The 68508-nt window shown below is 52.2% G+C and overlaps 4 protein-coding genes across 9 annotated transcripts in view; 1 reads left to right on the forward strand and 3 right to left on the reverse strand.

Moving 5' to 3' along the window:
* Nucleotides 1-7547: 7547 nt before the first annotated feature.
* Nucleotides 7548-19420, reverse strand: LOC112987774 (uncharacterized). 6 transcript variants are annotated; one of them, XM_026107809.2, is made up of 9 exons: nucleotides 19068-19420; nucleotides 15090-15238; nucleotides 14874-14999; nucleotides 14259-14382; nucleotides 13129-13304; nucleotides 11353-11531; nucleotides 10511-10664; nucleotides 10063-10187; nucleotides 7548-8913 (listed from the first exon to the last, which is right to left on the reverse strand). In XM_026107809.2, exons 2-9 carry the CDS (start codon nucleotides 15142-15144, stop codon nucleotides 8065-8067), a joined length of 1788 nt encoding a protein of 595 aa, XP_025963594.2. In that variant the 5' UTR covers nucleotides 15145-15238; nucleotides 19068-19420; the 3' UTR covers nucleotides 7548-8064. The 6 variants fall into 6 exon arrangements, with proteins under 6 accessions (XP_025963594.2, XP_025963593.2, XP_064374093.1 ...); XM_026107808.2 differs by lacking the exon at nucleotides 19068-19420 and adding an exon at nucleotides 18987-19059; XM_064518023.1 differs by lacking the exon at nucleotides 19068-19420 and adding an exon at nucleotides 18987-19037 and having other exon boundaries at nucleotides 15090-15257.
* A 785-nt stretch (nucleotides 19421-20205) lies between these two features.
* On the reverse strand, nucleotides 20206-30209 carry FAAH2 (fatty acid amide hydrolase 2). The gene is made up of 11 exons (XM_026107783.2): nucleotides 29888-30209; nucleotides 29729-29811; nucleotides 29119-29252; nucleotides 28548-28757; nucleotides 27990-28109; nucleotides 27198-27333; nucleotides 25832-25949; nucleotides 24789-24908; nucleotides 23540-23651; nucleotides 22499-22693; nucleotides 20206-21479 (listed from the first exon to the last, which is right to left on the reverse strand). Exons 1-11 carry the CDS (start codon nucleotides 30107-30109, stop codon nucleotides 21304-21306), a joined length of 1626 nt encoding a protein of 541 aa, XP_025963568.2. The 5' UTR covers nucleotides 30110-30209; the 3' UTR covers nucleotides 20206-21303.
* A 5107-nt stretch (nucleotides 30210-35316) lies between these two features.
* Nucleotides 35317-45994, reverse strand: LOC112987747 (transmembrane protein 47-like). The gene is made up of 3 exons (XM_026107775.2): nucleotides 45293-45994; nucleotides 37317-37457; nucleotides 35317-36092 (listed from the first exon to the last, which is right to left on the reverse strand). Exons 1-3 carry the CDS (start codon nucleotides 45486-45488, stop codon nucleotides 35911-35913), a joined length of 519 nt encoding a protein of 172 aa, XP_025963560.1. The 5' UTR covers nucleotides 45489-45994; the 3' UTR covers nucleotides 35317-35910.
* A 15081-nt stretch (nucleotides 45995-61075) lies between these two features.
* Nucleotides 61076-68508, forward strand: part of LOC112987756 (HEPACAM family member 2-like) — a 9017-nt gene continuing 1584 nt past the window's right edge. Inside the window, exons 1-7 of the mRNA XM_064518025.1 lie at nucleotides 61076-61464; nucleotides 61550-61634; nucleotides 61806-62135; nucleotides 63480-63749; nucleotides 64133-64192; nucleotides 65586-65637; nucleotides 67625-68508. The exon at nucleotides 67625-68508 is cut by the window's right edge and continues 1584 nt beyond it. Of these exons, the coding sequence (XP_064374095.1) occupies nucleotides 61550-61634; nucleotides 61806-62135; nucleotides 63480-63749; nucleotides 64133-64192; nucleotides 65586-65637; nucleotides 67625-67637 (810 nt within the window). The 5' untranslated portion in view covers nucleotides 61076-61464 and the 3' untranslated portion in view covers nucleotides 67638-68508. The remainder of the gene's footprint in view (nucleotides 61465-61549; nucleotides 61635-61805; nucleotides 62136-63479; nucleotides 63750-64132; nucleotides 64193-65585; nucleotides 65638-67624) is intronic.

A 68508-nucleotide genomic window follows, 5' to 3' on the forward strand; every position in this document is an offset into this window, starting at 1 on the left:
GGTAAGTCTGCAGGAGATCTGCTGCCCATATAGTCCTGCCAAGATGCAAAGATCCCAGAGATTTTGGGGGTATTTATCTGGGCCAAGCACCCATCCAAGGCCAGAGCTTGCTGCAGGGAGATGGGGCATGCACGCAGCACAGCCAAAATGGTGGATAGGCCACACAGGCAGCACTAAGGAGGTGCGGTAGGCATTGACTACAGCATATCTGCTGAGCAAGAAGCCTGGTGGGAGAACACCTGCAGGGGTCCATCCCCTCCAGCCTGTCCAAGGAAGCCTGGCCAGATACAGGAGCGCATGCAGGACAACACTTGGAGATGGCTGCAAGGCCAGGGAGCCGGTCTCCTGCAAACCCAGGCAGACCACAATCTCCCCCTAGAGCACCAGCACTGCCGTGGCAGTTGAAATGATGGGCAGGATGGAGAGTGGGCAGGCACCAACCTGCCTGCAAGGCAGAGTGGGCACAGGGTCGCAGCAGGTCCAGGAGGTGGGCTTCAGCCTGAGACACAGGTCTCTGCATCTCTGCCTCCCCCTACCCCTTTTCAAAGGCGAGCCGGCCTCTTATTTTGGTTCTGGCAGCCTGATTATTAGGGCTTAATTTTGCCCTGTCATTTCAGGAGCTGCCTTCTCCCTCATGTTTATTAGGTGCTGTGTTTCCTATCTGTCGTTGCAAAAGCCCCACTGGCCCCCGCATAGAAATTTTCCCCTCTCCAATACTTTTGTAGTTTAGTTTGGAACAGGCTGGCAACTCAGCTCTCTGAGAATTAGTAATAAAAAATACCCTCTTGAATAGTCCTAAAACTGCTATTTCTAAGAAAGAGCTGTTTTCAGCTGCATTCCCCTCATTGCTTTGATCTGGTGCCGTCGGAAGTTTAAAACACAGACAGCACAAAGAGCAGTTGGGAACAAACCTATTGATTACAATGAGTCAGAGATTTCACAAGCCTCCATGGCGAATACCTTCAGGCACGGCGCTGCGGCTGTCGGCCCGTGGTCAGCATGAACACTGCAGTGGTGGACCCCCATGATGATGCACTCTGCAGGGCTGAGGTGGAGGCTCAGCATAGACCAAGCCCCCAGCTCCTGAAGCCCCAGGACACTGGGGGCTCTTAGGACCCCTGTCCGGCTGTTCCCAGACCTTCTGCAGACAGGCAACTTATGTCTGACCAACGCGAGCTGTTCCACAAGGGCTTGTCCTACCTCCCCAGGCTGGAAGCACTGCTGTGGGGACGGGGTGGCTGCGGACGGCACACGGCAGCACAGCCTTCCTGTGAAAGGCAAGGCTGCAGGCCTCCAGCACGAGGCTGGAGCCAGGCTCACATGAAAGCGTGACCCTGCGGGAGCAAGGGAGGAAAAACACACAGCTATGAGACACACAAACAGGCAGTCACCTCCTCCTGCTACATAGGCTTGGCTGGGACTGGGAAACTGCCCCTGCACACCACTCTATCACATAGTACAACCTCATCCTGCTAAAATGTTTCACACCTGGAAAAATGGTGGTCAAAGCAGGAAATAAGCCAGACACACTTCACATCCTCAGACCCCAACCTGCACATAGGGGGAACAGGTCAGCAGCTGCTCTCCTTCCAGGCATGCTGGGCATTCGGCGTCCGGTCAAACACAGGACCTTCTCACTGTGGCGCTACGAAGCTCTGCAAGTTACTCACACCTCTGATAGTGGCTCCAGCAGAGATGGAGGCTACAAAAGCTCTTCTCACTTCAACTCGGAAAATTCAGTTCTAAAATGCCATATTGAAATGTCACGATCATTTTGGTTTTTTCCACTGTTACTAATTATGTACCATAGAGAACAGGGACTATTCAAATTTAAATCACCCTCTGGGTTGGGGTGATACCCCACTGCTGAAGAGTAGCTCACCTGAGTCACCCATGGTGATTCTGTGCCAGAAGTTCAGAACAGAATCTTTTCTTCTTCTTCTTTTCTCTTCTCTTTGACGTGACTGTTATAAAAAAGCTGGCTGCACCCCAGAACAACCTCAGCCTCCCCGTCAGGCTCTGGGCAGGTTGGGGACCCTTCAGACATCACTTCCTGAGGGACAGCAGCAACTGTCCCCACACAGCTGAGGGCTGTGGTGCAAAGCACACATGATCATCTGGACAGCCTACGAGTTGCTTCTTTTTCAACTACTCTCCATTCCCCAGTGAAGATAAACCAGTAACAGTAGTAGCTGTCATATCAGACAAGGCAGTCATGGGAGCCAGTTTCACCCCACCATGCCAGGCCAGCACCTCCCAGCGTACAGCCCGGATCCTGGCCGGTGTTGCACCAGCCAGACTGGCACAATGCACACTCCTTGCTTGGCGTGGAGGACTTGAAGCTCGGACTGTAGATCCCTTCTGTTCCCAGTGCCCGCAGGCATGTGGGAACCCTGCCACGTGGCTCTCTAACTGCACAACTGAGGAGGAGGCTTTGACAAATGCTACGCTTGAGTGGCTCCTTGAAAACACCCTGCCACCATAAAATGACATTCAGGAGCAGTGGCGGGACTGGACACCCCACTGGCACTGCTGGGGATGAGGTGGTCGGTCAAACAGGGTGCACATACCTAGGGTTTTGACTGTGACCTGGAGACACATCGCAGACTGTGAAGCACAGAGGGAATGGTGCCCGCACAAAACACACAATGAATTATGGAAGAGAGCGAGCCCTTGGCATATAATCTCTGTTCAGTCCCAAGCAAAGGCCCCAACCTCCTCGTCTCACCAGCCAAATACTCCCTGACAATTAAGGGCAGTCCAGCATTGCAGCAGGATGCTCAGAGATGTGTAGTCTCCATCCTTGGAGGTTTCCAAGTCCAGACTGGAAAAGGCCTGGTGTCACAGGTGACCCTGCTTTGAGAGGAGGATGGATTAGAGCCCTCCCAAGGTCCCTTCCAATTTGAATTTTCCTATGATCTGCTGTATGGGGACACAGAGCAGCTTTTACTAAAATCACTGGCTGCAGCCAGCATCCTGGAGGTAAGGGTGTTTCTGCACAACGACACCACTGCACTGTCTCAGACCTGAGCTCAAAGTACAAAGCCAGCACCTGCTTAACACCACCAGTGAGAAGAGAACTTGGCACTACCCGCCTCCCAAGTGAATGGTGCACAGATGTGTGCTCCCTGGTGCAGATGTAATGTGGTTTCTAGGGCTCATCCCAGGTTGCAGTTGTGATTTTGGCCAGCTGCAAATGTTTGTGTCACTCAGACTGTTTTGTGGGCACATGCATGGCCAAAGCAAAGCCAGTCAGAGTCAAGAGCACATCTCAGGGAGGTCCAGCACCTCTGCAAGAGCTCAGTGCTCCATTATAAAGCATAAAGAAAATAGCTTATGGGGTCAGACCAAAGGGACCAAAGGGTTAGTCTAGAAAAGAGACTGAACAAAGATGCAGAGGAGTATTGAAAAGGGATAAGCTGTTCTCTGGGGACAGGACAAGAAACCACAAAAAGAAAAAGTGCGATGAGTCACTGGGGAAACATTTAATGGGGAAAACTCTGACCACCTGTGGGGAAAGAGCAGGTCAGGTTCCCCATTCCTGAACCTCTCAAGGCAGAAGTGGGAAATGCATCTCAGGAATGCTTCAGGGAGAGAATGTCCTGGATGGGAGCTGCACTCAACAAGTTCCCAGGGTTGCTGCTCCCATCTGCTGCGATGCTGCAATTTATCCACCAGCAGGATGGCATGACCACAGGGCCACAGAGTTCAGCAAAAGCAGGCACATGATTTTGGCTGTGCAAATTTTTGCAGAGCAGTCACAACTGTAGGTCAAACACCTCAAAACCTTCAAGTAAAAAAAAAAAAATCATTGGGATGAAAGGAGGGGAAGTAGGAGTGGAACATTTTGCTCAGGCATCTACAGATTGCAATGCTTCAGCTCCTGTTTGTCTCAAACCGCCAGTTCCTCTGAAGCCTAACTGCCTAACTTTAGTAAGGGGGGAATTCTGGCCCAGTTTTTTGGTTTGGTTTTTAAACACCTGAAAATGAAAAAGTCCATTTCATGTGATCCAAAACAATGACACATATTTGTGCCCAAAATTTCATTTTATCAAAAAAAAAAAAGTGAAACAGCATAACATATAATAGCCACTCCCCAAATTAAGGAAAATGAGACTCTTTTGCTCCTGCTGAGCCTGAAATGAGCTTTGTCGGAAGCAAACAGAACATGTGGGTAACACATGCGTCCCTTCGAGCAGCTCTCGCAACCTTTTCTTTCCTTTTTCTTTAAAAAGTCAGCTCAAGCTATTTTCTATTCCACATGTCCTTGGATCATCTCTAACTGAGATTTTGCTAATCAGCTGCTCTCTTCTCTGGCCAGGGGAGAGGACACCTCTTTGACTCACTCCAGGAGCGCTTCCCCAGGGAAGGCTGTGCCCGATCATGGCAATAGCGCAGTCTCTGCCCCTGGCAGTCCCAAGCACCACCGGGACGTGTGTCTCACAACAGCAGCAGGTCACACTCGTGCTCTGCCTCCACGCTCAGGGCCAGCTAACTTTCTGAGCCCAGCTCTGGCGGTTTATGGCAGCAGTGCCCAGGCACAGGGGAAGCGTTTCCACTCTCAGCACCTCACGCCAGGAGGAAGTGCGCAGAACACAGCCCTGCCGCAAAGAAGGGTTTCAGTATGACGAGCACAGCTGGAGATCCCCCCTCCCTAGCGCAACGCAGGGGTGGTGGAGACGAGCGCTTCTCACCAAACTGGGAGGCTGATGGCACTTGTGCTTGGTTTCCATTTGCTGCTGGAAAAGCGCCCATCAGAGTGCGGAGGCTTGCTCGTCCCTGGGACCAGGGTAGCCACAGAAACCCCTACTACCTTCATATAGCTGCAATCAAAGAAACTGAGCTCACCAGCACAGCAAACCCTTGCCTGCTTCAGGGCCAGATGTGAAGGTCAAGGTGACCTGAGAACATCATTGTGGGGACAGTCCCAGAAACTAGCTAGCTGGAGAGGCAGCCCCTTGTGCAGCAATTGGGACTTTTAGCTATTTGCTGCAAGAACAAGAGTGATACAACAGACTGATCTTAAAATCCAGGCCAGTGACCAGGGTCCCTAGGATGTGCTTTAACCTGGGGATCTCCATGTGTTTTGCAACAGAATAAAAAAAAAGTGGGGAGGAGAAATAGGAATTTCTGGGGAGAACATTGTGAGAACGAGAGGATGGTGGGTCTGCTGGGGAAAGTGGGGGCACCACAGCAACTCAGAGGCGCAGCCATGCAAGCAGGTGGGTAAATGCTACCTCGCAGCTGTGGTCACTGGAATGCGAGCTCTGGAGGGACTTTCTAGGTACCATGGGATCTTCTAGAGCAGAAAGAGAGCCTTCTCTTCCTCCCTTAGCAAGCCAGGGGATTTTTCTTCACTCCTTCCCAGCCCTGCTCACACAAGGCTTCTGGGGTGACAAATCCCATTTGTTTCCTGTCTAAATAAAGTTCTAATGATAGCCAAAAGGGGAGGAGGAGAGGAGACATGGACAGAGTCATGGCAAGTAGCTCTGGCCCAAGGAGCCACCCTGAAGCTGGGTCTGATTCAGAGCTCTAGCAAGATTTTACCTTGCTCACTGCATGAGCTCTGCCCATGACACACAGGGTCCAGGTCACCACTGCCCAGCTTAGCCAAAATCCAAGCTGATTTATCCAAGCTGTTTCTCCCTTGCAAGCCCAGAAGAAAACTAGAAATACCAAGGGCTCCAGGCTCTCAAAGTGCCTCATTTGAGAGACTGCAGTTTTACAGGTGAGAAAGCAGAGGCATTTTCCTCTAAGGGTAAGAAAAAGCACCAAGTCGCAGGGCTCGGTGCCAGCAGGGTGGGGCTAGGGAAGCAGGGAGGCCAGCCAGGCGCAGTGGCAGCTCCACCGGGCTCATGGCCCTGGGCAGAGCATGGAGCAGGAGCCGTCCGTCTATGTCCTCCCCAGTGAAGGCCTGTGTAGGAGCGATGCTGGGGCACACACAGGCAAACCCTTTAGCAGTGTCACCAAGAGCCTCTTCCCGGCTGCCCTGTGCCAGCCTTGACCCATCTACATCCCAGAAGAGCTTTGGTTTAGACCTGCCATAGCAATGCCCCAGCCCTCTCCTGTTAGTATTTCGGCTAATCTCTTCCTCTGAAAAGTAGCTAAATACGTCTCCACCTACGTGGAGATGTAGGAAACATCTGCCTGCTGGGGAAAGTCACAAGCTGCACAACATAAACCAGTCGCGTCTCACGGTCCACTGCAGCGGGCATTCAGCCATGGCCCTGAGGAGACTTGCAGGACCTGTCTCTCTGCTGATACCGCTTCATGCTGGCTCCAGCTTCTTGCATACCCATCATGACCCGATGCATACGTTTAGTGCTGTACCTTTCCAGAGGAATTTAGAAATGCTAAACTACACTGGTAGCTTCTGAAGCACGGCACCCGAGTGGTTTTGATTCTTCTCCCGACCAGGAAGCAGCTATCGAACTGGAAGGGACAGATCCAAGGTAAAAATAACCACAGGGGCTGACAAGGTGCTTCTAACATAGCAACTTCCAGCTAGAGGAAAAAGCTCTCAGACACTGGCAGAGCCAGCCGCTCTCACTCATCTGTGTGTTTCTCGGGCAGGAATGCAGGGAATTTGCAATAGCTCCTGATTTCCTGGCTGCCTTTGAGAAAACCTGTCTGCACCACAGCTAGCACCCTCCGTATCTGCACGTGCCCCGACACTGCCGGGTCCCCTCTCCTGGAGGGGATGGGGGGGAGCACGGGGTCCGACCCAAGGCGCAGGTGAGAAGGTGCCCTGCACGGTGGCAAGACGGGGCTGCCCCACATCCCTGCTCAGCTGACAGAAAACCACAGACAGTGTGCTACAAGTTTCTAGATGAATCAGCCAGCCCCAGCGGCAGGGGAAGAGGAAGGCTGACAGTCATGGGGAGGGAGGGCACAGTCACCCCAGAGACGGGGCTGTTGCACAGCTGGGGCGACACACAGGGCCGGAGAGGTGACTCACTGGAAACCTGGGCTAGGAAGTGCTGCAGAGCTTAAGGAACCTGGTGCAGCTCCGCACACCGTGGCTGAGGGCCAGGGAGCTGAGGCTCCCACCCAGAAGGCTCCACAGGGTCGATCACAGGGCTGGCAGCTCTGCCAGCCGCAATAGGTGCCAGGGGGCTGGACACCAGTGATTTCTCCCCTATTCCCAAACCCAGCTTGAATCTCTTGATTTCTCCCCCAGAGCTCAGATCCACTGATCCTGGCCCCCACAACTCAAAGGTAAAATGCTGCTAGACACTGAGGAGCCAGGGCTTCCCCTCACTGTCATAGCTGCAGGCACAGCCTCGCCAATATATCCAAGAGGACAACCCCAGGGCAGGGGTACTCAAAAGGAGATTGCCCCAGTTGTGCTAGACAGAATCAGAAAACTATTCTGCAGTTGCTAATGTACCAGCCTGTCCCCAGGCAACGGCAACAGAAACACACAAACCAGCCGCAGGCAAAGTTTCCTCCCAGGGAAGCCCCAAGTTTTCCTGTCACCTTTCCCAGATACTACTTAAACAAAGCTGCACTGATTTTGTAACACAGAAACAATAAGGCATGGAAGAGACTTTCCCACAATAAATTAGTCATTTGAAAACAGTTCCAGTGCACAATCTGTATTTCCAGAGCCATGCCAGACAAGCAAAAAAAAAAACCAAAAACCCTTTAATATAATGGAAAAATTTTATATATAAAAATATATATTTGCTTAAGTATATATACATAACATATACACACAAATACATACATACATATATATATTTATGTATATATAATATATATTTGTATGTATGTATGTGTACAGATACGAAGGATCAAAAAATGACAGGGATATTCAAAAGATGCTGACCTCACTGTCTTTCTGTGGCAGCCGGTCCCAGAGCATGCTTGTACCTGTCTGCCTGGGAATCTTGACCCAGTCCCAGCCCCAAAGAGGCGCACACATGTCTGAGCAGGCAGTCCATCATGGTTGGGTCAGCTTTGGGTAATGTTCCTTGCTCCACCAGAGCTACCCATTAATGCTGCTATCTGGTTCCCGACGGCGGGTGTGCATCTGCTCTCCTGTTACTGTCCTACCTGATGCTAGGGCTCATTGGTGACCAGGGGATGCCTCTCATAGCCGGAGGAGGTGGCTGCCTGCAGGATGTTGAGGGGCAAATAGGGCACTTTGCAGGAACCAGGCAGAGGGACACCTTGCCAGCCCCGTGTCGCCTGGTTCGAGTCGCTCTGCTGTGTGTCGCTGTCACCCAACTCTGGCTCGGCCCCATGGCCATGCAGGTGACAGAGCGCAGGGAAGAGCTGGCCTCTGGCCTCTTCATCGGCTGGCAACTTCACAGAGCTGAGTGGTATCCAGGGCTGGCAGTGGGACTCTGCCATGCCAAGGCTCTCCTTTAGGTCCTCTTGGCTGAAACTTGTGCCCTGTGGAGTCAGAGAGAGGCTGCTGCCCACTCCCAAGAGTGGGCATTGGCATTTAGAATAAAGCAAGGAAAGCCACATCTCAGGTGTCTGGTAGTCTTTGTCACCCCTGTAACTGTCATCATTGAGTTGTGCCAGCACTGGCTGCTCCAAACATGCCCATGAGCCACTGGGCAGCTGGGTCGGTAAAGCCGACACATCATCCCCTTCCCTATCCTCCTCCAGCCCCTCCAGGGGTGAGGAGGCCTCAGAGTCAAAGACATGCTCCAGCTGGATGGGGGCAAAGGACAGGTCCTCGCTTTCAGGCCAGTCCGGCCTAAATCCATTGGCACAGTAGCCGCCTATCTCCTGAGAAAAGCTTTCTCCAAGGAGCAGCTGGACTTGGGGCTTTTTCTGCTCAGCTGCAGATGGTCCATGAGAGGGAAGCACAGCCAGCGAGAGCACAGTGAAGGAGTCTCCCTCGAGTTCAAGGGTGGGCACCCTGATGTTCACAGTCAGCTCCTCATTCAAAATAGCCTGCCAGGAAACAAGCAACAAACCAACCCGTCTGAGATTGCTGAAACTTCCACCAGCCCTGTGGTGACAGACTGCCAAGGCTGGTGAAGGCAGTGGTCCAGGACAGCCCGTCTCCTGCTCTCAGACCCCAGCAGAGACGCACACAGGGTTCTGCTCCGTAGCTCATGGGGGCTCCAATGCCAGGAAGTAGCAGAGGTAGGCCACAGCAGTTACTAGTGTTGCTGCTTTTCAAGCTACTTCCCAGGCATCAGATGCTGGTTGAAGAGCTCTTACCTACTCAGAGACACAAGCAATCCCCACAGAGAAGCCAACCAGACCAGGAAAGCAAAGGGCACTGCAACCAAACTGGGACAGGCTTTTCCACTTGCCCGCGCAAGTCCTTTCCATGTTGTCATGGAGTGCTGTGCTCACACAGCTGGGCAAGCCATTTGCACACCTGGTGCACTCAAAAGGCTGCTCAGCCCAGGCTGCTGGCACCCCCTAGGATTGGCACCGTCAGCACCAAGAAATGGGAACACAGGGAAGAACTGGGTCTCAGGGAGAAAAACTGTTCTGGGAACTGTTTCCACAGGGTTTTTCCCATGGAAAGTGGAGATTTACAACCCAGTTCTGCTGACTTAGGACATTTAGTTGTCTGTTTTATTGTCTCAACAGAACTGTAATCCTGGATGCATCTCCAAACTTTCTCTCAGTGCTGCATTTGACCCAAGGATAGAGCAGCCTGTTAACGTGGCAAGGGGCTATGTCTCAGCAAGGCCACCAACCATCCCAGGATAGCATCCCGCTCTTCTCTACTCTTTCCCACTTCTTCCTCTCCAAGCTACTCCTGCTGGGCACACAGCCAAGCAAAACCAGTGGTCTCCAAAGGAGTAGGCTTCTAGTGCCATGGACCACACCCAGGCCACGTACTGCCCAAGGCATACTCCTTCAGTGCGGCCCATGGCTGCCTGATGCATTCATCAGCATCTCTGGCAATGCAATATGAGGCCTGGGGTGATGATGGGTCAAAGAGCAGGTGACGTACTAGGGCACCAAGAGTTGGTACAAGATGTGGAGGGAAGGAAGTGCTGAGCTCCCTGAGAACATAGATAATCCTGGCTCAGTCATGGTGCACAGGAGGACAAAGCTGGACGATGGTTGTTCACTCACAAGCGAGTTTGGGATGCGCATCTCTGAGGGTCTCAGGAACGCATACAGCTGAAAGAAGCAGAGCCCAGCCATGAACAGCACCAGCAAGACGGCACTCAGTACGGCGAGGAGGACCCAGAGAAAGCCTGTGGTTGAGAACAGGTTGAGAGTTGGAGGAACCCCACTTGGCATCCCCAACAGTGTGCCCTAAGCCAGCTTTTCCCTGGGAGTCCCATGACAGGCTGGGATGATCCAGGCAGGAGGTACAGGGCAAGCCAAAGTCAGATGGCCAGAGACCATCTTCCCTCGAGAGAAGAGGAGGGGGATCCTCACAGAGTCCTGTTAGGTGACGAAACCTGACCAGAACGGCCAGAGGTTGCGTGTCCCTCTCCCTCTGACACACGTCCATGCCCTGAACCAGGGCCCAGAGATGGAAGGACAGCAGCTGAGACAGCTAGAGAGCTCTCACCTCCAGGGGTGGCTGGTGTTGTGATGCACTGTGCAGCCTCCCTGCTCTGCTCCCTGGGCATGCCCACTGTCACAGTCCGGACACAGTATTGGGTGCTTGGTTTCAAGTACCTGAACATGCAGGGAGCTTCCTTGCCCCTCTGTCCACAGGCCACCTGGAAGCAGAGGGGGATGCTTGGCTAAGGGGGCCTGGCAATACCTCCCCCAGGGCCAGGGGAGGTCTGTGCACTGCTCTGTTTCTTGGCATTGGGAGATGCAGCCAGAGGTGGGAAGCAACATGTCCATCAGCCTCGACATCATGGGACCAGCATCAAGTGCAGATCCTCCTGTCCCACTTCCCATCATCTCCAGGATTTGTTTCTTCACCCCAGGAACCCTTTAGTGGCTGGCACAGGTCCCAAAGCAAATTTGTTTTTTATAGCCAGCTTTTATCCTGACAGGTATTGTTACAGTTCTTTTCTTATTCGTGTAGTCTCGAAAAGGAAAGGGGTCTCCCCCCAGACCTCCAAGTTTCATCTCTCCAGCTCCCCAGCCCTGCGCACCAGAAAAGCCAGTGGCCTGGCCTGCCCCGTTGCCCGTGAGGGCATCTCTTTCCCAGCAGAAGGCATTACTGTGGCAGGATGGGTGGCCAAGCCACCTGCCCAACCCCCACAGCTTTGTGGGGGCTGTCTGCCAGTCTGAGGCCCAGACGCTGCCAGGACAATGCATCCAGGGGAGGACTCCAAAGCTTCCTTCTGAAAGCTCCATTTTGCTGCACCAGAAAAGCTTTTGCAAATCCTGTGCCCTCTGAGCCTTGCCTGCCCCGCCACACAGTTGGGAAGCCCTTTTCTCCCCAGCACATACTTGCTGGACAAGTACATCCTCTTCGTAAAGGTTCAGCCAGTACCACAGTTTCCCCAGCACTTCATCGATGGGCTCGTAAGAGCCATTTACATTTTGGTATGGAGTGAGTGGCATGATGATGTTTATGCTAAGGATGTGACCCTGGAGCAGCCAGGACAGCTTGGGAGGACCCACAACTGCTGTAGAAAATAGAAGAGGGGAGGGAGGGAAAAAAAAGACCTTCAAAACACAGGACAGTTATCTCATTTGTCTAGAAATGATACTTTTCTCTTGATTGTCGCAGTCCTAGTGCAAAGATGTTTTCTCAGCAGGTCTAACCTGATGGCATCTCATGCTATGAAACCATCTTTAGAAACTGCAGCAGCCAGGTGTTTCTGATAGCTATTGCTGCTTCTGCCTGCTCTGGCAACACCAGCACAGTCCCCGTTAAACCTACTAGCGCTTCTGGCTCCCTTCTGCCGACCATTGCACATTCAGTTCATTGTGACAACCCCGTATGAGACAGGTTAGGGGAAGGCTATGCTGTTTGGACAGGAGACTGCTCTAGCCAGCCTGTGATAGAGAAGAGACGTGCGCTCACAGCTTGCTTCCCTGCATACATATCACCTCACGAACACGGCAGTCAGGGTAAGGACAGTGCTGTAGGGGCTGTTCCTGCCTTAACCAGCCTGCACCAGCTTTGACTTGCCTGAACAAAAATGCCCTCACACAGCACCTCTCAGATCCATGACAGGGACAAATGGGGGATGCTTTTAAGAGGGAAGCCTGGAAGAGCATCCGCTGTCCTGCCCGATTTCAATGCACTCTCCAGAGACTCAGATTATCACAACACCTTGTTCTCAACATTTCCTGAGGAGCTGGTGCTGACAGTCAGGGTCAAGGATAGCTGCCCTAGCACGCGCATGAGACCTGGTCCTTGCCCACATGCTTCCAGTCCAGAGCCTAAGTGGGTGAGAGCAAGCCCTAGATGGCTGTGCAAGCTTGGAAGAGCAGAAGTAAGAGGGCAGATATAAAGCTCTTCTCTTCCAGCTCGTTCATCTCCAGTTCTAGGCACTGGTAGTTCTCAGACTTCTGAGCTGACATTTGTGTGGGGTGGAGAGAAGGGGTCACTACAGAGTTTAATCCCTCTCCCAGCATCCCTCATCCTGGTGGGACAGCTTGCTGGCCCTCTCGTCCCTCACCCAACCCGCAAAGCCCATCAAAATGGCTCTGTGATGCAGACTGGCAACCTGGACCTGAAGCTAGGCCTGGATCCACAGCTCTTTCATCCCTTTGGGCACCATGAAGACCACCCTACCATAAAGGAAACCTACACTGGATCAAAGAGAAGGGACCCTTCCCAGAGGTGCCTAGGGACAGAGGCAACAGCACAAGCTGCAGCTAGAGAAATTCTGATTGATTATATATTCCCCCCCCCCCCAAAGATGGTCAAACACTGCAACAGGGACTCAGGGGTGCAGGAATCTGCATCTTTGGAGATAGTCTCTGCTTGACTGGACAAGACTTTGAGCAGCCTGCTCTAACTGAACCTGCTTTGAGCAAATGAAAGCCCCCTCCCTTCATTTCCAGTCCCATAGAAATTCTGGGGACTCCCAGAGGTCTCATCCCACTGCCTCTCTCCCCTTGTTCTTCACAGCCCTGGTATAATGCAGTCCTTTTCCAGCAGTTATGCTCATATCCCTGTGCTCTGATCAAGTTTCTCAACATTTTCCCCATCAGTATCAGCCTCTCCAAGGGCCCCATCCCCTCCATCAGCTCCCCATCCCAGGTCCTTACTGTCTCTGTATGGCTGTAGTTCACTAGAACAGACCCACTCGGACAGCTCATCTCCGTCCACCGCTCTCACTCTTGCCCAGTAGATACCATAGATATCTTCAAAATATAGCTCGCAAGTCCAGGATGAGCTGGTGCTGTTCCCCCAACAGGTATCTGCCTTGGTCCAGTGAGAAGTTCTACCCATGGAAAGAATGCATTGAGAAGGTGCCAAAAAGGGGAGAAACTACTGCCTACCCATTGCAAATCTGACAAAGCAGAGTGGGTCAGATAACATGGATAATGCAGCCCAGGACACTGTTGGCAAATAAGAGCATTGCTCTGGGGTTGAGGGAGGTGATTATTTGGCACTGATGAGACCACATCTAGGAGTGCTGTGACCAGTTCCAGCTCCCGAGGACAAGACAGGCATGGACATATTGGAGTGAGTCCAGTGAAGGGCCACAAAGATGATTAAAGGATTGGAGCATCTCTCATATGAGCAGAGGCTCGGAGAGCGAGGACTCTTTAGCCCAGAGAGGAGAAGGCTCAGGGGGATCTTATCAATGTGTACGAATATCTGCTGGGAGGGTGTCAGGAGAACGGGGCCAGCCTCTTCTCAGTGGTGTTGAGTGACAGGATAAGAGGCAATGGGTACAAACTGAAACACAGGAAATTCCATTCAAACATAAGGGGGAAAAAAAACACTTTTTTTTTACTGTGAAGGTGGTCAAAAAAGGGAACAGGTTGCCTAGGCAGGTTATGGAGTCTCTATCCTTGGGGATATTCAAAACCTGACTAGACATAATCCTGAGCAACCTGGTTTAAATGGCCCTGCTTGAGCAGAGGACTTGAGGTAGATGATATCCAGAGGTCCTTTCTAACCTCAACTATTCTGTTATTCTATGAAATTTACTCCAGGAAAACAGTCCTCTGGCTATCAAAGGGCCCCCAACTTCCTCCTCACACAACCCTCTGCTACCTCTCAGGCCTCAGAGGGGAATCAAGCATAAGTATCAGATGACGGGTGACCAGCCAGTAAGCACATCTGGGCAGAGAGAGGGGCATAGGAAGCCCCCGGTGGGCAGGCCAGGGCTTCGAGGCAGCTGGGATGAGAACACTCCCACCTCCTTCCTCCCCAGCTCCATACATACCGTCTTCTCCTCCACTCCACCTGGTACCCGGCACTGCTGGGCGAGCGAGGGTCCGGCTCCCACGTCAGGAAAGTGTGGAAGTTCTTTGCCACTAGCGTCACATTCTGTGGAGGAAATGGCATGCCTGGGGGAGCAGGGGAAAGGGGTGTAAGGGCAAAGGAAGGCAACGTTGCTCTGCTCCAGGATGGCCCACAGAGAGATATGTGCTCACCCCTCTGCCGCCTAAGTGGGATGTGTTGGTATCCAAGCAGTGCTGTTGCCTGGCTCTTTCGTCCTTCACCACTCATCACTGTCTCGCATTAACCCAGCTTGTGGCTACACTGTGCAGATCTCACTGCTTTGTGCAGGCGCCATGGGCCCGTGCACACCCGACAACCCTGCAACCTCAGTCCGCACAGGTGAATACCAGCTCCTTGGTGGTCTCCAGCAAGGGCTGGCTGGAAGCACAGCTCGCAGTACCTGTGTTTTGGGAATCTCCCACGTGACCCAACACACCCTGGAGTATCCTATTTGCAGTCCCTTGAAAGGCACTGACAGGTCCTCCAACGGCATGTCCCACAGGCCTGGGGAGCAGTGCACTACCCAAACCTCTCTCAGCCGCACGTGGGAGATAACCTGTCCCTGGAGGTCCTGAGGCACAGGAAAATCCAGTTGCATTTTCCAAGTCTGGTCCCCTCCTCTCTGCAAGTACCTTCTGTAGGTCTGAGAGCTGTCCCCATACTTTCTCCTCCACTGTAGACCCTGCAGCCAAGGCCACAGTGAGACAGTCAGGGCTTTGCCTCCTTTTCCTGGCCCACCAAGAGCAGGTGACAGCTCCAGAGTTGGACTTACCCCAGAGTAGGGTGCAGCTGGCGACAGACAGAAGCAAGCTCAGCACAGCACTCATGTTCCCACCAGGCCACGTCCATTTGCCCCCAGCTCTACACTGGCATGCTGGAGCCCATGGTGAGATGCGTGGGTCGTCCTAGCTGTTTTGCCACCTGCAAGCACAACAGATGACTGGAACCTGAGATTAGAGAAAACTTATTTTCCCAAAGCCATGGCTGCAAGAGGAGGTGCTATGCCCTTTCCATAGCGAGGGATGCATGTGCCACCGTGCCCCAGGTATGACTTGCACGTGGAGGTTTTGTGCCCGGTTTGCAGACAGCCTTGGCATGGGGGCCTCTGCTCTGGAGCAGGCAGAGACCCTGTGCTCCCACTGGGACCAGGGGAAGCAGCGCGAAGGCAGGTGTCCTCAGGGCTGCGGTGACAGGGAGGGAGCACTAGCTGCAATGGAGGCTGGTACCAAATCCAGCCAAGCGGTGCTCCCTTTGCAACGTGCAGCACCCTGCGATCCCTCACGTTGTTGCTCAGCAGCGCACTCCGAGCTCGGATCAGCCGTCTGCACACCCACGATAGCAGGAATCCCCCGGCCCTTCTCAGCACCACGGGACCCGGTGGGCAGCTTGCCATCTCTCACGCCGCACGCAGAGAGGCCTCCCAGCTGTGCCCTGGCATCTGGCACACCTGAGCTGGCCTAACTCTGGGGCCATTTGCTGCGGGATGTGGTGCCTGCTGCCGGGTGCCTCTCACCCAAGAGGTGTCCCAGGTGGAGGGCGGAAGGGATGCCTCGCTGGGGAGCTGGGGCCTGGTCTGACACATCAGCAGGCCGCCAGGCTGGCTGCCGATCAGACCCCTGCCTCTGCAGCGGTGCTGCCTTGTGCCACGCTCAGTCACTGTCAAACAATTTCAAAACAGCAGCATTAGAGTCCATCAGATTAGTTTCTCCAGACAAGTCTCCCCTCTCTGCTGCTGACATGCGTCAGCACGGTATTGCCCTTGGTCACCAGCATGACAGTGGTCACAGTGCGACAGCTCTGCACGGTGGGACACGTCTCGGGTGAGCGTGAACTGGCTCACTCCGTCTCACCCTCAAGGAGCGTCCCGAGAGCAGAGACACCCACATTGATCCGGTTCCCCACCACATTTGGTCCCTCTCTAAAGTTAGCAATAAGTCACACTCCTGGTATCATTAGCACATCCGCATAGCGAGTAGTATTTGTCAGAGAAAGCTCACAGCTTAAGGTTCACATCAGCCTGGAGGTGACTCAACTCTGCTTACCCACCCGCTTGCTCGGGATGGGCATGCTTCTGGGGATGACTCACTGCTGCTGCAGCCGCAACACCGCCGCCTCGACCACCTTCAGCCCTCCCTGGGGGTAGGACGAGGTGCGTCCGCGCGCACCTGCTCCTTGCCAGGTGTCCTGAGGTGCCCCGCAGGGCACCATGCCCTCAGGAAGGAGGCCCCAGTCTGCACAAGCCACAGAAGAGCCCCGGGACCATGGTCCTGCCTGGGCTCCTGCGTCACAGCCGAACGCTGCACAAACCGAGAGGTGACATCGGGGCAATGCTGCAGCACATTATCATTTTGTTTCCTCATACCTATCTCTGTTGTATATTGGTATATAATGATATATATTATATACCATGCCCTGTCTCCAAAATCTGGGCAGTAGCTTGTCGTCTTTGCCTCCCTTCAGAGCCCAGCTCCTTGCTAGTTTTCACCCCTCTTGCCAGCTACTGAAAACATTTCCAGGCAGCATGGAGGTACCTTGCTCTGCAGGAAGAGCTAGGCAAGGGCTTTGTTTGCTGTTGCCAATTCTGACTTCTTGGTCACAGAGACATGTTTCCTCCAGCAAATGAGGGGAGCCCAGGGCCATTTCCAGAGGCAGAAGGGTGGGAGCATTTCCCACGCCAGATTAGACATCCATTGGACTTACTCTCAATGAGTTGCCTCCCAGTCTTTTCATCTTATATTGACTCCACATCAACAGCATTGCCACATCAATGTTATTACTGTGATTGGCTTTGCAAGTGCATATATAATGCTTTCCGCAGTGCGTGGCTAGAACTTTCCAACATCATAAGCAAGGGTGGCTTTGCTTTCCACAGTCGACGGCTGGGACAGCAGCTTTCCTGCACACAATGCAGCCTCTCCTCTGAGCACAACAGCAACCCACCCACTCGGGGCTGCCAAACCGCCTCCCTTTCTTCCCGCTCTCACCCCAGTCCTGCCACACCTGAGCACCATCCAGAAGGTGTTTTCTGCCCCTTGCAACCACTCAGAGCTGAAAACAAGGAGAAGCAGTCAGTGACCCGGGACGGGTGACTGGATGCTACAGTCAACAGCTCCAAGCCCCAAGGTGAGACCTCCAAGAGGCCAGAGCTGCTGAAGGGTGGGCAGCTAGTTTTCCCACCTTCACCACCCCAGCCAGGCCCACGTGGATGTAGCAGAAGGCAACAGCTGCACTGCTAAACCCAAAACACAGGGAGCAGCTCAGATCAAGACACAGACTTAACAGTGCCACAGAGGGTGGTTTTAGCACTCAGCGCTACCGCTGAGGTTTGCACAAGCCGTGGTGAAAACAGGCCTCTCCTCCCTCGCTCCTCTCCCTTAATGCTCGGGGCCATCATCACAGCCAGCTGAAAGTCACCTAAAAACGATCTTCCGGTCCACAGGGATGCTGTGGACCCAGGGCTCTCCACCCCCAGGCCCCGCTGCCTGGGCAGGGGAGGGAGGGTGATTCGGTGGGGTGAGCAGCTTCACACCCCGTGGGGTGGCCCCTGCCCTTCAGCAGACGCGGTCGCCGTCCGCCTTTGCCGGCGGAAGAGCAAAAAGCTGAGTGCTGCAGCCCGTGTTGTGCAGCGACATGTTCTTTGGTCTGGGACGCTCCTTGCGCTGGGGCAGCGGGCAGGCCGCCAAGCTCCCGCTGCCTGCACAGCTCGGGCTGCCCAGCCTGCCGCTGGGGCCCTGCAGGGATTTCTGCTCCCCCCGAGCCGAGCCCCTGCAAGGGACTGAGGCAAGGCTGGCCCCACGCCCCAGCACGGCTCTGGGCGCCCCAGCGGCAGGCATCCCCTGCTCCCCGGGAGCACGGCACCCCGGAGGGGGCTGCAGGGCAAAGCGGCGAGGCAGGCCGGGGCGACCCCCCCCCCCAGCCCTTCGCACTGTGCTCCTGGCAGCCTGCCGCACCTTCCAGGGCGGCTGCCACCCCGAGGACCAAGGCACAGCGGTTTCTGCAGCGTCCTGGACCGCTTCGCCCCAAGGAACCGAGGGCCATTTAAGCCCAGAGGGGAAGTTTCTCCTTAAAACACATTGCTTAGTAGCTACCCCATATGCAGAAACTGCAGTGATTAACCCCCCACTCCTCCCCTCATCCTTTCTGTTACCGGCTTCTCCCCGTTGCTACGCTATGCAAAGGCATAAAGGGTCCCTCCTCCTTCCAGCCACACAGCTATGCGTTTGGCCCCTGCCATGACAAGAATGCGTTACAGCAAACACGGCAGCGCAATCTGAGCCCACCACGGTCCATTAAACACAGACACAGGCAGCCCTTCAGCTCAGCAGCCCAGAGTCAGGTTACAAGACTCCAAGAGCATTGGCGGAAGTGTCGTTAGCTCTCTGCTCGGCTCTCCCTCCAGAGCACCTGCGCGGATCATGGTGGGGCAGGATGCGGGGCTGGACGGACCTTAAGCCAGCCTAGCAGAGCCAGTTTTGAGTTAACAGCAACACCTTTGACTCACTGGAATCAAGGCATCAACTCCAACTTCTTTGTCCCCCACTCCCAGGCTTCCTATGGCCAGCATGCCACCCCACTGCGGGGGGTGGTCTCCTCCACTGGGATGCACCAGGCATGCCTACACATGCAGTGCAGCCCTCTCCCGCAGCCTGCCCTCCTCCTCCTCCCTTACCTGCGAAGAGGTTAGTCCCGTCTTGCCACCAGCTGCGCAGCCTGACTGTTCTCAGAGGGCTGCACAGGACATCCCACTCACCTGCTCACAGCACAACACGTGACTTTACTTTGGTGGTTCACACCCTTTTTCCTGGGTCTAGTTTCTTTCTTCTTGCTTCCTTGTTGACTGTGTCATCTTTTTACAGACTTCCACTGAGCTCAGCATTCACTTAGCGGGCTCAGCAGTGCCCTCTGCAAGCAGTGAAAGACACAGCCTCACGTGAACGTGTTGGCCGTCTCCAGGTTTACTACCAAGCAGACACATCTCTCTGCAAGGATGACCAGCGGCCAGAGAGCCACGGTCCTGGCAACAGAAAGCAGCAGCACAGCCAAACATCAGGGAATCTGCCAGGACTGCCCTGTGCCAGCCCACGCAGGGCAGCACAGGCGTGAGCCAGGATGCCTTCAGAAAGTCAGGGTCTTCCTGGGAACCGGTTTTATCCTCTTAAACACCAGCATCCCAAGCTCGATGTACAGACCTGCAGAGGGCTTCTGGATGCCACTCAAAGTGACCACAGCACTCTGCTCCCCACCTCTGGCCAGAGGTGGCCTTGCACAGCCACAATGTTTGCTGTCACATCTGCTCAGTGGCACCACTGCTCTGCCCTAGAAACAACTGCTTCAGCAGAACCAAAAGAAACACGTGCACGGCTCAGCAACGCCTTGTGAGGCCAGGCCTTGCTGCGAAGAGAGGCAGCAGTACAGCAGCCTAACAAGGAGAGCAGAAGTACCAGGAATTATGCTTTCTGAAAGCATAATGCTGTGCAGTTGCTGCATGCAGCAGGCTGGGAAGCAGCTGCACCCTGACTTGGCACATCGCTACTAACACAGTGACCAAACTTGGCACCACCAAAGGAGCTTGACAACTCCCTTCTGTTCTGCCAGAAACAAAACAGACACCTCAGTTACAGTCACTTTAAAGCAAGACCCTGGCAGTGGCTGAGGGCGACTCTGAGAGAAGATGCCTATGCCTTTGCTGCTGTCCCCACACTGTCAAGACAGCATGGCAGCATTCAGCAGCCCATACTCTGGCCTCAGCCTGCAGGAAAAGTCTCAATGCACTTCGCTACGTGAGCACAGACAGGCAGCAGTGCAAGCAGGATCACAGAACGTGGGGAGCACACAGGACAGCGTGGCTGCAGCACAGGCCTTCAAGAACAAGGACACAGACAGCAGCAGACTGGACAGATAGACTCTTTAATACCATCTTCATTATGTACATCTTGTGCACATTCATGGCCCCCCACCCCGCCCCCCCGAAATGGCCAGCAGCCCACATTTCTGCATACATCCATTTATGGTGGGGGAGGAGAGAGGCCGGACAGCAGAAGTCAGGAGCTGCCGACACCTCAGGAGGCTGGGCAGCAGGAGCAGGGGAAGCCCATCAAGCTGGGTGACCACAAACATCCAGCCCACTGGGTTGAAAGGGGATGAGAAAATGGGCCGCAGATGTTTAGCTCTGCCAGTGCTGTCAAAGGCTTAAAAGAGCACCTCCTTCGCAAAAAAAAGCTCTTCCTCCCTTGCTCATTAGCTCCACTCAAGGCAGAGCGCAAAGGAAAGAGCCGAGAATGCTGTTCACCCCACAAAAGAGCTGCAGTGAGTAAGAGATGGATCGTAAAGCCACCAACAGCTATACTTTCAGCATCAGCAGCCCCTCTCCTCCTGGTCACGGTGTGGGAGAAAAACCCTTCGCCCTCTCTAAGTCCAGAGGGACTGCAGGGGCCAGCAAGCCCCTGGTGCAGGAAGGTCACTGGCATGCAATCTCAGCCACATGAGTAGGGACACACAGAGGTGAAAGGATGAATGTGCCCAGAAGAGTCCCAACATGGTGCTGGGAAGTTGTCCCCAGGCAGTCCAGCAGCACCCAAGCCCCTGCCAGCCCCCTCTCTCTAGCCTTCACCCAGCATCTTTAAAGGAGCAAGCATTACAGAGAAAGAGTGCTTTCCGTGTCTAGGGAAACATCAGTGCCTGCCCCAGACAGGACATGTGCTGTTCGCTCAGAGTGCAGGGCATCAGGGGCTCCTGAGGAACCACAGGGAGGGCAGGTCTCTCCCCTTGCAGATGGTGCTGCAGGGAGGAGACAGCTCCAGTGGGAACAGTGAGGTTTCCCCACATCCCTGCACTGCTCACAGGGTGGAGACATGGGGCTGGCCAGCTTCTCCCTGTGCCAAGGGAGCAGGTAGTGCTGTGACAGTATCAGAAATCAGCACCTGTAGCCAGCCTTTGTGAACACAACCGTCTCTGTCCCTGCCTCCTCAGAGTCCTGGGAACCCATGCTAGGCTTTCCCAGGGAACACCCATCCTCCGAAGGCCTTCTCCAAGTACCGGGCTACTGTCAGTGTCAGGTGGTCGTTGTAGGTAGCTGCAACCAGCTGGATGCCCAGCGGCAGGCCCTCGCTGCTTAGGCCTAGCGGGCACTGTGTCACAGGCAAGCCCAAGACGTTGAAGATAGCTGGAAGACAGAAGGTTGCATCAGAACAGACACTGGGCACAGCTATCAGTTATGCACAAGATAAGTCATTCCCTGACTCCTCAGAGAAAGTTCTCCCACCAGATAGGTAACTGCTATCCCACACAGCTCCGGGCTCCTGGAAGCAGGTCCCCTCTGTGGCGGTACAGTCAAATCACGCAACTACCAAGCAGTGCAGAGAAACATGACAACAAGGAGAAGCTGCCAGCCAGAGGTTCTCAAGTGCAACCCTATCAGCACCATTCCACCAGTGCCAGCATCAGAGATGAAAACTACACTGACAAGTGATGATACGCTCACATGGCACTTGCCATGGCATGCCAAGATCTGCTTTAGAACATTGCTGCTCTAGGCGCCATCCCTACATTACTCCAAAGCCAGAGAGCATTGCAGTGTGGTGCTGAAATCAAGGAGCTCAAGAGCTGGGAAAGCCAATAAAGAGCCCTAGACTGTTAATTCTAGTACCTCAGGACACTGCCAGCTGTAACAGCTTAACACATCCTTTCAGGACAGGGTGTACCAGGGAAGCTAGGCCAAGTTTCTCCATAAGGGCAGCCCCATTAGAGCTAAGACACATCAATCAAACCTGTCCCACTGCAGACAGCAGGCATAAACGCCACACAGTTTTAAAGAATGACAGTAATTCTTGCCTGATGTTCTGGAGCAGTGAGACACCTAGCTGCTATGCAAAGTCCACTACTAGTGACATAAATACTCCAGTTAAAATATCCTGGGAATCCTCCTGAACAGGTCCCCCCACCATCAGCTTTGTAGGCACAACGGCTTCGGAGCTCCCCCTACAGCCTGAGCGAGCCACAAAACGGCCCGAGAGCCTGGCTGCTGCTGGCACAAGCACTGGGCATCGCAAACCTCTGCTCGAACTGCCACCACCACCTCTCTCGCTCGCAGGGGAGTGAGACAGCACAAGCTGCCTGGCACGCACTGTTACGACAGGCGAGGGCACGTGTGAGACCCCTGCCTCAGGAGCCAGGGCAGCTCACCTGTGTAGGCAAAGTTGAAGGGCATGCACAACGGAGAGTGATGCTTGGGAGCCACGGTGGGATGAGAAGGGTACAGCAGCACCCCATCTGGTCCCAGTAAGGTCTCCATCTCATCCTGCAGGCTCTTCCCCATGCTCACCAGCTTGGCATTCCCACCAGGGTTGAGTTTCACCAGCTTCTCTGTCAACCCTAGGGCTACAAGGAAAGAGCACAGACAGGAATAAGAGACCCGTGTGCTACATCAGGCTAGAAAGCACATTATGCAGGCAGACGCAGTCTCCTCCACTTCTTCAAAGAGTTAAGGATGACCCAGAAAGCCCTTCTCCCTCCAGGCCTGCCTGTCCCCAGAGTACATCTCCTCCTGCATGCAGTATGACAAGTCTTCTGCTACCCCTTTGCTAGGGTACAGGCTTTCAGACTGCCTGACTAAGGCTTGGTTCTGCCTCTTCAAGGAGTTCCAGCCACTGGCTCATTTCACCTGGACTGAGCAGAAACGCCAGAGGTACTGTACTCCCAGAGGCTCTCATGAACACAGATGTCCAGGCAGAGGCGGCCACTTGGAACTTGGCACTTACTGGACAGCAGCAGCACTTGTATCGGGCACTAATACAGGTCCTCCGCTATCCGTAATACGGGTTAATCCCCAATGCTGCTAAGAAACAATACAGGTACAGACACCTCGCTAGCGCTCTCTAAGCCCCATCAGTTCTGACAGAGCTTATAGCAAGAGACAAATCCTGCCTGCAGCTCTATTATCCTCACTTTTCCTTCTCTGGAGATGTCCCATTCCTGTCAGCTGAAGATCTGACCAACTCCCCCTCTCCCTAGAGCACGCACTTTCCTAGGACTTAAAGACATCAATGTTGTTACTAAAAAACATTTTGAGGCTGCCCAGTACAAACTCTGGAGCGCCTTCATGTGGCAATGGAGGGACATTATTTTTTTCTGTTCTCTGCAATGAATTGGAGAACAAAGCCCCCATTTAACAACTCACCCAGCCCTACCACCACCACCACATGCCACTTGGCTCCTCAGACTTACCAATGGCTGGGAAAGTATGGGAAGACATCCCCACAAGCCACTTCATCAACTCCCACAGCGGCCACACTGGCTTCCCATGATCCCCAAGCAGGTCTGTGAATAGCTGTGCCTCCTGCAATCACACGCATCCCCTCATTCAGCAAGAGCTTGCTGTGGTCAGCACATGACGTTGAAGAGCGGACTGACAAACTACAGCAAAGTCTATGGTTGTTCAATTACCCTGATATGTTCTGATGCGAGAACAAATTTCCCCAGAAAGTGGGCCAAGGGCAAACTATTCCCATTTTCAGATGGAAGGAGATGTCCATCACAAGCTTTACACAGGACTTGCACTAACCTAAAGAAGCAGCAGGAGAATCTCCTCCTGCTAGACATACCAAAAAAGGGACCCATCTCTGGGAAAAGAGAGTCCCCCCCTAACCGGCACCTTTCAAAATTCTTTCTCCAAGATGATGCTATGAGAAACGCCCTGGATAATGTTTCCTGGGGGTATTTACCATTGTTACATGACTCCAGAGTCAGGAAAAGGAGATGGAAGGGACCAGACGTGCCTTCCCATGATACAGTCCCTTGGAAAGCAGGCTTGGTTTGTTCATCACTGCTCTCTGCATGGCAAAAACACACTAGGTGTACACCCAGGAGTTTATTTTTGCTATGAAATATTTTGCTATGGGCAGAGAGCATGGCGTGGAAACTAAGAATTGAGGGGAAGCATCTGGAACACAGTAACTCACCTCACTGAATCAAAGCACATGGAGGGGTTTTCTTTTGTTTTTTGTTTTTTTTTTTTGTTTTTTGTTTTTTTTTTTTTTAAAGAAGTGCTGTCTGCTCCACACAGGCCTGCTGGTAAAATGCTGCTAATCTACTATTTCAGTCTTGGGCTCCTAACCCCTATCAATCCCAACCTGCAACAAGACCCTGCCTGAGACACACAGCACAAAGGTAAGAGAACTAGGCAGAAAGCTGTCTGCTTGGCTGACGTGATACCAACTTGAGCAGAAAAGGCCAACTTGCTAAAATGCTCTGTCACTCCCTAAAATGTCTCACTCCTCTGCCAGGAGCCACTTACCAAGGGAGAGGAGAATATGTAGCTTTGGAAATAGATGAAAGAAGGAGAGCGGGGACAAAAGGAGCACAGAAGGCCTTCAGGCAGGTGTGGAAAGTCTACAGCTCCCCCCGTCTGGCCCCAAAAGAGCTGACTCTTCTCTGCTACAACAGAGTTTGCCCTTGGCCCAGCTCTCTTACACACCTGCCCATCGCTGTCCTTGGAAGACATCATGGCTGACCAGATCTGGAAAGAATACTTCATTTTGTGGATTGCCACGCGCCGAACTTGGATCCCCAGCTCACCTTCAAGGTGCTCCACCACCTAATGAAAACAGTGGAAAGGGTTTACTTCTAAAAGGACATGACATGTTGCAATGAGCACATGCAAACCAGAGACAAGAAGGGCCTGCAGGCCGGAGTCTGCAGACTAGGCTTCCTTTGCTACTATGCAGCAGATATTGCACATCCTGCCAGCTCTCCTCTACGTTTAGCAGCTGGAACTTCTTCCATTTGATAACAATGAGCTGCGATCTTCAAGCTCCCCAGAAGTCCACCATGCAAGCCCCAGCTAAGTGGAATTTGGATGCTCCAGAATAGCATCAAGAACAGCACAGAACATTTTGTAAGTCTCTTAACAGTGTCGCTCACATGCCAGCACAGCAAAACGCTCTAGTCTGCAGTCACTGTGCTATCAAACACAGCACCTGCAGTCAGGGCTCAAGCCCAGTGGATCTCTTCCTTCGCATGACTAAAACCCAGACAGCAGTCTTGTGGGGACTGCTAACACACAGCATTCCCTTCACCACAAAATGCACCCTCAGAAAGTCACCATAATATAAAGAAGAGAAGTTAAGAAAGCAAAAACGCAGCTATTGCAATGGAAATCAGGCCAAAAACTTTGGATGCCCCTCTAACACATGACCAACATATGACTACTGCCAGCAAGGGCATTTGCAACTGCTCACAAGACTTTCATCTCGTTTCTACTGTTACGCAGAAACAAGAAAAAGATCTTTCCACATTTTTCCACTGCTAGACCATAAATAGGACTCAAGGCCGTCTAGACAGTGTCAGAGCCAGCAGCCCTCCAGCCCATCGCCATGTACCGAAGCCAGCCACAGGCACACACAGAGCAAATCATTTTGTCCCCAAGCGACTCCTCGAACTGTTCTCCCCAGGTTTTATTTCCATGCTCATCCCAGTGACAACCAACTATCTAAATAACCCGTTCCAGTTCCTTCCTACCTTCTTTTGCACCTGCAAGATCTCCTTGTCCACAGGTGACACAAAAATGGACCCGCCATCATGATCCATGCAGTGAAATTTTATTTTCTCCAGTGACACTTTTTCATCCAGTTTCAGCCTGTGAAGGGAACAACACTGCTTACAAATCTGCTTCTTGCTCCTCCCTGGCTGCCAGAGCTGCTCGCACACTTGTTAATGCGAGATGCGTGTTCTGAGGACAATCACAGCAGAAAGGGGAGGGTCTGAAGACACAAAGACATCTCAGTGAAGTCCATAACCCACCCACCTGCTTGCCCGATCAGTCCTAGGCCCCAGTTCTGCTTATTTATTGCTGTTGTCATAACTGTTAGAAAAATCCTGGTCTCTCGATATGCACCTCGTAATTACAGATCTTGGCCAGGGTTAGGAATGCAGCTCAGCGCCATGCCACAGGAGCCACGGGAGAAGTGAAAGTAACAACAGAGAAAGCAGCCACGTGCAGTGCAACGAGCCAGCAGGGAGGCCACAGCGAGGAGCAGAATCCGCCCCGGTCTCTGCTTTGCTCCTTACCGACACGCGCACAAGCCACGCTGCGGTACAAGGTCTACGCTGCAGCACTGGCAGGTTATCCCGCTCCTCTTCATCTCCTGGCCAGCCTGTCAGTGAACAGCAAGCCCACACGCGCCAAGGTGAGAGCTGTGCTGGGCTCTGCAGGGGCTGATGCTGTCTAAAGCAAGGTAGGGGGACTGGCAGGCAGGGAGCAACGACTGGCCAGACGGGGAGAGCGACCCTCGTGTCATTCAATTAGTAACACTTCCCTGGACTTTACAGGGGCAGAGGAAAGGCACATTTCCCAATGTGATGAGGGAGAGGGGCATCAAATCAGGCATTTTACTGCTCTCTCAGCATAAAGGACTTCTCAGGTGCACAAAGCTACCAAGAGACCAAACAGCCATAGGTCATGGCAGAGGATCAAAAACTAATTGTTCAGCAACAAGAAAGAGCACGTATAAAATCCCAAAGAAAGGCCAGCCCCAAGAGGGAAGGGACGTGTTGACACCCAACCTAAGGACAAGCTGGGCTGTGTTCCTTTCCTCAAGCCGCACTTGCAAGGCAGGTGTGGCTGACCAAGACAGCCTGCTCCCATAAGCTGCTTAAACACCTGGGATATCAGTGGTGGGAAGGAAAGGAAGGAAAGCTGCATGCCCTACCTGCAAGGGTCCTGTTGAAGCCTGAAGCAGACAAAATAAATCAGTAACAAACAACTTGGGCTGCACAGACCTGACTTTTTAGACAAACTATCATATCCAAAAGGGAATGAATAAAAACGACCTGCTGCAATGGCCAGAATGTAGCTGAGACCAATGAAAGCATAAGAGCAACCTACTTTCTGACTCCAGGCCCAGCCATGACCCTCAACATAGGCTCCAAGTCCTCTGCATAACGGCACATAGGCCCCGTGCACAGGAAGCTCGTCCGCACCCCCCGAGCATTTGGGAACTGGCCGTCGTTGGGCACCACCCCTGCAAGCACAGAGGCATGTGGGTTAGCCATCACGAGGTGAGCTGCATCTCTGCAAACACCATCTCAAGCCAGGTTGCAAGCCTTGCAAGAGCACAGCCTCCCAGCGCCGAGGGAAGCTGTCGCTCAGGGAGCTGCACGCAACAGCACCTTGTGGTAACACGCATAAGCGAAAAGAAGTAAAAGCACCCAGTTGGCACAGACAAGAACCCTGCCTTTTTTCTCTGGGCTCAGTCATCAGAGGCTGATAACCACCCCCAAGTGGGCTTAGAAGGGTGTCTTATGTCAACCCTCAGATAGTTACCTGTTGCCAGGAAAACACCCAAGCAACAGATCCTGATCTTGGGAAAACATCCCACACTGAGAACGCAATACCGTGTGCAACGCACCTCCCGCCTCCCATGCGTTTGACGTTCTGCCATAAAATCACTTCCCATCGCTGAGGCCAGGCTGTGCTCATGCAGTGGATTTGTCCCATGCAAGAATTTGCCTGTTCAGTTACAGCACTCCCACTACATCAAAAATTACGTGATGCAAACTAAGGAGCATCCCGAACATGTTCCTTGCACAGCCCTCCCCACACGTTTCACCTCAAGAAACTTCTGCTGAGAGGAGAAGATGCACAGGCCCCCCACCACCTCCCCTGTGCCTGCTTTACCTGTAGTGGGTTTATGGCCAAAGACTCCATTGAAGAAGGCAGGCATCCGGATGCTGCCACCGATATCGGAGCCCACACCTATCACCGAGCAGGCAGCTGCCAGGACACAGCCCTCCCCACCTGCACAGGAGAAAAGAAAGCAAAAGTCCACAGGTTTGTCGTGCAGAACATCCAGCAACACAGGAACATCTCACTGCAGCCACCTCCCTCCGCACGCAGATGGCATGGGAGCCACCTCAGCGTTAGTGATGTTCAGGGGGCAGCTGGGCAACTCATGCCAAAGTGACTTTCCCTGTATAAGTGCCATAGCAGTGCTGCCATTCATATCCATAGCAAGACAGAGCGATCCAAAGCAATGCCAGCTGTAACATCCAGCAGATACCAGGCAGCTGGACCTCTGCATCACCTACTGCATTGCCCAGGAAGCAAGTACACAAGCTCTGCAGGGCCCCAGTGACAGGTTAACGCAGTGCACAGAAGACTTGGGAACACTGTTGGCTTTCCTTGCCACATTCATCTGCTCCCTGCGGAGGGTCATGCTAAGGCAAGGAGGCTCACCTGAGCTGCCGCCCACAATCCTTTGCAGGTCGTAAGGGTTGTTCGTCCGGCCGTAGACCCTGTTGCTGGATTCATACCACATGCACAGCTCGCTGCAGTTGGTCACACCCAGTGGGATCGCGCCCGCCTGCTTCAGTCGCGACACCACCACGGCATCCGATGTGGCGATCACGTTGCGGCGGCTGACCAGGCCGGACGTATTGGGCATCCCTGTGGCGCCGGGATCGACAAACAGAGAGAGGAGTCAGTGCCAGCTCCCCAGAGATTGCTCTTGGGGCAACAGGCAAACTTGTCTGCAAGGCCAGCTAACAGAGGCCACTCCCCCAGTAACTGCAGGAACAGTGAGAACTAATTCCTCCTCTTCTGAGGTCCTGCAACATGCCCAGAGTGTTTTGGTGTTAAAAATGAAAACGGACACAACATGCGTGGGTGGAGGGGGGCGCAGACTGTGGAAAGGGAAGCTGTTTCCCACCAAGCGGGCCTCGCAGCTCCCCGCCACCCCAAGCAGAGCTGAGGCAAGAGGGAGCAAGCTGTGATCCAAAAAGCTGGAGAGGAGCAAGGGCAAACCCACCATTCAGAGCAAAGGCCTCCTTGACAGTGATGGGAACCCCCAAGAAGGGGAACTTCTCCTCCAGGGATTCATCACTGGGGCCCTCTGAAAGCAGCTCGTCCACGTGCCGGGCTTCCTCCAGGGCCTCCTCGAACCTGTGAGGGAAGAGCAGAAGGGGCAGCTGTGGCGCTTCTCGCCAGCCTCGACAGCGCTAGGAAGGCCCAGCAGTCTCCGCAGGGCAGTCGCGGTGCTTCCGAATCCGGCTCCGTGGCAAGCAGCAGTTCTCATCTATCGCAGAGGCGCGCGGTAATGGGGAACGGCGGTGGCACGTGAGCCTGGCATCAAAAACACCCAACGGGTTACACAAGCGTGACTGTGCTCCGGAGTGGGGAGGAAAACGCTCGCAGGCCAGAGTCAAGCTTCCCGGCAGAGCTCCCTGACCGTGTGACGGAGCTAGGTCCTGCTAAGCGCATCACGGCTGCACAGAACACTGAGTCAGGGAGAAGAGACGAGCTGTCCTCAGCTCTCGGGCCCAGCGCGTGCAACAGTCGCTCGCCGCCGCGCTTCGACAGGCTCCCGTCAGCGGCCCGGGACGCTGGCAGGTGCCCGGGGCACCGGTCCCCCCGCTTACCTGTCCTTGACGACGGCGTTGGTGAGCGGGTTGACCTCCCTGATGCGCTCGATGTAAGCCTCAACCACCTCGACGCACTTCACCTGCAAAGGGCCGAAGGGAGGCGAGGTGAGGCCGGGCCGGGGGCGCCGGCGCCCTGCCCCCGCGGGCGGCCCTCACCTGCCGGGCGCGGATGCGGCGCGCCAGCTGCCCCGCGGGCACCAGCAGCAGCGCGCGGCGCGGCGGCGGGACGGCGCGCGGCGCGGGGCCGGGGCCGGGGCCGGGGCCGGCGGGGGCCGCAGCGGCGGCGGCGCGCGCCGCCAGCGCCAGCAGCGCCAGGCAGGCGCGGGACACCAGGCGCAGCAGCAGCGCCAGGCACCGCTCCGCGCGCGACAGCGCCATGGCTCCCGCCGGCAGCGGCGGCGGAGCGGCACCCACAGTGCAGTGCAGCGCGCCGCGCCGCGCCCCTCTTCCTTCCTTCCTGCCTCCCCTCGGCCGCCGCCTCGGTGCCGCCCAGGGGCGGGGGGAGGCGCGGCCCCGCCCCCCGCTGCGCGGCGCTTCTGAGGCGGGTCGCGGGGCGCCGCGGTGGCGCCTTCCCCCGTGTCGGGGCGCTGCTGCCGTGGAAGCCCCGGGGGGGCCGTGCCGTGCCGCGCCGTGCCGCTAGGGCAGGCCCAGACCGGGGATGGTGCTGCCTCAGCGGCGGAGCAACTGCCCCCCTCCCCTGGCAGTGTAAACTGTCATGGCGGCCCCCATGTAGTGTAAACTGTCATGGCGGCTCCAGGTGGTGTAAACGGTCATGGCAGACTCCCCCCTCCCCCGCTCTCCTGTCTGCTGGGGGGCGCCGGGCCCGCCTTGGGGCAAGACCTGTGCTCCTGCGGGGCTTTTCCCTCTTGCCACCACCAGCCAGAGCCGCCCCCATGCAGCCAGGGGTGTGGGGGCACCCGTGGGGCCCGGTCCTGGGCCAGCAACGGCCCGCCCGCCGGCGCCAGGCCTTGCCCTGGGCCCTGCAGCCTGGCTGAAGCGCAGCGGCTGCCGCTCCAGAGAGAGCAGATTGCGCAGCTGGGCTGAGGGCGAGTGTCTCAGTCTTGTTTGTTAGACACCAATAAAACTAATTCTCTGCTTGCTGCCGGCGGCCCCTCCAGGGACATAATTGTGCCATGCTGTTTCACCAAGTGGAAATTCACCTCTTTACTGCAGGGACAAAGCCTACGAGGGAGGGTAAATACAGCAACTTAATGGTAGTTAGCCAGAGTTTAAAAATAGCCTAGTGAAGAAAGACTTTCTTTTCTTTTTAAGGGCCTTTAGGATAGCAACTGACTCTGTTCAAAGGTCTTCACCAACAAGCTCTCTTGGGCAATGTTCGGAAGGAGCCCGAAGCTGCCCGGGCTGAGCTGCAATAACACGCTGTGGTTGAGCGCATCAGCAACGCACCTGGCTGGCTTACAGCAACGCCCTGTATCTAGGGTGAGGATGAGATGCTTCCATGTACTGTGGAGATCGCCAGGCCGTATCTGAAAGCCTGTCCTCAAGGTCTAGCTCTACCCGCAAACAGAGCGGATATTACCAACCTGTAGGACTTTAAAGCTGATGAGCTTAAATTTGATATCTAATTATATCGATCCTATATGTTTTAAACACTGAGCTTCGTTCTCAAGCTCTTCCCTCATAAAAGATGGCAATTAATATACTTATTTTTAAACAAGCACTGAGATTTTTAATGCCCTTGATTGCAGGAGCTGGAAACTAAAGAACACTGGATTATCTTCAAAGCAAAAGTTACAAGAATTGGTAATGCTGGAAAAAAATGTTGTCTTTCGAAACACGTGTTTACACAGCATCTCAGCTGACTCTATTACATCTCTTTTCCTCCTCATACTTGGTGATTAAATTCTCAGTGAAAAGCAAGAAGATGCAGATATTCCTTTCGTAATGAAAATGTTGCGTGATTGCAAAGCCAACTTGCCGGTATTTACAAAAATAATTTTCAGCATACACAACCTGGGAGGATACTAGATTGACTTCTGTGCCATAAAAACCTAGGCTGAACATAAAGGGGAAGTCATCTTGATAATGTTTCTTTTTTACAAGCTTTTATTCAAGAGACTTTTTTTTATCTTTCCCAATGCGGATGGAGGAGGGAAGAAAAGAACAGGAAAAGTTTCTTTCCCTGTTTGAAGTCAGTTGCCTTTGCCCTAGAAAATCATAGAAAGTTTCTTCATCCTTTAGTTGGTTTAGTTAGTTAACAGAAATCTCTGCAAAGTTCATAAAAGCCCCTCCAGCTGTAAAAGGTAGAGGTTTCCCTTACTCTTGGATGAACAAGGGAAATTTTTATGCCCTGCTGATTTTCCTGTCACCAGTTTTTCCTTTCCTTTGACAGGTCTACCTTGACCACACACTACGGCCAACTCTGGTACAGGTTACAAGCACTGCTGTGCTCAGTGCTTCCTCAGACAGACCAGTGTGCATTGGAGTTGACAGTGCAAAGGGAGAATTAAAGCTCCTTTCTCCATCTCCATGACGATACTGAAACACCCATGCAGGTGGCCATGTCATATACCGCCTTTGCACTTTCCCCTGTAATATCTAAGCACCTACGCACCCTCAGAGTGCAACAGGTACAGGTTGGAAAAATCTGTGCATGTGCCCTAATCTTTTCTCTCATCAGCATTCTCTGTATAATCACAGCTTAACAGTGACGCAAAGTCATGCACTTGCAACATACTGTAAGTCAGGACTTGTTAAAACTTGGCCCATGAAATCTTCTGGCAGTGCTGGCAGTTGCACCTTCAGATTGCTAGGTCTGGAACTTGCGCAAGGAACGGCAAGGCTCCCTCAGAGCTTATGAATGGTCTGTGCAAGCCAGCGATTCCACAGCTGCATTCCAAAGCTAGGACAGTAAAATACATCATTTGAAAGGAGACAGGGCGAAAACGCCCCTCCCTCTTAAACTTGGTACGTTGCTGGTTTTGCCAATCTATTTCTCAGTCTCTGGGACTGATTGGCCAGTTGTTCCCCTTCAGGTCCTTCACAGATGTTGACAGACATGGGTGTAAGCAAAATCACTTTTGCCCTGGGTCTCTGCTTCCCTTTACAGCCCAGGAGTTTTAGCAGAAATCTTCCCTATGCAGGCCAGCTTTGCACTCTTGTTTGCAAAGGAAAGTGTCTCCCGTAATCTTTGTTTGGCAGCTTTCAAGAACAGTGCTTTGAAATTCATACCAGATTAGCCGACATACACTTGGCACGAACTCCTTGCATCCCTGTTAATCACACTGTATACCGGCAGTGTCCCAGATAGCAGCTAATACTGTTTCTCGTTAGGTCAAGCAGGTGAGCTTTCTGCGAGTTATGCCAAAAGAACAGCTATCCCAGTTCATGGGAACAGGTAGCCCAGTTTGGCTTTATTTCCTTGAAAAGTGGAAACTCTGGGGTAGCAGGTGCTCTAGAACTAAAGTATGAGTAAGCTGAAGATTAAAATTATTAAGAGTGCACTTCATTTACCAGAAACAAACAAGCAAACACACTAGGAAGCCAGGTATTTCCAGATTAAAAAAAAAAAAAAAAAAAAAAAAAAACAGCAGCCAAGAGCAAGAGGGTTGGAAATATGCAGTGAAACTCACACATCCAAACCTGCTCCACCACTTTATGATAAGGAACACTATCTAGTTAGAAGAAAAACAGGATTTGTAAATCTTGACCTTATGCCAGTCATTATCCCCAGTCATTTCGTTAGTGCTGATGGTTTAAAAAAAAGAGAGAGATTAGCAAGAATGTAGGGAAACTGAAGTGGTTCTGCTCACTCTGTTTATACACGTTATAAACACTGATTAACCAGGAAACCATGAAATGCGCTCAGCCCCAGAGCTCAGGGCTGGTGGATAGCAAAGAGGTATATTCTGATCAATGATTTCATGTTCTGGTTACCTTCACTGAACTCATCAGGCTCTTCTGGATCTTTCACCAGTGCAGAGAAAATAAAACTTTGGGTGGGTGTGTGTGGGAAGCCTTGACAACACAATTCTTTCCCACGCAAAATGAGTCACTTTAAAGCTTATCTGTAAAATAAAACTTCAGAATAAAACTGTTCGTGTAGAACAGTGGTCAGGAGGGGGAAGAGAGAAGGGATGTTTAAAGGTTTGGATTTAAACACAAGACCTCAACACAGTATTTTCCTGCTGACTCCCAACGTTCAGAAATTCCCACATCTCACTCCATGCAATAGCTGAGATGGGAGCATAAGGCTCCCATAATCCTTACTAAAGACCTTCACTATGAGTGGGGAGAGGCAAGGATTAATTTCATGATCTACAATTTTAATAATAGGAATAGAATGAGAAAACAAATTTAAAGGAGGTTCCTCTGAGCCTGCTTTTAACTAGAGCAACCACTGAGTGATGCTGTGTTCTGCATTTCCATTGTTTGTCTTTAGCTGTCACAAGTTTGCCAGAAGCCAGACTATTTTGCCCGAGGTATTTGCACAGCTTGTGGTTACTAGCATTGTGGAAATGGTGCCTTTCCCCAGGAAATGTCACTTGTGCTCGCTCTCTAGAGCGCATTTATTGTCTTCAGTTGAGTGTCCCATAACCACACGATGGGGCTGTTGGTTTGTGTCCAAACCTCTCTGTCTGGGCCAGAGAACTGCTAAGCCAGCTGCATCTGGAAGATTTGCTTCAGACTGTCAGTGTTAAAACAGAGAGCTCAGAAAAAGCCATTGCATTAAAACATGTGGAATCCAAATCTGGGAGAGTATAATTCAAGTCGAATGATGAGCGTCGCAGGACCACTTTCATATGTTGCCATGGACTGATTTATAGTTATGCTTTCTCAAGAGCTTGACTGGAAGATTCTCTGCTAGCATTGCTGTATTATGCTGCTGTTGAGTACCTGTGTTGTAAGCATACAGGGTTTTGAAAAAATAGGGTTTTGAAATTGCTCCTAAAACCTAGTCCCCATACCTGCATACACAGTGAGGCAGGGCACTGCGTTTAAGCAGAAGGGACTTCACAGGAACTTTTGCCTGCTCACAGGGTGAAGTGCTTCTCAGAAATGAGGATCTTTAGGAACACAGGAGAGCTTTCTGAAATATGGGCTGAGAACAGGCAAGTAAGTACCTTTTCAGCAACACCAGTTTGCAGCTGATTGGCAGTGCAAGCTGTAAAAAGCTGCACACAGAGCTTTAGCTGAGAGAAGGAGGTCTGAATCCAGTACTGGCACTCTCCCCACCAAACTCTGCTCCCTCAGCTCATGGTTTTTGGCAAGACACGTCCTACAGAGACACTTCTCCCAATGTTAGAGCAGTTTTATGACTTCCATTGGCTTTAGCAGCACAGTTGAGTCCTCATGAGCTGGACTCCAGATTTCTGCATCACAGATTCCTTTAGGCAACAAAGATTGCAAAGAATCTGGGCTTGGAAGGCTCAAAGTATTTCTGGCTTGAGCGGTTTGCAGCAACGGCTTGTCTCACCTGCTGCATATGGTTAGTCCAAAGAGCTAAATTGCAATTTCTGCTTATTTATATCCCAGACCTTTTCAACTCTGACCTCTCTTCCCAACTGCTAGTGACAAAGTCACCTGATCCTTTAAAGATCTCTAAAAGAAAATACACATGCAGATCGAGGCAGGCTCTTTTATTTATTCTCTTCGACATCAGAATATAGTCTGCAGAGTGCAGCCACCAAAAGATGAGACCCGGTAGCTCCCAGCCTTGCACCCAGACTTCCCTGTGACCTTCATTCTCAGCACATGTGCACAGATAACCCCAGTCCCATGTTACAAATTTCCAAGTTGACATTAATGTGATAAATATGTCAGAAGGAAAGAAATGAGAATGACTTCCTTCATTAAACAATGAAAATCACTTCCTAAGGTCACCTCACTGTCCCAACCTGTGTTACAAAAATAAGAGTAATAACAATGAAAAAAAAGACACAGATCAAGCCATGCGGGATACAGAAACCAGCTGATTATTCTGAGGAGCTGTTATCTACTTCTCTCCATCGCCCTGATCCTCTAATGAATGTCAGATCTTCATATCCATCTTGCTTATAAACACAATTTACTTACTGCCAAGCTCGTTCTTCAATATTTTAGGAAATGGATGCTCCAAAATACCCAAGAACCCCACAACCACCCTTGCCCACCCCTCCCACCCTGGTCTGGGCAATCTAGTTACACTCCAGTAATGTGCTGTGGCTAGCCTCCCCGGCCTAGTAGGAGGCACCCTCATAAATGTCTGTGCGTAGGCAGTAGAGGATGGCTGCACCCAGCATGAAGATGGCAGATCCCCAGCCCAGGCCATAGCCCCAGTTGAATTCGTGGTAAGTCCTCAGCATGCTACTGTCAATGAACTTGATCGGATAGAGAATCAAGGCACAGATCTGCAGCACCACTGGGACAGAGGGGAAAAAAACAGGGAAGAAGCAAAGGAAAAAAAAAAAAAAAGTGTTACACTTTCAGAGAGCCCAGAAGCATATATCACTTTGCAATTCTTCCCCTTAACAAGGGATTCCAATAAAATACTGATACTCGAGGCATGGAAAATTGCAGTCATCTGTTGGCAACCTTCACTCTACTTCCCTTTTTCCCCTTCCATCTAAGCACATAGAGGGCTGCCACATTCAGTGCAACAGCAGTGGAGGAAGGCCTGGAACAGACCCACACTGCGATTTCTTCATCATTTTTAAAGCCTCTGTGAATTTTCCACTGCATAAAACCAAAATCAAGCAGTGAACTAGATTTACATCTCATCCTTTTTGCCCCTAACTTGTTCTACTACTACGACAAGGCAAAAGTTATTAAAAAGTGTTTATTTCTATTTCTGCATTTCACTTTGGAAAATCCATTGTGCATAAACTGATAGTTCTGCCCTGACTAATTTCATGAACCCTTGTCCACAGCATTACTGGGTTTGGGTTCACAGTGTTATAGGCAACATATACTGCAAACAATTTTCCCTGGTAAGAGTATGAACATTTTAAAAAGTCATATAAACACAGAACTGGGGGCTGTTGCTCTCTCCTTTAACTACACTTTCAAAAGTGTACTACATTTTCAAATCTGTGACTGACCCACCAAGCCTAGAGAATAGGTATAGTGGATGGGACAATACCACAGCACTTCTCAGTGATGCTGCTGACACCTTTGCCTTAGGACATCTGTCCTGTGGCTTCGGGAGAGGTTTCTGCTAAATAAAACAGTAGTGTTTTTGAAGGATTGTGTCTAAAGTTGTTCATTGCTTCCCCCAGGGAGCCTTCTAATGTTCGCTTTTCACTGCTGGATCAAGTCTGAGCTGTCCCATTTACAGGCAAGAAAGTTCATGGCTTGGCCCTAATGTATAAATGGAGCAAATTGATGCCATTAGCTTAAAGCAGATATACACAGAAGGACCACGCATCCCAGGATACAGGATCCTAGCTGGCCACAACTCAGTATTAAAAATGAAATGTGAATCACTCCTGTTCTTCAGTTAGCCCGGAGACACCTTTTTTAGGAACCAATCCAAACCCTGCCCTCATTTGTGAACTTAACAGAACTGTACAAAATGAGTCAGGAGAGAGTTCATCCCTTGAAATGGAATCCAAGCAGCCAAAGGATAATCTATTTATAGAGGTACCTGCAGCAAAAAGGAGAACAGCAACCACTCTGTAGTACTGCCAGTAGATCTCCAAGCAGAATGAGATCAGGGAGATGAGGAAGGACAAGAGAGCGATTGTAGCTGCTGTCAGAATTAGCACCAGTGTAGCCACTTGCCAGTCTAGAGTAGAAAAGACACAAATTTGGAGGAAAACTTTGGTTTATGACAAAACTTAGATTCAGGCCTTCAGACTACTCCAGAAGCAATTTCATGCAAGCATCCCTTGCCTGGGTTTTGCTGAGATCTCCATAGCCAAGCCCACTATTGCTAGAACTGCTTGTCCCCTCAAATGTCCCATGTGCCTGAGCAAAACCTACTCCCCATTTCCAAAGTCAGGCTTTTTGGTGAGCGGGGGGTTTGCTGAAGGAAAAACACCTGGAAGGACTTCTGACTGAGAGCTTGTGGGAATTTGAACCAGAAAATCTGAGAGCATGTGAAACTGGGGCCGGTTCTCACATCCTTGGGAAGGTGATAGCAGAAATAGTCTTTGGAAAACTAAAGCATTGCAACTTTTGGTTCAGCGTATTGTGAAACTGCAGCCGAAGTCAGATAATTTGAAAATAAAACACAAATAGAAAAAAAAAGAACCACCAATCCTCTATATACCTGGTCCTGGGATTTCCAGAGGTAGTAGGACCAGACTTACATAGCTCATTTCATAAACTGCCCTTTTATGGAAACCTCAGAATGAACAGAGCAGTAACAGCATTAAGAAACTGGAGGAGGCATTATGAATGTTGTCCTGTTGAGAATGCTGTGAATCAAGCTCATGGTGGAAAAGTCTACCACTCCTCTCACTAAGCCAGAAACATCTCTTGGGCCAGCAGTGAGTTCAGCCTTCAGGCTTTTTTCACCTTGAATGCTGGGTCCCACTGGAGTCTGACTACACTCTGCCCAGCTTAAAAAAGAACCAACAGAAATAAGACTGTTTAATTTGTCACCATAAAAGAACTGAATTCAGTTTTTTTTCAAGTGAATCATAAACCAGTAGGCTCACAGCTTTCCACATATACTCACCAAAAAAACACTATACAAATAAAAATGAGTTTTTCATGGAGAAAAAGGCAAATGAAGGACCTGAGACAAGTTATTTAGAATGACTTGCTTCACCCTGTTTGTTGTTCATGCTGTTATTTCAGGTGGCTCAGCAGCCAAATGGCCAGGTGACAGCAGGGAGGTGGCAGAGGGAAGTGTTTCTCTTTGGTATCCCCCAAGGGAAGAAGGAAGCTCTGGGACATGTTTGCACCCAGAGAGGATGGGCTGGCAAAGCTGACACCAAGGCAGGGGCTGAACATCTGAAACACCTGCGAAAGCACTGGGGTCTCTTGGGAGCATGTCCTTGCCCTTCCCATCAGCATCGTTAGGGCTTCAGCACCTTGTGGCCCAGAGCTCACATCCTGTGGCTGAAACAGAGGCAAAGCAAAGGGGGTTCCCTCCTAGTAGAGAGTGCATAAGGGAGTTTCTTTGTGTTCCTATGACTAACCTAAAGAAATGCACAGTATTTAGAGGTTTAGGCTGGGGCAATGTCTTACACACCTGAACAGGAATGTTTCAAGCTGAACTGGATAAGTGGTTTAACACTAGCACTTTGCTTCTAAATGCTTGAGGAATGGCAATTTGTATGGATAAAAGAATCTTTTGTCTCACCCCAGAGGGAATCACGTTCCAGGAGTACAGCCAGGACCAGCTCATACATGTCCAGCTTTTTAAAGCAACAGCACTTCCCACCACTCTTTGCTCTTTCTCGTGTAGAGTTCTGACCATCTCTGCTTCAGAGTCGCTGCACATGGTAAAGGACAATCCCCATCCCAAGCAAATGGGGCAGCAAGAAGGGAAAACAAACCAAGCCATTAATATTTTCCTTACTGGGGTCCGCGCTCACGTACACATCATGTGAGACAGTATCAGAAGTGCATGTAAACTGGCGCTGAATGAACATCACTTAGGCTGGCCCCGTCAGCAGTGCAACTGCATTAGCAGAGTGCTGTGTGTGTCCTGGGAGGTTACCAGCAGCAGCACAGAGCAGAGGGAAAGGAAAATCAGGCAGAATGGTACCCTGCAGAGTGGTGGTTGTTGTAAAGGATGGCTGGAAGCGGAGGGAGCAGCAAGGCTGGCACAGACCCTCCCCAAAGAGGAGAAGGAGGTTGCAGTCTGGGAAAAAGTCAGCCCAAGGGGCAATGCATGGAGGAGAGACCCTGCAGTGGGAGCTGAGCCCAGGACAGCCTGCAGCTTGTGCAGGGAGGAGGGGAAAGAAAAGTCAAACAACCCACAAATGAATGAAGCATCTGGAAACAGCAGGGCTTTTCACTCAGCCTTTGTCACCACAACAAAGAACTTTTCCCAGAACTCCTATTAATCAGCAGTTAATAGCATGGCAATGTCCCCAGAAGCCTCAGTCCCACACTGGCAGAAAACAGATGGGGCAGCAGCCCGAAAAGTGATGGAAGGAGAAAGGGGAGTGACAGGGTAGGACACCTTATATTCCCTTTGGAAGATCTGGCAGGTCCGGCTCAAGACATTTAAGACCTAAGAATCCCTTTAGGGTCAGTCCTACCATCAGGAGGCTGAGTCTGCCCAGACGCGTCCCAGGTGCAGCAAGGTGTGATGCGCTATGCACAGAGCCTCCAACCCAAGCTTGGCCAAACATCCCATCAACGTCATGTACCTACCAGGCTCTCACCGCTGGTTCAGCAACAGGGGAAAACACAATAGCAGGATGAGCATTGCCCACACAGAGTGCAGGTGTGCCGGGAATGGCTGCCACTGCCATGCTGGAAGCACGTTTCCGCAGTGCAGATGGGCCTGCCGAGCCCTCCACCTGCATCTGCTGAACTCCTGCACGACACAGTAGCTGACTGCCAAGTCACCACCTGCCTCCTGCAGCCATCCCCCACATGCTATAAGAGAGCTTTACGCAGTGCACTGAAATCCCATCCTTCAGATGGGCTGGCTGCCCTGGGAAGCACCTATGTCTGTGGGCAAAAGGAAATCACGCGGGCACAGAAGAGGTGATGCAGGTGCCTGTTGCATCAGCGAGGGCACAGCATGGCTGCTCATGTCTCAGCACAGCTGTCCTCAGCTATGCACCCATCACCAGCCTTTCCTCTGCAAAAAAAACACACGCCTGGGATCCTGGGAGAAAAACCCTGCATCTCACACATGCCCTCATCTGGCCAGAGCACCCCAAGTAGTGTTGCACTAACTCTAGGGCTGGAGAGGACCTAGGCCAGGAGATATGAGCCAGGGAAGCACCTCCAGGAAGAGCTCAGCCACTCTATCTCCCTGTGGGATGGCAGAACTGCTGCCATTCAGCCATTTATGGCAGCATCTTGAAAGTGAAACACGATAGCTGGTGAGCAAGAAAAACAAACTGGAGACCTAGTGCAGCAGGACCAGGGCCAGCGATCATAAGGAGATGAGATCCCAAGGAAGGGCACCAGCAATCACATGCAAACCCCCAAGGGAGAGCACCCCGAGGCTCTCCATAGGACCCAGCAGCCCCATTCAACTGTATATCTGCAAAGAGACACCAGCATGTGAAAGGAGGTGGGCCAGGCTACAGAGCCATATGGAACAGACACTTCACCTCTGCTTAATGAGGAACAGACTTGGGCTGGGTGGAGGCATTCGTAACAGGCTTGCGTAACACCTGTCTTGTCCAGCAAAACAGTTCAGCCCTGGAAAGGACAGAGCCTGAGCTGCCTCCTGTTTCTCCGCAGCCTGGCCTGGGCTTTCCCTACCTTGTGCCCCAGGCAGGGCTCTTCCAGCATCTGGCATGCATCACCTTGTCTGGGGAGGATGGGGTAATCTTGTGCCTGCATCATCACACACTATCTGACCCGACCCAAAATTTTCTGGCTGGGAGAAGGGGGGAGTGGAGAGCCCTGTCCAGATACCACTCTGTGCCACACATATATCAAACAGGGCAAAAGCTCTGCTGGGACATGCCATCAGGCACAGCTGCAGGCACTGGGTATACGGGTATATGGGGGAAGATGAGTCAGGTCTGTCTGCTCACATACCAGCATCCCAAACACTGTCTGTTTGCAGCAGCTCAAGAATTGCCTTGCTGCCAAGGCCACGTGCTCCTCCACACCTGCCTGTTCAAAGCAGGAGCTATTTCTACCATTTCCAGGAATCCAAAGGAGAATCTGCTGTGGGAGCAAGCACATGCATAAAAGTAATCCAGGGCTGAAGAAAATGCAGTGAGAGAATCTGAGCTCTGTCTGCAGAGCCTGTTGGAAGAGGAAAACCCAGAAATGTTTTGATTCCCATCCAATGGCCAGGGAGGGAAGACAAGCTGGTGGCAGTGAGCTCTGAAATCCCTCTGGGAAAAGCATATCTAGACCTAGCTGTCAGGGCTGATGCCAAACACAAAAAGCCACGTTTTCTGATAGCAAAGAGAATGGGCTTTTGGAAGAAGACACCAAGAGCAGTGCTGGATACAGTGTTTCTCCCTGGTCTTCATATCACGACCAGCTGCCTTCCTGAAAGAAATACTTCAGCCAAACCTCCCCTAAATGATTCCACCGAGGGATACAGGGCGAAGTCATGGGATGGCTAAGAAGTAAATATGCAGCTGACACCTCCTTTGGGAGTTCCACCAAGATTTCAGGGATCACAGCTCAGTCCCCTGCTCAGAGTTTGCCTACAATGAAGAGCCTTCATGTGAAACTGAGCCATATGCAGTGGCTAGATGTTTTTCACCAGAGCATCCAGGCAGCCCAGGAATCTCCAGGAGGCCAAACATCAGCAAGCAGCCCCTGAGGAAGCTCTCCCAACCAGGCCATGGCAGGAAAGAGGCTGAAGTCAGCCCCTCCGTGCCTTCTGTTCCCAGCAGTGGCTACACAAATTAAAGCCCTGCTTTAATTTGGGGGGGATGGAGACAGGCAGTTGCAGTATAAATCATGAGGGCAAGCTGCGACGGGAAAGGTCAGCACATGCAGTGAGTCCCCATCTGCTTCGGTGCCCTCTTGCTGCACAACCCCCTGCCCACGGAATAACAAGGAATGTGGCCCCGTTTCCCTGGTTGAGTTGTTACCAACAAAAGACGGCACAAAAAAATAGAAGTAAACAGCATGTGTTGGTCTTCCTGCCTGCCTCCCCACCGCCTTGCGCGCAGCTCTGCCATTGTCCCCTGCCTCACTGAGGAGATGAGCTGGTGGAGGGGGTCCACATCCTCTGCGCCCAGCTGCCTGCAGCATCAAAGCCATTGCTTTGCCATCCCGGCTCTGCCAGGGCGGTGACCTCCACAGGCCACCAGAAGCACAGAGGTTTTCCATCAACAAGGGACTCCAGCAGAGCTGAAATCCCCCTGACTGCTGAGAGCAGGAGGCAGTGACTGTGACCCAACTCAGAAGCAGATGAGACAGGGGTTTCCAAGACACCTGCACCCCCGATCTAACTGACTCTGTTGGCAGAGCTAAGCCACCGAGCTTCACAGCAGCTTGCAGCAGAGACCAGGATCATGTTGTCTCCCTCAGGTCTGCAACAATGCCCTTGGAGCTCCAGTTTTAGCCCATTATCCCCGCCGGCTGGGAGGATGAGGCATCAGCATAGACTTACCTCCTCGTAGCTTCCCCTAAACATCCTGCCATGGCCATGGTTTGGGTCAACTGAACCCCTCAGTGGCTCTCCTTGGACTGTGAGCCCTGAGAAGGGTGACATGAACACATCCACCATGTCCTGAAGCTGCCTGCTTGTGCTGTCAGCCACCTGGACCCAGTGACCTCCTTGACAGGAGACCAGGCCCTGTGGGGATGGAAGTGAGGAGAAGCCCGGATAGCAAACACTTCCGTTGGACTCATTTTCTGTGGGGTTTTGGTGGTGGGAAGGGAAGGGCATAGGCAGGGATTGGGGGATGAGTTCCTGCTTCCCCTTCCAGCAGTGCATGCTCAGTAAAACAGTTATGGCTTGTGACATGCAGCTGCAAATGCAGACGTGGAGAGACCCCAGCGGCAAGTGGAGTTTCCCACTGCCTCTTCATCTGGTCCCTTCCCACCTCATGGTGCAGCCATGGTGATCTGCTGGGCATCTCTTCTAAGCTCGAGAATCCATCTGGGAGGATCAGGTCTCCACGTGGTCCAAATGTCTTCTGGCGTCGGGGCTCAGGTTTGTCCTGGGAAGGCACACACAGCCGGCACAGCACAGGACAGGGAGCCGTGCAGGCCCAGGCACGTTGCTTCACACTCCAGGTCTCTGCTCACACTCTTCCTACAAGGAGGGGCCTGTCCACCTCAACTTCACATCTGTACCACGCCCAACAGGTGCAGATATGTTGGCTCTCAATGAAGATTTGCCATGCCATGAAACATTGTATTTGAAAGCTCTGTCTCAAGGTTTTACTATATCTAAAAGGAGTCTCTACTGTAAAAAGATGTGGAGGAAGCAGTGAGTCAGTTCTCCTGTTCATGTCGCTGTCCAAAAGCTACAATGCAAGGAGGAAAACATGCCAAACCAAGCCCTGTTCACTGACCCATAGTCACAGGTGGCCTAAGTGGGCAAACAGATGCAGCAGCAGTTGGAAGAAACAAGGCAGCTGTTAGCTGACTACCTACATCCCCTCTTTTTCAAAGGAGAGTGACCTTTCAAGGCATCCTGGGGTAACAACTCCCTGAAGCCCAGCAGCACATCCGACCTCAGCTATCTGGCCTGTTAGACTGGTCTAAGCTTGGGGTCTCTTGGCTCCATCCTCCCACTCACAATAAATGAGCAGGAACCTTCTACATGAGCTCACTCTTATCCGTGGAGGGCAAAAGCCACTCATTAACTTGGCAGCACCATCTCTGACATGCCTGGAGCACAGCCTGGTTGGTGGGGACACAACTACAAGCTCCATGTCCAAAACCAGGCATGGATCTCCTCCCGGGCAGGTGCCACACTCCAAGACTTGCACAATGTCTCAGACCAGCAAAGCTTCACCAGCTTTTGGCGGTGCAGGGAGCAGGCCTGAACACAGAGACCCACTTGGTAAGAGCCTGGATAGCAGATGCCTAAGGGGAAGTGCACGCTGCCTCCCAGCCAAGTGCATGTGCCAAGCTCGTCAGTGTGAGTTAAGCCTGAGGCCAGGCCTGGAAGCAACCCCAAATCATTGGCCTACCCTCTCTTAGCCCTGCTTGCCCATGGAGCTCCAAAATCCTTTCCCAAAGAAGAGAGTCAGTCTCCTTATTCCTCTGTTACAGGAGATGAAACACAGCATGGAGACCTGAGCTGCTGGGCACCCTGCAGCAGCCCCAGGGCTGGATGTGCCACCCCGGCCTCCGAGCTCTGCCCGTTACACCATGCTGCCTTGCATGATGGAAACATCTGACGCCTGCACCTGGGTTTCTCCCACTAACTCGCCTACCTCATGCGCTCCCCTCATGACACCTCCCTCTGCACTGTGTTCGCTAGCTCCCCACAAGGTCTGGACCAGCTCCCACAGCCCAGGAGAAGCCTGGACCAACAGGGGTTCAGCTGTGGGTCAGAGGCAGGGACAGCAGCCCAGGGAAGCAAGGCTAGGTGAGGGGACAGGTGTCTTCGCAGGATGTGACTGCTAGCAGGGCAGCAAGAAAGGAAAACAAGCAGAACAGAGACCAAATCCTGAAAATCCCCCATACGGAGAGCATGGCCCTGCTCGGCATCACAGAGGGGCTGTTAGGAGCTTCGCAGCACAGTCCTGTGCAATACCTGCATCCAGGCTGGTTCTCCTTTGCCTGGTCTGCTCTGCTCCAATTGGGAAAGGTCTGGCACATCTCCTGCCCCACACACTCCCCTCTCACAAACTGGCAAGCTCCACGGCTGGGTGCCCTTCCAGCAGAGCCCAGGACAGAGGGCCAAAATCATCCTGGGTGCAAATTTTTAGGGGGGTAAATGCACCAGGGAGAGCTCTGGCAGGAACACTGGCAGTAGGAGACCCAGCCTGGCTGCCCATGCTGGTGGTCCCATCCCCCAAGTAGGATGTCCCCATCTCTCACCTGTCTTGAGGGTGGACAGGCAGTGCCACATGTCCGTGGACTGCTTGCACACTTCCCATAAGGACAGCGAGTAGTAGTCTGAGGTGACCCAGGCAGGACTCAGGAGGGCCACCACATCCAGCGCCAAGCCGGTGAAGATGCAGCAGAGGGCGATGAGTTTGAAGGGACGGAGGACGTACACCTCATCCGTGGACATACTTCCAACCAGGGCACCCAGGGAGCGAGAGCGCAGGGCTGGGGCAGAGACACTGAGCAAAGTTTGTGGGTGCTCTCACTCTGCGCAGCCCTGGGCGCACACAGCCCCCTGGCCCAGCTCCCCTGCGGCATGTGTTGAATCAGAGCAGACAAGTCAGCAAAGCAGTCCAGGGAGGGGAGCGTGGAGGCAGGGCAGCTCCCCTCCATTCACTCTCCGCAGCGTGCCAGTGTGCCTCGCGGTCCTAAAGCCACCAGGTTTGGGGGAGGTGACAGACACAGCAGCCTTCCCGTGCGCTGGCTGCTCTCAGGCCGTCCCGTGCACACACATGCCCCTCGCCCTCCTCTCCAGACCACTGGCGAGGTGCTGCACACCAGGTCAGTTCCCAGCAAGAATTACTTGTTAATAATCGCTTGGGCTGTGCAACCCTTGACAGCAACAGGGCTCTCTTGTGTCAAGTGTCCTCTCTCTCTCCTGCAGCCTCTGCCTCCTCCTCCTCTGCTCCTCGGCCCCCATCGCAGCAGGGATGCAGGAACCTGGGCAGGTCCGTGCGTGGTGTGCTTGTGCAGGCACACCCGTAGCTCAGCAGTACGCGTGCACGTGCAGCAGGCTGCCGGCGTGTGCCTTGTGCAGCACGTCCGACATGGCTCCGTCTTCCAGGTGTGGTGCGTGCGGTGCTGTCCCTTCACGCCGCGGGCTGCCTCCAGATCTGTGGTGCAATGCACTTACTCCCAGCTCTGCCTGGGGCCTCCCAGGTGGAAAGAGAATCCCCCTTTTCAAGTCTAGAGGTGAAGCTAGGGGAAACTGAGGCACAGAAGGTACCACCAGCTTTTCAGGGACAGATTTCTCAAGCATGTCTGCTGCCTTATAGGTGTCACCAATATCTGGCACAGAGGGTGAAGAGCTCTTGAAAACATCCTTATAGGACTTGGCTCTGTAGCCAGGAGCCTTCAAAGGGTTAAGAGCAGCAGCTTTGGGGAGCAGTGGCCCCCTGCCAGCCTGCAACATATTTCACAGGCCACAGTGCACCATTCCCATCTGCTTGTAACAGAAGATGGCCTGCAAAAGATGACACCATTTGGTGAACAGCTTACCACAGACCACAGTCTGGGAGAATAATTCCAGGTTTTCCAGCTACTCGAGCAGTCCCAGGCAGATCCTGGCAGCCATATGGCTCCCACATCTTTCCTAGGCAGGGGTGGCAAAAGCATTGCTGCTGCTTAACCTGGCAAAGCCTGAAAGGTGCCTGGGTGAACCCACAGCATGTGCCAGCCTCAGACACCTTCCTGGGGTCCCTCTGGAGCCCTGCAGGACACACAGCCCTGTCAGCAGGCACCATCACATCAAACATAAGGAGCACAGCCTCTGCAGGCGGAGAGACAGTTCCCAAGGGCTCAGGTGGTTTATCCTCTTCTCTCAAGCCTCCTCTAGCTCCCCCACTGCCAGCATTCCCTCTCTGCTCTCTTTCTCCACACCTCACTGTTGGGGCACAGCCCTGGTGGGGAGGTAACAGCTTTATCCTGGTCAAGATCAGGCATAGCGGTGTATTCATACTGTGGGGAAGAGCATCCAGAGAGCTCCATGTCCCTCTGGATGGAGTCAGCACGGTCCAGACAAGACGTTGGTTCTGCAACCTGTGGGGGAGAGGAGCAGCAGTGGAGAGCACAGGGAGGAAGGGCAGCAAGGGAAGCAGGTTTTCCTTGAGCAACACTCGGTGATAAGAAGCTGGCAGTCCTGCCCATCCTCCCCATCCCTCCCTCTGACTCCCCAGAAATGACTTCCTGGCTTGACCTCGGACCTGCATCATCGCCACAGACTTGCATGGTGATCTTGACTCTTGGCTGAACTTGGCCATGATCTCTTGGTCTGTCCTGATTGCCTTGCTTGGGTGCTGCAGGACTGGGACCTGGCTGGCGAGACCCCAACCCTGCTGGTTGTGTTATCGTGCCCAGCTCACTCTGGGAGCAGCTGGCCCTTGCTGCTCCTTGACAGCTGACTGTGGGCAGGCTGGCTTTGGCGTTCATGTCCTTTCGGGCAAGCAGCCAGCAGCAGCTGGGCCAAACTCTGGCCTCTTGCAGGCCTGTTATCAGGCATGCAAGAGGGCCAGACCTTACAGCTCCAGAAGGTGTACCCAGTTCAAAGGCTCTTACTGCTCCTGCAGCCTTTCAGCCTGCCAGTGACCCAGCCTTTCCTCCCATTGCCTTTCTTCCAGTGATGGGAAACGCATGCACTGGCTCTCCCTCGCAAGGGCAGAGATGGTCCCTCCTGCCTCACTGGTGCATTGCCCCAGGCTGTTCCAACAGTACCGTCACACTGGTGTGTCCAAGACTCAACGAAAGACAGGGAAGGGGAGAGCAGCGTGGGTTCATAGAGCACCATGAAGGGCAGGGAGAGCAAGACAGGTCTCTTTGACCTTCCAGGCTGGATGCAAATGTAATCAATACAAGCCTTGAGGCCTTGCAGAGAAGAGCTGGGAGCAGGGTGGCTGCTTCCACTGGGGCAGGAGCTGGTCACACTTTATCTGCTCAGGCCAGGGCCAGCCTCTGTCAAGGTTATGTACACCAAATGGTTTGTGATACAGTCATGAATGGAAAGAATGAGCTGCAGGCAGCTGCGTCCGTGACGGCCATGGCAGCTATCAGAGATAGACTATCAGGTGTCACAAGATAATAAGCAATTTTTCCTGCTCTCAGCTTGGAGCATGCAGCTCTCCTGCCTGGGTGTCTCACATGCGGGACCACCTCACCTCCTGGAAAGGCAGCCCTGGTGCCAACGAGGAGCCCTGCTCTGCTGCCTGGCACTGCTGGGAAGCATGGAAGAGTGAGTGTCTGGCTAATGGCTGGGACAGTACCAGCGACGGCACACAGCTGCCTTGGCAGGTAAGGCAGTTAATGCACCCACAGGAGCATCTAGGCTCTTTTATAGGCAGCTCTGGGGCTGGCAACAGTTACACGAGATGAGAGACAGACAGCATATTCTAGCCTGAATGGGCATGACCTTGCATCTTGAGCCCATGTTATAGCTTATGCTGCTCTGCCCCTCTCCACTTCCCCAAAAGCCTAGCCACCTCCTCAGGGCCTGTACCATTATGGCAGGGCCAGCAGAGGTGACAGTGTCCTGGCAAAGTCACCCTGCTCCATGTGAGGGGACCAAGTGCTCAGCAGAACAGATAGGAGTGTCAAGAAGCTGAAATAAATTTACTTTAGCACATCTCACATGTATGAGAGCCCCTGGCTCCTTCCCTCCCAAGGACATTTCAGGAATACTGCTTCCTGAGCCCACCAAAATGCTATACTACCCCAGGGACCTGGCTGCTGAGGGAACGGGAACTGGGGCATTAGCCCATCAGGTCAGTGAGTGCTATTCATCATCCTGTGTCACCACAGCAACAGCACCATTACTGATCATCTTGCTTGATGTTGGACAATCAGGAGGTGGAATTGGCAGTCCCTGCTCCCTGGGGCTTTAGAAATACAGTGCATCATATTTCCTCTGTCCGATGGCACAGCTGCCCTGTATAAGCTGCTGTTGCTATCTCCAGAGGCTTCCTTCTGGCAAACACAGTGATACAAGAGCATGCCCGGCTTCTCCTTCCTGCCTTCACCAGGAGAGCAGCCAGTGTTCTGAGCACTGTCCATCTTGCTGTCTTGCTTCACATGTGTGAAGAGCCTGCAACCCCAGTGCTGCATTTGGACAAGCCAGGGCATGGACCAGCTGAAATCTCTAAGCAACCTCCATGTGAAAGCAGATTGTGTGGAAGCCACTAACGAGCTCCAAAGTGCTGAGCTTCATCCCTATGTTTCATGATATTACCAGCAGCCCTCACTGGAGTTATGGCTTTCTATGCTTTGGCAAGCCTCTCTGTGGCTCTCTGTGTGCTTATTGTAAGATAAAGTAAATTTGAAGATATTTGACATTGCACACGAATTTTTAGCAATCACAATACAAGTGTAAGTTACACGTAGCAGAATATGGCAATTCCAATAAACAGTTGAATCACAATACAAATGTGGATTCCCCAGCTGCTGGGAAGGAATACGTGGGTTGAAACCCTCTCAAGACCACTGCTCTCTTCAAAATTCTTTCGTTAGTTGTTCGATTTTTATACTGTATGTTGGGCTGAGCCATGTATACGCTCCCCCCATGCTGGTCTGGCTAACTCAGGGAGACAGTCAGGCTCTTTTGATTAACTCAGGGAGAAACATGTACACAACCAGCTGATCCACTCCACTGTGATATAGTCAGTTGATCCACTCAACTGACAGAGCTGTTTGTCTAAAACAAAGGCCACCCTCTAGTCCCCTTTGGGCTGAGATAAATTCAGCTTTCTTTGCAACAGCTGTGGTCAGTCACTGCCTACATTCTTCCCTGAGCTTCACGGGCACCTCGCCCTCGCCCATCTCCTCTGACCCTTCTCCCACTGTCAGGGTTTATTCATTGGTCACATTCCACCCCTTGCTCAGACCAACATATTGCACAGGGAGCTTAATCCCTTCATTGTATGAATGACCAGCCTCCTTGCCTGTGCACCATGAGGGTAAGAACATAACTATATATGGGAAAACAGTAATTTACAATAGTTTTGTATGTGATTGAACTTGAGTTAATATTTCATGCATGTGTACTACTCAATTTTTAAGATAACAGATCAATATCAAGGTAGCAACAAATAACACTACAGTGATTACTAACAGTATGAGCATAGGATGTAACATCAGTCACAATACGTTGGTAGCTTTTGCTGACCAGCCTTTAAAGATATCACACCAACGATGTTCAGTGAGACTGGTTTCAACTTCTGCTAACCAAATCAGTTCATTATTATCATATATCATTTTTAGTCCTTTTTCTTCCAAGTGTTTTCCAGCTTCATACAGATGTTGAGTAACTTTGATGTTTTGTTTGAGAAAGCTCTCTAGTTGGTGTAAGGTTACTCCAATTACTACTGATGTATTAAAAGGTGCAAAATAACAGATCTTTTGTTCAGTCATATGAGAAGTCATCCAGTAAGTCTTCTTGGTGATTTGGTCAAAAACATATGTCACATTACAATGGCAAATGTTGCCTTAAAATATCTGTAGTACCCACTTCACTCTATTGTCAAAGCCACATGCATCTTCCCATCCAGTGTTATCACATACACTTACATTTACGTTAACTTTAGATCTGAGGGGTAGTGTGACATTATTTTCTACTATCAGTCCTTGACCTCGTGCTATTACAGATTGTATTCCTCCTGTAAACATAGTTTTAAAGATGGGTTGTGACTGATCTTTAATACTTGAATTATTCCATGGGCAATGTGAAAAGGTGGAACCTGTTAAAGACAGATTTGGGGTGTATATTCCAGTTATCAGTGTTCCCACAGTGATAAGGTAACACCACCTTTTCCTGCGAGAGAAAACACCTAGGTCTCGGGCACAATCCAAGCCTCAGTTATGGTTAATATACTCCCTCTAGTGACTACAGCATGCCATACTCCTTTTCCTTTGTAAAACAAGTCACCCAAATCAATCTCTGAGTTGGATGTTTAACCACAGCTTCACCTTCAGGACTTCGATAGGTTTTTACTTCTGTTTTAACAGGAATTCATGTATCTACTAACATGAACCCCTTATCTGTAGGACTTCCTATGGGGGTTTATTGCTTATTTAGCTGACTTACGACTTCCCACAAATGGGATCCCCACTTAGAGGCATTAATAGATTCACTCTTGTGTAGCTGTTGTTTCAGTAGTCAATTCCATCTTTCTGCTACCCCATTACTTTGAGGTCGGTATGGTAGGTGCAAAGTCCATTGCACTGCATTTGAGGAACACCAAGTTTGCACTTCTTTATTCTTAAAATAGGATCCATTATCAGATTGTATTTCTCTGGACAAAAGAAAAGTAGCAAACCACTGATTTAAACCAGCAGCGGTTGCTAGAGCAGGTGCAGCTCAAGTGGGGTACGCATTCCCTATACTGCCGATTATTTCTGCTCCTGTCAGGATGTATTTCCATCCTTCAGGTGTGTGCTTTAGAGGAACAATATAACCTACTTGCCAAGTTTCTCAGAGTAGTATACCTTCTCTAAGACTGGCAAACTGTTGTCCTTTTGACATGTACTGTACTGTTGTTTGACAAAAATGTCATGAGCCTACAATTTGTTTTGCCAGAGCTTTTGCCACAGACCATCCTCACCCTGCAGCCTGTTGAAATAAATCATAACTCTCAGTGTGTCCTAACCATTCGTGCAGCCATTTACCCAGGCATTCTGCCTCAGATTTTTGTAATGCATTTATTCTAGCCAAATGATCAGCCATCTAATTCCACTTTGTCTCAGGGTTTTAAGGTTTTTGGTGGGCAGATACATGTCCTATGGATATATTCTCAGATTAAGCTATGTCGTAAGTCTTTTCCCAGCGTGTTTTCCCCCATACATCTGTACCATTTACTTGCTAATTGCTTTGCACCAAGTTCTCTAGCCACTGGGTGGCACTGGCCCATGCAGCATTTGGGTCTGTGTGGACACAAGTGGCTCCTTGCTCCAGGGACATTTCCACAGCTCTAAGCTCTGCCAGCTGGGCCCAGCTGTTGATTTAGCCTGTGAAAGCTTCTCTAGTCTCTACCAATATAGCTCTAGCTTTGCCTCTCCATTGCTTCCCCGCTCACTCGGCACTCCCGCCTGTGAACCATATCCCTTCTTTTGTCTCACCGTCCCAGGCACATTCATTTATCCTATTAACTACATCCACAATGCTAGAAACAGCAGCTGTTAAAAGGCCAGTAGCTTTACTTAAAGCCCTATAGTGAATAGTCATGTGCTACATCCCATCTGTTTTTTTAATGGGTTGTATTAGGCTGTTATATGGTGAATGCTTTTCTTCTATAATACCCTGTTGCTCTAATTGTTTGATTAATTCTGTCACAGTTTTTAGGCAGGAGCAGGTAGCTTACGTTGAGGAATGTTAACTGGTTTGATATTAGGCATGGGGGGTGCTATTTGTAGCAGATTTATAGGCGTAATCATATGAAGATTAGCTTTTCCTGTAGCTGGAGGATGACCAGTTTCCCACTTACCCCAGCTATCTATCCAAGACTGTCCTTTCAGAATATCCATTCCCAGAATATTCATTTTGCCCCATAACAAGTGTCTTATGGTGCAGACATTGGACGATATTAATGTAGCCTGTACACCTGGGTAAGTGTTAACTGCATTGACACCTACTGCTGAAGTTGCTTGTTTATTAAAGGAGCTTTACCTTCATAGCTATGCTGATCTATCATTAAAACTTGTACTCCTGTATCAGGCAAAAATGTGGTATACTTGTCGTTTATAGCAACATTTGCGGACTCTGTCTGCATGTAGCTGCCCTGGCGGCTGCCACCCAAACGGCAGAGCCAAGCTAGTACCCCTGTTTATTTGAATAGCTTTCTTCAAAGTTTTGAGCGTTACCAAAGGGGATATGGAGGTTTGTGGGGTGCACCCACAGGCACACAGAGGGCCATGGGCTGTGCTGAACAGCACGTGGAGGGCACTGGGGCCCACTGCACCGGACACGGAGGGCCTTGGGGCGAGGAAGGGTCAGCAAGACCCCCCCATCACTCCAGTGACCTGAGGATGTAGCCACTCCATAACGGCAAAAGGATTCGTGGTTGAGGAACAGGGTCTGCTTGTTAGTAAACCAGCAGCCGGCACAGGCTGGACCCAGGCTCTTTTTAACAACATACAACTGCAAGACGAAGGAGAGCCGCCTTCATCAGCACCATGGGGCAAAGGGAGGTGTTGGGGGGAAAGAAAACCAAGACTGTTTTTTTGGCTCTTGCTCACTTCATGTAGCCACCCTTTAAAAGGAGAGGGGAAGGGGCCAAAAAGCAGTGAGCCTAAGCGGGTTTGGTAGGGGTGAAGCTCTCTGTATTTTTGTCACCACACAACTTGGTCTGTCTTCTTGAGAGTGGTGAGGGGGCCAAAGACCCCGTATCTTGGGTGCTTGTGGGGCAAGCCCCTGCAAGATTGGGTCTTTTGTCCTCCCACCCCTTTCCCTTAAGAAAAGAGGCAGACAGGGGAAACCCAGCACGATTTGCTCTTTGGCCCCCCACCCCTCTCAGGAAAACAGCCTACGTGAGTTGTGTGGGGACAAAAACGCCCCGCAGGGTTTCTGCTCCAGCAAACAAGGTGTTTAGGCTCTGCAGCACTCGCTGCTTCCTCCCCCCATTCGCAAACAGAGGCTCCAACTCTGCGTCACGCTGGGGCTGCCCCTGCTGTCCACCCTGCTCTGCTGTCTCCTGCCCTTTCCTGCGGAAAAGCCTTCTCCTGTGCATCGAAAGGAAAGATTTACTGAGGGTACTGGGATATGGGCTGGAACTAGCAAGAGCCATGCTATCATCAAGGAAAGCACAAGCTGGGAGGAAGGGAGCGTCTGTCAAGGCGAAGAAACAGCTGCTTCTGGCACAGGCTGCAAGCACCTAAAAGCCACGAGGAGACAGATGCCTGTCAGCTGCCTTCTTTTAACAGCAGCAGCCCAGCAGCACCAGGCTCTTCCCCATGCAGGAGCTGGGGAGAAGCCAGCGACGGGGTGGGGGAGTTCCCATTCTGAGAACTGCTAGCAGAGGTTAAACAAACCACGCACTGAATGAAACAAGTGCCACCTTGTCTCAGGTGTGACTAGCTCCGGCTTTTATTTTCAAGAGCAAGAACAATGCAGCGTGGTGCTTCCGTGCCCGGTTCCCACTCCTCTCTCCCCCTGCGGCACAGCTCCCCATGGAGAGGTATGAGGGCTGCAGGGAGCAGAGCGAGCTGGCAAACACAGGCCACTTCTTTCTGCAGCTGCTTCTCGAGTGGTAAATGGAGGTGAAAACAAGTCCTTCTCCCTTTGGAGAGGGTCTCTGGAAAATAAGATCACTTCCTCCTTGCAGCTCTAGCTGGAGCCCAAAACAGTGGCCCTGGCAGGCTGGTAGAGGAGTGGGCAAGAAGTGAAATAGCAGTCATTCTCAGCAACAAGCATGTAGGAAAAGAAAGTGTATTTTGATAGAAATAGCAGGAAAATAAACTGCAGGCACTTTCCCTCTGTCAACAATAGGGCTAAACTGCCCATTTTGCCCTGAAAGCATGTGGCTCAGCACGCTGGGTTGGTGCCCCCAGCTGCAGCAGCCCCAAACTCTAGCCCCAGCAGAACCCAGGGCTTCACGTCTCTGCACTGACGGTGCTGCCGGTCCTGGGCCCACAGGTAACCCGTGGCTGCACGATTCGCATGCTGATGGCCAGACCTGACACTTCAGCCATGGTCAGGCCAGCCAAGAGTACTCCCAGCTTCGCTAAAAAGCCTGGGGCATTGAAGCAAAGCTCATCCCACTTCATGGGGGGCTGTAGGGCAAGTGCAGATGCCTGCTCTCACCAGTACCTTCAGCAAAGGGAGTTGGGTTTGTCAAACAGTCTCGGGTGGAGATGGTCAGGACAAGAGATGTCCCTGAGGGCTGTCCATGCTGGAGCATACTTAACTGTGCTCCTGCTTCTTTGAGCCTGGTGGCCTTTCCCGTGGACAGGGGACACTGCAGCTGCTGCCTCCGCAGTGCAGCACCTGCACTCATTGTGTGGCCCCAAAAGCAGCCCTCCACTGACCACCTCGGTCACGAGAGCCTTTCTGTCACTTGTGAGATTGCCCTGCCTGCAGCAAAGGCTCTCCACCGGGCTCTCCTGCTCTGATGCACTGGGCATATCTGACTTTTTGGGAACGAGGTGCTCAGACACGCAAAGCCACCTTGGGGTTTAGCTTTGGTCACTCGCCACTTTGGGGCAGTTGCTTAACAACTCCTCTTGCACCTGGATCCTCCCTCACTCCCGGTATCGGCAGGACTGTGCTCTTCACCGGGGGTTTCTGGTGCTTCACTGCAAGGACCCAGCATTGCCTGTGCTGAAGAAAAGCCCCTCGTGAGTAAATGAGAGTGGAAGTGGGGCAAGGCCAACATGGCTTGCTCTGGTGCCCCCGCTCAGGCTGTTGCCCTGCAAACTCCAACCTAACAAACCCTGGCCGAGAACTGCCTCCCTGCCATGGAGGAGCCAGGGATCACAGCGGCTCCCCAAAATGACCTGCCGGGCAGCACCCAAAAGGCAACGGCAGGTGATACAGCCCAATATTTAACACCACGCCAAGATCACTAACACAGCTGTTGTGCACCAAGCACAGTCTCGCCTCCCTGTCCCCTTCCCCCAAAGCACTGGGGAGCAGGGGGTGGTCACAGAGCACCAGCGATGGCCATGTACCCCTGACATGGACACCCCAGAGGTAACAAGCACGTCGGAGGAACCAAGACACCTGCTGCAGCATATCCATCCTGCTTACCCGGTTGTCCCCGAGGTTGGCCGCATGCAGAATATCACCAGAGGCTGGACGCTGGCAGCTGTGGAGCCTCCCTTCTGCACCGGCTCACCCCAGGCAGCAGCAACCAGCTCCCCAGCTGGTTCACTGGCGATAGCAAAGGCAAAGGTGGAGGAGACCAGAGGAGCTCCCCAGAGCACCTGGCTCCCAGCATAAGGATGTTTTGTGCGGACATGCAGAGGGGTTGGAGCCAAACCTCCCCGGCTGGTGCCAGCTGCACTCCCCAGCCTGGGGCACAGGGAAGCTCCACGAGAGATGAAATCGCTCTGCCCTGTTCCACAATGTGAAAGGGAATAGGTTCTTCTGTGAGTTGCTGCCCAAATCTTCAGTCCTAAAACATGTCAGCTGTACCAAAACCTCAAACTAAGCAGCCTAGTAATTGCCACCCCAAATCATACAGCTGCTTTTGTTGCGCTGTTACATTCCGGAAAAAAACGTGAAGCAATTTTGCACCGAGTGTCAATATGCAATGCGTTTATTTTGGATGGTAACTCCTTCCCGACCGGGGAGGAGCTGCTGGGGAAGATGCTGAGGGCACCAGAGCCACTGTCTCCCTGGCGAGGAGAAATAACACTGGAAGGGGAAGAAGGGCAGTGAGGAGGCTGGGGTGGCCCCAGCAGTCACGCGGGGGAGAGCCCGCGCCCACCGCCCCCCAACACCAGCTCTGCGTGTCCCACCGGGCTGGGTGACACCTCCCGCTGTGTGGCTCTGCATGTGCACCAAAACAGGAAGGACGTTAGAAAAGCAAAGAAAAAGACATCAGGACAAGTACATACATGCAGTTATCTTCTCTGGTGCAAGTGCAGGCTCTGTTGTTACTCAATGCAGCCCACACCACTCTTACTGCCATAGTAAGTTTTTTCAACAGTTAAGTGCAAAATGACATACATGATGAAAAGGGCTTTGCTACCTTGAGGTCCCTCCTGCCCCCCTTACATTAACAAATGAGATTAAAAGGCTGGTTTCGTTGCCTCTGTGTCACTCATGTTTATTTTGCAGAGTTTGCAGAGATCGTCCTGAGAATCGCTGGACCCTCACAAGCGGAGCGAGGGAGCCCTTGCGCCTCCTGCGCATGTGTGTGTGGTTTTGTGTTCGTGTGAGCATGTCTGTGTGCGCGCGTGTACTTGGTTCTGTGCACGTTTGTGTTTTTGCATGTGTGTGCCAGTGTCTGTATTTTTGTGTTTGTGTGTGTGTATGTGAATGAGTGCATGTGTCCCTGCATGCGTGTGCGTGCGCATTTCTGCACGCGTGTGCACGCAGGTGTGCATCTGTGCATGTGTGTGCATGTGTGTGTGGGGGGGTGCATGCACCTGTGTGCATGTCTGTGTGTGTCTCTGTGTATGTGCACACGTACATGAACACACATGCACAAAACACATGTGCATGTACACAAGCACAAGTGCACATGCACAGGCGCACATGCACAGAAGCACACACATACGTGCACCAGTTAAAAAAACTAACTTGTCCAGGGTGGACCAGAGGGCACATGGAGGGCTTGGGTGCATTGTCAGAAATATGGGGCCTCTGGGGTGCACTTAAAGGCAGATGAAGTGGCTTTGAGGCTGAAGAAGGGTCCTGGAGGCACTGAAAGGCACCCAGAGGGCTCAGGGGTGCCGTGGGGCAAGCAGAGGGCTGTGGAGTGCACCAAAAGGCACTTCTCTTGAATGAGGTTTGAGGTCCCCATAGGCACGGGGAATATGGATATTTGAGGAAGAGAAATCATCATTTGTCAAACCCTCATCTGAAAGGCGTAAATCTCTAGGCAAATAACATATCATTATTTTGAAGGACCACTGTCAAGCACTGTCCTTATATTTGGCTTTTAAATTAACATTGCTTGGAGAGCTTCATTTGCAGAGGGGTTAGAGTCTCTAGGGCCTGTGCAGAGCTCTGAGCTCCACTGCACTGGCGTCTCTAGAAGCAGATGCTGGGACATCCTCTCGCTCTCGGGACACTCCTGATTCTTTTGAGGGCTAAGTTTTCCTCCTCACCTTTGTCTCCTCGATGAAATAACACCTACACAGGGTGAAGAAACAGGGCACTGTCTTTGGGGAAAGCACATCAAAGGGGTGAACTGGTAGCACAATAATGGGATGAGGTGTGCCTGAGGTGCGGATCTGTCCTGTGGCAGGGAGAGATGCCAGCAATGACACAGCCTTTCCAGCACACTTAGGTCCTAGTGTGCAGCACCACGGGGTTGGCATGGCCGCACCAGCTCTGCTCAAGTAGCCATCTCCCAAAGGGAGGGTGCCACTTCTCGCATGCTTTCTGGAGCTAGTAGCTCAGTGTTCTGAGGTTGAATCTTGACGAGGACTTTTTCCCTGGAGTTCTCAGGTTCAGGATGGTCTGCATTACCAGGGAACAGACTGAGCATTGGATATAATTTTCCAGGGATTGGAGGACTGATATAAAAAGAAAGCTTTGGGCAGACACTGGATGACCCCCACTTCCCCATGCAGACGAGAGGACTCTTCTGCTAGGTGATTCAGATGACCACCCTCCTGTGGAGACAGCTTGGTTCATAGGCATGCTGTTCTCCACCCTGTACTTTCTCATTTAAGCCAACTTGCTAACAGTGCTTCTGTGGTTTTCTTTCAGCCCTGAGGAAGACTGAGGAGCTTTTCAGCTCTACAGGTATTGCTGAAGGACAGTGTCTTCAGCCAAGCAGGGCAGGAGCAGTGGTATTTTGTGGCAGGGGTCCATGAGTGGTGGAAGTGCACAGTGGAGGGAGGGATGATTTCCCAGATGTTTCTGCTGGGTCTGGACCCAGATGTCTAGACACAGGAGGAGTTCAGTTTGCTGTAGTGCTGAAAATCAGGCCAGGCTCTGTCCTTCTCAGAGCCTCCCACTGCCCAGAACCAGTCCAGGTCCTTCTCTCAGACTCAGGAGAGTGGGGGTTAGAGATCGCAGGCTCACCAGAGCTTGGTATCTCCTGCTCTGTGTGTTAGTGAGAGGAACACTGTTAAGGATACAAGTTCCCGAGAGAGATACAATTGCTCTTCATGAAACCTTAGGGATTTGCAGCCTGGGGGAATTATAACATGCCTTAAACAATTATTCACGTATCAAATCCGTAATTTGTAATGTCTAGGGGAGTTCTCAAGTGTAGTTTGCAGGCTCTTCTTTTGAAAGTGCTTGTTTAAAGATGTTAAGCAGAAAACAGACTGGGTTTTGTTTCCATTACAGCATTCTACCAGCAGTGTCAAGTACTGGCCAGTGACTGTTGTCAACTGTCACACAGTCTGCGTTGGTTCCAGGTCTGGATGGGCAGAAGCAGCTTCCTTCCAAAAGCATCAGCCAGGCAGGCCGGCTGTAAGGAAATGGATGCAGCGTGACATCAATTGCAATGTGATGGAGATAGAAGCGGGAGATTAGTCCTTTCATGACATCACATTTTTGTCCCAGATTCTTGTGAGTCCCCCAAACACCTGCCCCACACTCCACCCCGCTGAATGCGTTGAAATAAAAAAATTAGCTTTTTGAACATAAAGCCCTAGGAAGAGCTACCAGCTCTGAGACGCACCTCACGCCGTCACCGCCACCCAGCTTGGATACGCGTGGGTTCATGCTTGTTCTCACAGGTCCTGCAAGTGGTAGGGTTTGCCTCATGGGTGAGGGAGCAGGGCAGGTCTGAGGGCCAGCTAGTAATAAAAAGGGAAGCAGAGGGGTCAGTAGCACTGAGAACAGCCAGCACTAGGCTGCAGCTTGGGAGTGCTCATGGGAAGAAACCATAGCTGGTTTTCCCTCTGGAGATTCAGGCTGATACGGGTAGAGCTCCGATCTCCTGCTGAAAACAGCGGGGCCACCAAGGCCTTGGGAGAAGACTGACAGGCCCCAGCCCTGGCTGATGTCAAACTTGTTGCGTTTCAAAGGGTGGTTTTGGATTCAAAATAGACGCTGCAGTGGTGTCTGAACCTGCCTGCAACAGGAAGCTTTCCTGCAAGAGGAGTTCACAAACCAGTTTCACTTGGCTTCATTTTTCATACATCCAGGGTCGGTTTCGTCAGACACTAAGTCACTGGCACACTCGGAGAAGCACGTATGGTTTTGCTGTGGCAAAACAGCTGTATCCAAGGTGCCCACCTCGCACCATTCTTCACTCCCCGCCTGAGCTGTGTGGTTGAGGGAAACAATACGGTGAAGGAAAAAAATCCTTCCTTGTACTTCTATGTGATAAACTTCAGGTGGGGACAGTAGGAATCTCTGAACTGGGCTTCGTTGTCACAAAGGGAAAGCGAGCATGTGACAGCAGAGTAGAGTCACACATGGCTGAGAACATATCATCATGGTTGTCTTTGCCTTCCTCGCCTGAAGGCCTACGCTGTCGGAGAGCGGCATGCAGTACCATCTTGGGCTGGAAGGCCGCTTTGGCAAATCATGAAAACATAATTCTTGGTGGCTGGTCTGTGCTCCTTTGCTTCTCCTAGCAGCAGAAATCTGCTGAAAAGTTCCTAAGGAGCCATGGAATATGTCAGTGAATGCATTTAACAGCATCCCCCAGCACCTTTTTCACAAGGCATCTGATTTGAGGACCTTTTTGTTCATTACAAAGAAGCTGTGGTTTAATGGAGCAGCGTGTTTTCTTCTGTTAAATACTGCCCTATCATCTTTGATGTCAGAGTAAGTCCTGGGGTGACTGAGAAGGACTCATGTAGGGCCTTCAGGGTTTGCAGGGCTTGGTGTCATGCTTCTGCCTTAAGCACTAGACCCTGGAGGGGAACAAATCTAGGTTCAAAAATGGTCCTGCTTTTCGGTGGGTTACTGCTCCTGCAGATCAGTTTCCCAGCCTGGATATCTTCGTGACACCTCCACGGACCTGCTTCAGCAGAGCCCTCCTGCTTGAGGACCGTGGCTTTGGGTGTGAGAAGGGGGCGTCAGGCACTGGCTAGCAGGCTGAGGGCAGGACGCGAAGGCCAGCAGACAGTGATGCCGGTGAGAACACTCTGTCCAAGCAGACGGCGCTCCCGTCTTGCACACATAGGTGCACTCGGGGCTTTAAACAGAGATGTAAAAACCTCCAGAAATCCCTGGGGAAAAGGAAGAAGTGGGTTTCACTGATTCTCCCTTCCCTCAAACTGGGAATGCTTGAGCAGGTAGCCCGCTGTGGTCGTCAGTGGCTCCTCATAAGCTTCGTCTGCTTTGAAGCACTGTTATAAATGCAGCCGGCACACAGGAAAGTCACCACTGGCCAAGCGGTTATACGTAAAACCCCGACATAAAGCAGCGAGTCCCTGCCCTCCCCGGGCTTGCAGGCAAGCCCAACGGCGGGCAGGGCCCGGCCAGCCAGGCCGCGGCCACCCCCGAGGCAGCCGCGCTCCCCGCCGGCTCCCGGCCAGGGCGGCGGCCGCAGGCTCCGGGCCCCGCCGCCCCCGCCCCCGCCGCTGGCGGACGGCGCCTACTCGCCGCTCCGCCCCCAGGCGGGCCCCGACCCTCCCGGCGCGGCTGTGCGCGGTGCGGGGCAGAGGGGCGCAGGGCCCGCTCTGGTCCAGTCCGGTCCGGTCCGGTCCGGTCCAGTCCAGTCCGGTCCGGCCCAGCGCGGGAGCGGCGCGCGCTGCGCCGGGCGGGGAGGGGGAGCGGGGCGCTGTGCCCGGCGCCGGCCGCGCCGTCCCGCCGGAGCGAGGTGAGGTCGGGCGGGGCGGGCGGGGGCCGCGGCCCGGCGCGGCGGGGCCCGTTGGCCGCTGACGCGCGTGTGCCGCTTCCCGCAGATGTGCGCGTGCTGCCTGCTGCTGCTGCTGCTGCTGCTGCTGGCCTGGGGACCCGGCGCGGCCGGAGCGCCGAGCGCCATCATAGGCAAGTGGCAGCGCCCGGCGCGGCTCCTGCGGCCCCCAGCTCCCCGCCTGGGGCCTCTCTGTAGCCTCGGAGGGCGGTGTGGGGCTGTCGGGGCTCCGGGCGAAGCAGTGGTCCCGGCTTTTAATATCAGCAGACCTAAAACTCTTTAATAACTTGTGTTTTATTCGCCAGCGCAAACCCTTGCTCCTTGCTACTCTGCTGACCTACAGCCAGCGTCAGGCAGACTCATCTCGGCGGTCAGCTGCACCGTGCTTCTGGCAGTCCCGCCGCTGAACGCCAGCGCCGTTGTGTTCTGGGAGTATAAAAACGGCCCTCACGAAGAAATCATCCTCAAGTATTATCTCAATAAGCCTGTAAATACTGCTGCTTCCTACAAGAACCGTACAAAGTTCAACGAAACGGATTTCTCCCTGCAAATGGTGCTGCAGCGAGGGGACAGCGGAACCTACCGCTTCAGAACGGAGTCACAGGAAACGGACTGGTTCCAACTGGAAGTTATTGGTGAGTGACCGTGATGGTTTGGACAGTGACTGCGTTACCTCATTTTTACGTTAGCTCTGCCAGACTTTGGAATAGCCAACAGTGTGTGTTGAGCGGGGCAGAAGTGTGGCGCTGTGAGTGTCTCGCCTGCCGCCCGTGAGCCAGGCCGCCTCTGCAGCGCAGCCAGCCGGGGCATAATGGGGAATTTCTCTGGTTTTGGTGGGACATTTCAGTCCAGGCAGGATGGAGCCTGCTGACGTTTCTGTTGAGCTGCATTCCACCCATCTGTGCTGGTTGGAAGTAGCTTGAAAAGCAGGCCTGTTTTCAGCTTGATTTAAGAAGAACCAGTTCAAATCATATGTAATAATTGCCTCCTCTCCATGCTCTGAGCCCCACTCCTCTGGCTTTTGCCTTGAAATGTGATACTGCCAGGACGGTCTGCTGAAAGGGTGCTACTGCTGTGCTCCCCAGGCAGTAGAAGCCTGGCCTGTGACTCGGTTTTTGCTCACACTTTTGAAAAGTTATTAGTGGGTGGGTAGCTTCCCCCTGCTTTGTGAATAACACCATATTGTAACAGCAGATCTAGGTGGAGTCCCTAGAAGAGTGATTTTCACTTTTTTGTATTAGATACTCTGACACCAGGCTTTTAAGCCTCTGAAATTTAAGCCACGGAACTTAAACTGAAGTGTGGTACAGCTCCAGTGGATGCAGGGAGCTGTGTGCAGGCATCAGCAAAGAGCTGTTAGGTTTAGAGGCTTTCTTTGGGCCCTGTGGGCTGGGCGGAGGTTGGATAAGACTGAAGGGACAGTCAAACATCATCTTGCTTTCTGCCCTCAATTTTTACAGTACTTTGGAGTAGGGAAGGGAGTCCTGGAAGTGCAAGTGGACTCTGATCTGGATTCACTTTCACACAGAATCACAAATATCCCTCTCACTGTTTCTCTCTCAGATCTGCTCATGTTTTCCACTGAACTGAAATCCTCCTTCAGCGAGTCCTCCCCTAGCATGTGAGCTGCCTCACGGGCATGGAAAATTGTTCGGATGCCCTGGGCAGAGAAGGGGACGTTTTGCCTGCGTGCTAGAGTCTCACCGTGCGAAGTGCACAGGTGAAAGCATGTGGGAGTAGCTGGACATGTTGCTGGGTCTGTAGTGCAAGGAAGTGTACTCGAGCTGATTTGAGCTGATGTAGATGCATAGTATGGGGTTCATGGGGTGCAGAGCCCCAGGCTCTGTTTGAACTAGGGACATTTGCATCAGATAGAAGCAGCTCTAGGCTTGTAAACTCTATGAAGCAATAGTTTGAATAGCTGGATAGGAAGGTGCTCTAGTTCTGACATCAGCTGACAATTGTTCCATGTCTCCCAGAACCACTGCCTGCGCCAGAAATCGTGGGCAACTCCTCTGTGAAAGCAGGAGGCAGCATTAAACTGGTCTGCAACATCCCGGAGGGGAAGGCAGACTCCTACTGGTGGAAGAAGAATGGGGAGCTGCTGCTTGGGAGTGACCATTTCCAGTTTGTTCGAAACAACACGTTGCACATCATTGAAGCGACAATGAACGACAGCGGCTACTATGCTTGTGTGGTCCGCAACAAAGTGAGCCAGAATGAAACCTCCTTCCTGCTTCGTGTTCAGAGTAAGTGGGTGCTTCCTCCTGGTATCTGGGAAGGGAAACCCAGGAAACAACCAAGTGACTGTCCCAGTTCTGTGAGGCCATCTCAGGTCTAAAGCATCCCTCCAAAAGAGAAAGGTCACCTCTTCTCTCAAGAAGCGTTTCACAGCTCTCCCCTCCACAAGTCCCCCGTGACTTCCTAGCCCCAAACACAACCCTCAGCTGCCAGCATTAGCGGAAGTGAACGGTGGGAATAGCGGGACTTGGAAGGGCAAATGCCGTCTGTGTTCCCTGTGTTCCCTTGCACTGAGGGTAGCCGCCCAGTGGCAGCAGGCTTTTGCTTGAAGGGTGTGGGTAGGAAGTAAATTCAGTCTGGGTGCAAAGACTATGAGTTGTCTCTTTTACAGACGCTGCAAATATGGTCTTACCTGTGATGATGGCATGCGTTATCGTTGGCTCTCTAATAGGTGAGTGTTGTGATTCACTCTTTACCCTGGCTTTTTGGCTTACTGCGTTATCACTGATGGGTACTACAGCAGATATCACAAAGAAGAAGGGATGGGGGAGTGAAGGCAGAGTGGGGGTGTCAGTGCTGAGTGACGTGATGTGTGTTGGCTGTGCCCCTGGTTTCCCCACCTGGGCACCCTGCAGGGAAGTGGCTGGTGCTTTGTCACTGCTGTCATTTAAAGCAGGACAACCCTAGCCAGAGAAGGCTAGGCTGGGCTAAGGTCTGCGTGGGGAGGAACAGCTTTCACTCCTGCAGTCCCTGCTGGGTGGTGGGTCTGGGTGGTGGGTCTGGGTGGGTTCCTGTATTGGGCCTACTGCAGCAAGATGTAGCTTTTCTAGTAAAAACCTTCCTGTGCCCCCTGATTTTTCTCTGGAAACAAATAATTTTGTTCCCATGGTTTCAAGCCCTCCATTTCCTTCCTTCCCATGGTTTCAAGCCCTCCATTTCCTTCCTTTGCCTCCCTGCTCCAGGCATGGGAGGGGAGATTGACATGACAAACTCTCCTGTGTGTCCAGAACAGGCATGATATTATATTTTACCTTCCTAATCTGGGCAAAACTCCCTCTGAAGTCCCATGGACCCTGACTGGCTGACAGATGTCCCACATCCCTTCTAGGATAAAAGCACCCCTCAACGTGGTCTGCTGTTGTTTTCTGCCCACAGAAGGGAAACGTGCTTCCTGGCTCAGTGGGTTTGTTTTTCTTCCTTTTTTGGAGCTGGAGAACAGTTTTTCCAGCCTATCTCCAATCCTTAGTAAAGTGGGGATTTTAATTCTCCGATTGCCAACCTCAAACTTGAAAAAAATGAAATGCACAGGTCAGGACCTGAGAAAATAATCCTCTCGTTTAAAATAGAAGTAGGAAGTTATGTGTAGCTGATTTGTATTTATTTTTTGCTATTGGATTAAATTTTCATGTTTTTCTATGTAATCACCCCAAGCATTGTGCAGGTGCAGGGAAAACTGACCTGAGTGCTTCTGCTCTCATCTTCCCCCATGACAGTTCCCTCACACCTGCTCACGCATGGCCAAAATTGGTGTCTGGCTCTGTTCCCTGGCCTTTGGCTGGGGCGGATGCCAGTTCAAGGCTGGGGCCAAGCAGATTTCTGCAGGTCTCCGTAGAGATGAGCACGGGGTTCCTCAAGACTGAACAGTCAAATACCAGCCAGCTTCCTGCAGGCAGACTCTGTGTCAGGGAGCATTGACAGTTGCTCCTCTACTCCCTGCTTGAAGTTTCCTGGTTGAGTGTTGCTACCCAAGAGGAAGAGGCACCTTCTGCTTCCTCCTTTGCGAAGTGGTGCCCGACAACCGTCTCTGGAGTGTTTAATGGAGCCAACGAGTGGTTTGTTCCCAGGTGTTCTCGTCTGGTGTAGGAGGAGGGGCCGCTTTCGTCACTGTGTCCGTAGGTAAGATACCTTGAGCCCCTTTTGCTGTGCCCGGGACTTGGGGATGGCCCTGCTCCTCCATTGCTAGCTACAAGGCAAAACCAGTCTTGGCTGTAACTGAATAATCTTGACAAGCCGAAGGTGACGGTATCCTTGGCTAACCTGTGTCCATAGCCTCAGATCCACAAAACCCTGCGAGGAAACAGCCAGTTGGATACAGTTAGATGCAGATGCTGCTGAGGGGACAGGCCCTTGCACAGACAAGGGAGACAGTCGAGGAGGGCCCATTCTCTGACTTTTCATGTAGCATAAAACCTCTCAGCCCTTTCATTTTGCTAAAGATGCCCCTTGTGCAGAGATCTCTGTACTGACAGACCTTACAGCTGGGCAGAACAGGGTTGCTCTCCCCACTTCATAAGCAGGGTGCTGCGGCACCAAAGGGCAAGGTGATGGGCTCTGGCCCTGCAGAAGGCTGGTGGCAGCACTGGCAGAGAGCGCCCATGTCTCGTGAGTCTCCAGCAGCCCTTGCAACCAAGGTGAGCTCCAGGCTGACTGCAGGCACTGTGTGGGGCCACCCAGGTTTCCAGGTTCAGCTGTAATTCAGGGGCCACCGTATTCAGGGGCTCAAAGGGTTTGCTGTTCCTAAACACTTCCACTGTTCAGTCCCTTCTTGGACTTGATCTGGGAACGTTCTGACAAAATGCCCTAGGAAAGGGTGAGATAGCAGGTCTGATTTTCCGCTGCCTGAGGCCTAATACTGCTGTTCAGCTCTGGCAAAGCTGGCACTGGGCACCCCCAGAGCAGTGGTGTTGTGCAGACTCTCCAGGCACCGTGGAAAGTGACTGCAGAGTACAAGGCAGCAGGAAACCTCAGGGTTCCTCTAGTCCCATCATGCCCTTGTCCCATCATCTGTTCTTCCTCTTCTGGCTGTTACTGTCACACTGGCTTTTTTATTCCCATTATGCCCTTAGCTCCTATCTCAATTTATTCCATTGCCATAGCAGCGAAGAAATTGTGCTGTGCTCTTTAGGAGAGCAGAATCTTGGCCGGAGAGGAAATGTTCACTTTCTCCAAGATACACCTGTGGCTGAGATAGAGCCAAACTCTGGCTTCAGTAAGGCTTTCCAGACTGGTTTATAGCTGCAGCAGCCTCCAGGGTGGGATAGATGCAGGTGGTGCGTGGATGCACTCTGAAACATCCTCTTAAATATTTTTGTAATTCTCCGAAGTGCATCAGAAGTTTCCAGAAACTGGGTGCTCTTGAAATCTTCTAGGAACTAGCTCATTTTTCAGGCACATATGACCTGTTCAAAACTCAAAATGTATTAACTGAAGTGTCCTGGAGGGTGAGGAAAGGGATATGATCTTGGGAAACCTCATTCCATATTGAGATCAGTCAGAAATAGCAAAGTTCTCGGTTGTCTTGTACAGCCGAATCCTATATAACTCATCCCTGAGATAAGTTCGCCTAGACTGTTCCTAAAATCCCTGCTCCTTGGAATCACACTTTCCCTGGATATGCTGAGGAAGGTTCCTCTGGCCGTGTTCCAGGAATCGGTGCTCTTGAAGTTTACATGCAGTTCACATCTTTTCCCCCCCACAACTTGCACAGTGCTTCCCAGGGCTCAGTGCAGACCTCCATGCAGGCTTGGCCAGGTTTCCCCCATGGAATCCAGGCACATTGGTCCAGGGAGAGCTGTAAGTGGAGCTACTGTTCATGAGCTGCAGCTTCTGCCCTTGGCCGTTTAGTCCTTTTCTCTGAGGCTGAGCAGGAGGCTGAGTAGAGCAGAAGTCCAGGTCGTAAGTGGAAGTACCAGTGTGGCAGCACTCTGCTACCACAAGAGAGCCTATAATATCCTGCCAGAGCAGAACAGCATCTTCCTGAGGCCTCAGAGAGGGTCCACCAGTCGGCATGTTGCCTGTGAGTGGTGGGTGGTATCCACGTACAAGAGGACAGAAGTGGAACCTGACTTAGTACTCTATGCAAACCTCTCCTCTCTCATTGCAGGTGGAGGGCCTGAGTGACTGCACCTTGCTCCCTTCCTCTCACGTAGGTGATGGATGCTAACCAGGGAGCACTGGCCACCTGCCATCATGCACAGCAGTCTGATGCTGTCCCAGTCTCTTCCAGGCTCGCTTATTAATTGTTCAAGCTGCTAAAACCCACAGATCCTTGCAGGACTTGTTTTACGAACAACACTGGCTTGGACTCCATCTTCATTGTCCTGTCCTTCCCAAGGCTCCTTGCACATCTTTGGGGGAGAGGTAGGCATGGCCTTCTCTGGAACACTGTCTGCTGCTTTTCTCCAGGCCTCGTTACCTTTCCTGGCTTTCTCCAAAGGCTGTGGGGGCACTTGGAGAGGGGCTGATGGTTGTGGATAGAGCTACCTGGCTGGGCAAACACATGGCTCTGGAGGTTGCTGGAGAGTGACCGCAGGTGTTCTGCTACTCCTTGATGGGAGACTCAATGAGACTTGAAATCCCTCACTGTGGCCTCAATACCTCCTGGTGTGCTGCTGTTTTGGGGCACTTGGGGACTTGCTGGTGTGTCTTGGGGCTGAGATCGTGGGGCTTCTTTTGTGTTTGGCCCTTGGAGGGAGGAGAAAAGGCAGGTTTTTGCTGTCACATGCATTAGGGAGTTCCAGGAGATGAGTGGAGCCAGTTGAAGTCCACAAAGGATGGAGGAGTGGCATGTTAATGGATATGACCTACAATGTAGTTTTGTTTTGAAAAACAAACCCCGAAGAAATTCTGACAACCAGCTGCTTTAGAGCAGCAGTGCAGCCTGACATGTGCATGCGAGACACAGGTATGCTCCTAAGCCTGTCTCCCCTGTTCCCCCAGCCTTGGACTCAGGAAGGATCTGAGGATGTGCCCTCATCTTCTGAGGGT

Source organism: Dromaius novaehollandiae, chromosome 11, assembly GCF_036370855.1.
Source record: "Dromaius novaehollandiae isolate bDroNov1 chromosome 11, bDroNov1.hap1, whole genome shotgun sequence".
In the NCBI taxonomy this organism is placed as follows: Eukaryota; Metazoa; Chordata; class Aves; order Casuariiformes; family Dromaiidae; genus Dromaius; species Dromaius novaehollandiae.

Coding starts and splice junctions, on each gene's coding strand:
- LOC112987747 (XM_026107775.2), bottom strand. CDS start 45,488: ATGTCCACGGATGAGGTGTACGTCCTCCGTCCCTTCAAACTCATCGCC. Junction 37,458..45,292: donor CCTGTCCACCCTCAAGACAG/GTGAGAGATGGG, acceptor TTTCTACTCTAG/ACTGGCAAGTGGCTACACTG. Junction 36,093..37,316: donor TGTTCTCCTTTTTGCTGCAG/GTACCTCTATAA, acceptor CCTCTGTCCCAG/TGGTGCTGCAGATCTGTGCC.
- LOC112987774 (XM_026107809.2), bottom strand. CDS start 15,144: ATGAGTGCTGTGCTGAGCTTGCTTCTGTCTGTCGCCAGCTGCACCCTA. Junction 11,532..13,128: donor ACTACAGCCATACAGAGACA/GTAAGGACCTGG, acceptor TATTTTCTACAG/CAGTTGTGGGTCCTCCCAAG. Junction 10,665..11,352: donor AGGATGTACTTGTCCAGCAA/GTATGTGCTGGG, acceptor CTCTGCTTCCAG/GTGGCCTGTGGACAGAGGGG.
- FAAH2 (XM_026107783.2), bottom strand. CDS start 30,109: ATGGCGCTGTCGCGCGCGGAGCGGTGCCTGGCGCTGCTGCTGCGCCTG. Junction 29,253..29,728: donor AACGCCGTCGTCAAGGACAG/GTAAGCGGGGGG, acceptor CTTCCCTCACAG/GTTCGAGGAGGCCCTGGAGG. Junction 27,334..27,989: donor TGGCCATAAACCCACTACAG/GTAAAGCAGGCA, acceptor CTGTGCTTGCAG/GGGTGGTGCCCAACGACGGC.